General features: G+C 35.1%; 4 protein-coding genes, 1 long non-coding RNA gene and 2 other non-coding genes across 7 annotated transcripts; 3 read left to right on the forward strand and 4 right to left on the reverse strand.

Moving 5' to 3' along the window:
- Positions 1 to 8,228: 8,228 nt before the first annotated feature.
- LOC105961532 (phenylacetaldehyde reductase) lies at positions 8,229 to 10,570 on the reverse strand. The gene is made up of 6 exons (XM_088816039.1): positions 10,447 to 10,570; positions 10,131 to 10,303; positions 9,787 to 10,005; positions 8,994 to 9,159; positions 8,637 to 8,820; positions 8,229 to 8,551 (listed from the first exon to the last, which is right to left on the reverse strand). The coding sequence occupies exons 1-6, from the start codon at positions 10,553 to 10,555 to the stop codon at positions 8,398 to 8,400; spliced, it is 1,005 nt and encodes a 334-aa protein (XP_088672165.1). The 5' UTR covers positions 10,556 to 10,570; the 3' UTR covers positions 8,229 to 8,397.
- A 7,655-nt stretch (positions 10,571 to 18,225) lies between these two features.
- LOC148771724 (signal recognition particle RNA) lies at positions 18,226 to 18,529 on the reverse strand. Its single transcript, XR_016030598.1, has one exon.
- Positions 18,530 to 21,704: 3,175 nt separating this feature from the next.
- LOC105961531 (uncharacterized) lies at positions 21,705 to 25,096 on the forward strand. Its single transcript, XM_088815198.1, has 2 exons — positions 21,705 to 22,371; positions 23,022 to 25,096. Exons 1-2 carry the CDS (start codon positions 21,705 to 21,707, stop codon positions 25,094 to 25,096), a joined length of 2,742 nt encoding a protein of 913 aa, XP_088671324.1.
- A 4,313-nt stretch (positions 25,097 to 29,409) lies between these two features.
- Positions 29,410 to 29,915, forward strand: LOC148771725 (uncharacterized). The gene is made up of 2 exons (XM_088815199.1): positions 29,410 to 29,807; positions 29,870 to 29,915. Exons 1-2 carry the CDS (start codon positions 29,410 to 29,412, stop codon positions 29,913 to 29,915), a joined length of 444 nt encoding a protein of 147 aa, XP_088671325.1.
- Positions 29,916 to 39,042: 9,127 nt separating this feature from the next.
- On the forward strand, positions 39,043 to 41,362 carry LOC105961529 (polygalacturonase). The gene is made up of 3 exons (XM_012985758.2): positions 39,043 to 39,198; positions 40,706 to 40,850; positions 41,097 to 41,362. The coding sequence occupies exons 1-3, from the start codon at positions 39,043 to 39,045 to the stop codon at positions 41,360 to 41,362; spliced, it is 567 nt and encodes a 188-aa protein (XP_012841212.2).
- Positions 41,363 to 52,494: 11,132 nt separating this feature from the next.
- On the reverse strand, positions 52,495 to 54,847 carry LOC148771726 (uncharacterized). Its single transcript, XR_016030284.1, has 4 exons — positions 54,476 to 54,847; positions 53,894 to 53,968; positions 53,310 to 53,448; positions 52,495 to 52,618 (listed from the first exon to the last, which is right to left on the reverse strand). It is a non-coding gene; the product is annotated as an uncharacterized LOC148771726 (long non-coding RNA).
- A 7,821-nt stretch (positions 54,848 to 62,668) lies between these two features.
- On the reverse strand, positions 62,669 to 62,972 carry LOC148771727 (signal recognition particle RNA). The gene has a single exon (XR_016030597.1).
- Positions 62,973 to 72,089: the final 9,117 nt, after the last annotated feature.

Below are 72,089 nucleotides of genomic sequence, written 5' to 3' on the forward strand. Positions count from 1 at the left end.
TTCAAGAAACTAGTGAAGAAACACAAGCCAGTAAAGAAGAAAGAAATTGTCTTTGTCAAAGAGAAGGGTTCAAATGACGAGGAATCCAGGAATCTCACTGTCACCACTTCAGAATCCAGAACAAGGGGATACATTTGTCATTACTGTTTCTCACCAGGACATATTCGTCCATTTTGTGAAAAACTCAGCAGTGACAAGATGTTGTACAAAATAAGGCACATCACTCCAGGGAACACTTCAAAGAAAAAGGTAGAATGTACCAAAAGGGAGTGTAAAATATGGACTCCCAAAGGTAAACTTTTGTGCAAAGCAGTATACACCTCTTTAAATGCTAACATTTCAGGTTCATGGTACTTTGATAGTGGATGCTCTAGGCACATGACTGGAACAAAGGAATTTCTATCAAACTACCACACACTTAATGGAGGACGTGTAACCTATGGAGGAGGAGCTAAAGGTTCCAGATCAATGGATAATTGCTATCAAACTGGTGACACCATATCTTGCAAGAGCTCAAGAGTAAGTGAAGTAGAGCTATGGCACCAGAAGCTAGGACACACAAACTTCAAAAATCTGAAGCTGCTCAATAAATACAATGCCATAAGAGGAGTACCAGACCTCAAGATCAAGGATATTCCTATATGTGGAATGTGCCAGAAGGGAAAGCAAACCAGAGTACCACACAAAGTGCTGCAACACGTTGGTACCACTATGTGTTTTGAACTTGTACATATGGACCTTATGGGTCCTATAGAGGTAGAAAGTCTAGGTGGTAAAAAATATGTCTTTGTATGTGTTGATAATTTTTCAAGGTATACTTTGGTGTATTTTTTAAGAGAAAAATCTGATCTAGAATACATGCATGTGTTTGGATGTGTTTGCTATGTCCTAAATGATAGAGATCATCTAGCTAAATTTGATTCAAAAAATGATTTGAGTTTATTTGTGGGATACTCTAACAACAGTCATGCATATAGAGTATATAACTTAAGAACTGGAACCATTATTGAATCTGTAAATGTGGTATTTGATGATTTTGCTGATCTCCGCAGTAAAACAGCTGAAGATAAAGTTGATGACCTGATTGCTGAAGGAGAAACACCCAGAGGAGACACTACTGCCACAGATGCTCCAGATATAGACAGTCCAGTCTCAAGAGAAGAGGGTGTTGAACCAAGTGTTACCACACCTGACTCAATACAGCCTACAGAGAGCACAGAAGCTGAAGTGCAGCTAATTCATGATGTCTGCAGAAATGAACCATCAAGGAGAATCCAGAAGAATCACCCCTCTACTCAAGTTGTGGGAGATATCTTTGATGGAATAAGGACCAGAAGAAAAGAGAGAGTGAATTGCAGAGATATGGTAAGATTTGCAAATTTATCTTCTGAATGTGCACTAACAGGAACTACTTGTTTTGTATCTTCAGTAGAACCAAGGAATATTGCAGAAGCACTGAAGGTGAGTTTTGGATTAGTGCAATGCATGAAGAGCTGAATCAGTTCATCAGGAATGATGTTTGGTACTTAGTTCCCAGACCAAGTCGTATAAATGTGACAGGAACTAAGTGGATCTTCAAAAACAAAACTGATGAAAAAGGTACAGTTGTTAGAAATAAGGCTAGGTTAGTAGCACAAGGTTATACTCAGACTGAAGGTATAGATTTTGATGAAACCTTTGCTCCAGTAGCTAGAATTGAATCTATTAGGTTACTTCTTGCTATAGCCTGCTTTCTTAAAATCAAACTGTATCAGATGGATATCAAAAGTGCATTTCTGAATGGGGTTCTGAATGAGGAAGCATATGTAGAACAACCCAAGGGTTTTGAAGATTCTGCCAAACCTGATCATGTGTTCAAGCTTAAGAAGGCTTTGTATGGTCTTAAACAGGCTCCTAGAGCTTGGTATCAAAGACTCACTGACTTCTTACTTGAAATACAATTTATTAGAGGAGAAGCAGACAGAACTCTATTTGTTAGAAGAACAAATAACCATATCATTATTGTACAGATATATGTTGATGATATTGTTTTTAGTTCTACTTGTGCTAACCTCTTACAGTCTTTTGTAGATTCTATGTCTCACACTTTTGAAATGAGCATGGTAGGAGAGTTGAATTACTTCATAGGACTCCAGATCAAACAGACAGGTGAAGGAATCTTTGTAAATCAAAAGAAGTATGCTCAAAATCTTGTCAAAAGGTTTGAGTTGGAGTTAGCCAAGCACATGAAAACTCCAATGGGTTCAAGTCAAAAACAGTCCAAGGATGATGTTGCTGAAGATGTTGACAGCACTCTATACAGAAGCATGATTGGAAGCCTTCTGTATCTAACAGCAAGCAGGCCTGACATTATGTTTAGTGTTTGTGTGTGTGCCAGGTATCAAGCTAATCCCAAAGTCACTCATCTTAAAGCTGTGAAGAGGATTATTAGGTATGTTGCAGGTACAGTAGACTTAGGGATTCAGTTTTTCAAAGGCACTAATACAAATTTGATAGGCTTTAGTGATTCTGATTGGGCTGGGGATATTAGTGACAGAAAAAGCACTTCAGGTGCATGTTTCTTTTTGGGGAATAATTTGGTTTCTTGGTTTAGTAGAAAACAAAATTGTGTATTACTTTCAACAGCTGAATCAGAATATGTAGCTGCTGGAGGATGTTGTGGTCAACTAATTTGGATGAAACAAATGTTGGGGGATTATGGGTTAACCAGTGACACCCTGACCATATATTGTGATAATTCAAGTGCTATTGACATTTCAAAAAATCATGTTCAACACTCACGAACTAAACACATAGATATTAAACATCATTTTATTCGTGATATAGTTGAGAAAAATATAGTGTGCTTAAAGTACATTCCTACAGAAGATCAGCTGGCTGATATCTTTACAAAGGCATTAGATTATGAGAGGTTTTCTAAACTCAGAAAATCTCTCGGGATGTGTACTCAATAAACATGTCCTGAAAAATGTTGCAGCACCTCATCAAATATCTTAAGCTGCAACATAATTTATTGAAGCTTAGCTTCTTTAAATAATGACTTCACTGTGATGAATTATTTTTCTAAATAAGTAACTGGAAGTCTTTCACCTTGAAACGTGATCATGCTTCATGTAAACATTTGGAAAATAATTCCACTCACATAAGTCAAACTCCTCTATTTTGATAGTCATATCTTAGTACCTGAGGAACCTTCAAACTGAACACTTGATCATGTTCCATGTGAATTGTTTGACTTGAAAATAAGAGTTTAAAAAAAAAAAAAAAAAATAATAATATTATATATATATATTTATATCTATGCCTGTTAGCCAATTTATTTTCTCACACTATTAATTATTAATAAATGTGTTTCTTATTTTTGTGAAAATTTCGTGAGTGCTACTAATTTCATTTTATTTTTTATTGAATTATCCCTATTTATATGGGTCATGGGTACATGCGTTAGTCTTTCATTTTCCACTAAGTCCACTCCTTATTGTGCCATGTGTCACGTTTTGCCTTAAACTGCCAAAGAAAGTTTTATTCTCCTTAATCACACTTTCTCCAAGAAAAACGCACCCCACTTCTTCATCTTCTCCACTTCAATTTTTTTCTGCAAATTAGGGCTTATAAATTTCGTGCTTCTTTTTCGAAAATTCACACTCAAAAATCAAAAGCACAAGAAGCAATTTTTATCTACTGTATCATGGCATCTCCTCCTAGAAATCCTCTTCCAGCCGCCGTTGGTGATGTCCACAACGATGCTGCAGCACCTGAACCAGCAGACCATAATCTAGCCATCATCGTTCATCCTGTCAACCTTGAAGCTATGCCGATCAGCTTTATTGAGCCCGGAGACGAGCTGAATCCGATTGACCCAGACAACTTCGAGTACGTGGGTCCTTCTTCCACTGCCGGAAGGTTTCCAACTCGCCGGTCCAAGCGCATAAATCCTTTCCCAGATCTGAATACTACTGGGTCACAACGCCGGAGGGAAGAAAATTCTCCCAGCAGAGGCGGCAGAGGTGGAAGAAGAGGCGGCAGAGGTAGTCGTACTCCAGTTAGGCCAAACTCACCAAGAGGCCTTCATTTGGTTGATGAAGAAACCGATGATGAAGAAGGAGATCCAACCTTTGCAGAACCAGAAGCCCAAGCTCTCTCCTCAAGATTTACTGAGTCATCCTCCAACGACTCAACTCCACCAGCATCAACTCAGGGGGAGACACTTCAGCCTAACATGGCAGCAGCCTCTTCTCAAACATCCTGTTTCCGAAGATGTTGCTGCAGATGTTCCTGAAAATGCTGCCGCACCTAGTGTCTCAGACAATGCCCTTCAGAATGCTGCTGAGGATGCTGCTCCCTACCAGGATGAGGAAATGCCTGATTTTTTTGGGATGTCTTCTGCTGAGCATGTAGACATTCCCACTGTTGATGCCCAGGATTTCACCACCACTGAAGAAACACTCTCTGCTCCACATGAAGATCCACTGGAAACTCTGGCAGAGGCAGCTGTTCAAGTGGATGCATCACCTTCCCAGGCTGAAGAAGAAGAGAAAAATGATGATAGCTGGGAAGTTCTCCTTGTCTCATTTCGCAAAAAATTGCCACCCTCAGAGTCAGACAGTGACTCGTCTGAGGAATTCTCTCAGATGAAGGAAAATGCTGCCCCACGTGTTGCATCACCTGAGCCAGCATACATCCCAGATGAACTTGAAGACTCAGAAGAAGAGGAATCTTCTGAGGAAGAAGAGCTGAAATTGGATGGGAATGATCTGTCAACTCCTTTTGAGGTAAACAATGCTTTCAGTACAACCTTTTATTTTGAATCTGATTCAAATTTGAGTCCTCAAATCATGAATTGCCAATTCATTGAGGAGAAGAAAATTTCCAAGGATGAGTTTAATAGACATAGGATTACTGATTTTCGTGATCAAAAGAAAAATCCTTAGTCTAGTTGAGATTGCCTGTTCTTATGATCCCTCTGTTACAAACCTCTTTTTTAAAAAATTCTCCAAACTTTGGCAAAGTTTTTGTGTGAAATTTCATTTTTTTTTCCCAAAATTATCAACTCTCATTTACAAACTCCTACTGTGATTGATGAGGATAATTATGGTGATTTTACTGAGGTTTGTAAGACTCTTTCTGGCAATCGTTTAAAATGTTGACCTGCTCACCCCAGAAAATTCAAAGTTTCTCAAATCACTGCATTTTATTCTGTCTTGTTCAGACTCACAGTGATGAATTGGATTCCATCCAAAAATGTCTCTGTGGTTACTAAACCTCATGCAGTACTCATGTACAAATTGGGGATGGGATTACAAGTTGATTTTGGCAAACTTTCTTTAAAAATTTAGGTCATCTTGCCCAGAAAATTTCATCCTCCACTCATCTTTCGTATCCTTCTCTCATCTACTCCATTCTGTTTTCTCAAAATTTGGGCCAAGATTAATCATAATATCTTCACACTCCACTTGGCATGATAACTGTTTCTCAAAATTTTCTCAAAGCTACTCATGTCCAAGATCTTCCCTGGAATGGAGATAATTTTCTCTCAACTGAATCAGGTCAAAATAATCTTGGTACTGAAGGTGTTGCTCCTCATGTTGACAACACCCCTGACAATCTTGTTTCTGTTCCTAGAGATCTCTTGTTACAACAGCTTACTCACTCTCTAGCTCAGATTACCTATCACCAGTCCATGGTGGAAATGCTCCAAAAAACTCTTTCTGATCAAAAAGGGGGAGAAAAAGCTAGTCATGAAGTTGAAGCAGGGACTTCTCATCATTTGGATGCCAGAGACAGAGAACATGGAGTTAATGAAGAAGAAGAAAAAAAATGAGGGTGAAGCTGAAGAAGAAGAAAAGAATGAGGGTGAAGCTGAAGGAGCAGAGGAAAGCAGCAGCAGCTGATACTGAGGACACTTTGGATATTCTGCTCTAAAGTTATTTTTATGAACAATATTTGTTTTTGTTCAGTTTGTTATTTTCCCTCTGATCTTTTATGCTAGGATTGCACTATTATTGTTATTTGCTATATTGGTTATCATATTCAGGGGGAGTTCAAGCAATGACTCAGGGGGAGTTAAGCTAAAATTTAGTTTTGATCAGAAAGTTAAAAAGGGGGAGTTTGAAACACGTGGATTATTTCCACATTGTGTTTTTAACTTTCTTATTTTTTAAACTAAATTTTAGTTATGGAATAAGTAGTGCTTAGTGGGTTAAGTATAGTGCTTAGTGGGTTAAGTATAGTGCTTAGTGGGCTAAGTAGTGCTTAGTGGATTTAATTGTGGATTTTATTCTAACTTCCTAACTAACCCACTAACCCATGTTCTTGAGTGCTCTTGTGGTTGGTTTTCTTGCAGATCATGAGCTGAGTAGTGGATGCTTGGAATGCTTATAAATACCGAATTCAATACTCAAGGAAGATTATCGATTCTACGAAATAAAAAACCGAGAGCTGAAAAGAATACATGAGTGTTTTAGAGTGGTTTTAGAATTGGTCGTTTGTACTCCTCATGAGTACAATCTTTACGTACTCCTTATGAGTACATTCTTTACGTACTTCTCATAAGTACATTCTTTGTAGTCTAGATTGTTTAGTATATATGTTTCTAGACTTGGTTGTAAGAATGATCAAGATAGTGATTCATTCATAAGTTCTTTACGTACTCCTCACGAGTACATCTTTGAAATCTAGAATTTTTAATATTTTTCTTTTAGTATCTAGATTTGATTGTAAGAATGATCTTGAAAAAGATTCATTCATAAGGAAGAAGTTTTCGCACCTCTTCTGTTTGTATTCTTGGAATACTGATTTTAATATATTTTTCCGTCCTGTAAAGGGCAAGTTCACAAGTCTTTACTTGTGAACATTTTTAATTCTGAGTATTGTTCTTTTATCTTTATATTTCCGCTGCATGTTTGTTCAAGTGTCATAACACTTAAGATAACACCTCTGTATTAAACGAATTCGGGACCATAAATTATTTCATTGATAGAACCAAATTGAGAACCGTTAAAAAGGAAAGAGTACGAGATAGAATAAATACACAACATGATTAACTCAATCAAAGCATGAGGAAAACCTAATCGAGAAAGAACATTCTTTACGAAGCACCATTCAATTCGATCGTACGCCTTACTTATGTCCAATTTAATTGCCATATAATTTGTAACGCCTCTTAGTATTAGATTTAATATAATGGTTAATCTCATAGGCTACAAGGACATTATCGGTGATCAAATATTTTGGGACAAAGGCTGGGTTTGGGAGATAACTTCATTGAGAACGAGTTTAATCCGATTAGCAATAACCTTAGAGCCAAATAATATTACACAAACTAATTGGTCGATACTCAGTTATTTTTTATGGGTTCTTAACCTTTGGAATAAGGACAATGAAAGTAAAATTAAGGGATGAAGGGAGCTTATGATTATTCAGAAAATTCAATACACAGTTAATCACATCAGCCCCAAGAATATGCCAATATTTTGTGTAAAAATGTATAGGAAGACCATCCGGTCCAGGAGATTAAAGGGTGACATTTGGGAAATAGCTCGGATTACCTCATCTGTTGAAAAAGGGAGGGAAAACATCTGAGCTGCCTCATCGGAAACCCTTGACTCGATCTGTGCAAGACCTCATTCACGACACTCTCCTCTGGGAACGTAGTCTGGAAGATTGTCAAAATAACTAGAAATGACATGTTCAATATCTGTATTATCCATCCGTCTTTCACCCCTATGTTGTTATATAGCTTTTTGTATGAATAAACCATACATACACACACAAACACACATGTACTACATTTATATATATATAACGATTTAAATTTGATGGGACAATTTGGGAGAAATGCTTTAAATGATTTCATATAAGATTGATCTTAAAAAATTGTCTATTGAAGAAAATAGAGTATTTGTTAGAGTGGCTAGGAAAATCAGTAATCATCTGGACTATTCAAATTATAATTTTTATTATAAAAATTTGTAATTTACACATCAAATTTTAAGGGTAGTTTTCATAATTAATTACGTTTAACTAGAAGTGTAAATTGGACGGATCTTGTCAGAATTAACATTTTCAAAAAGGAAAAAAGCTATTTTTTCTGGAAGCGGAAAAATAATTCTAATCCCACAAATTTATTGAAAATTCGAAAATCGAATGGAAAAATTTGTTCCGATCCAAAATTGGAAATTCTCGAATCAGGATGATCAAAATATTGAAAATTTCATTTTTTTGCTTTATCAACTTATAATATAAAATTCATAACAATATTATTTATTGCTATAAAATAAAACAAAATAATAATAGACTGTCATGTAGATAATAAAACTAAAGTACAACCTTGTAGGCAATTGTAACAACCAAAGCATAGTACAAAGACACATGATTCTTGATTTTTGAACATCATCATCAAATGGTGAAAGTGACCAAGTTTCTTTCCTTGAAACTTTGAATAGTGTCCTTCACACTTTGCTCCAGAGATATAAAATTAATACCTAATGATTTTGCCTTCTGATTTGACACTTGGAATGGTGGTGTACCGGTAGCATCATTTTTCTCTGAACTGTAATTGAACAATATAGATCTATACAGTTAAACCTTTATAAATTAATATAAGTCGTGAGTTACAAAATTCTATTGAATTGTACCTTTTAGGAAGATTGAGCGTTGGATAGAGATCACGGAAGAAATTTAAAGAACAATATAACACGTTTGCGACGACGCAATATCGACCATTAGCTGAAGGATTCTCAAATGCTAGTACATGTGCAGATGCAACGTCTCTTACGTCAACGTGCATCAAAATTCCACCTGGCATTCCACTGCTATTTCCTGGAAAAAAAAAACGTGCACGGTTACAGTTAAACGTACATTATTGAAAATATTAATATTAAACGATGCGCATCACTAATAGCGCACGTATGTTGTTGGTTGAGGTGACCATTTAATTAGCTAATTAATTATTTAATGAAAGTTGATAAAGATTATATATACAACATGCATACCTTCTCTAATGAAGTTGAGAAAAAATTGAGAAGTGAGATTGAGAGTTGGCTGCAGCAGAGGACCAATGACGAAGCCAGGATTTATAACTAACAAGTCCATACCATTTTCTTTAGCAAAATTGCATGCAGCTTCCTCCGCTAATGTTTTCGAAAGAAGATACCATTTCTGAAAATATACACAATATATATATATATATATATATATATATATATATATATATATATATATATATATATATATGATTAGAGTTTATTGAAATAGAAGATATCCCTCTATGTTTATTTTTAGGCATCACACTCGACGACTACGCCTTGACATGTTGTGAAAACACAAAATTATCGGGGGAGGTCTTTGCAAAAAGAAAAGCCCCAACTCTTAATTAAACATGTAGCTTTTAATACCAAGGGACCAAATTGAATTTCTGAAAATTAGCGGAAACTTAAAGCGATAGATAATTTTCAATTTTCCAAAACTTAATGAAATATTAAATTAGGAGACTGAATTGCAATTTTTAGAAAAAAATTAAATCTAATTTTATTGGTTTTATAAATATTATGTATTTCATTATTTTATAAGTTTATAAATACAAAATATTGATTTATAAGAGTTTACAACTTAATAAATTTAAATAGTATTTCAATTTTAAACACAGAAAATGCAAAACATACATATATATATATATATATATATATATATATATATATATATATATATATATATATATATATATATATATATATATATAACGAGCATGGAAAATCGAAAAAATGCAAATGAAATTAAGGATCAAACCTGAGTTTCTTGACAATAGGAAGGATCAGAAAACCAAGTTTCATCAATTATAGTAGTTGTAGTAGTTTGGCTAGTATTGAATAGTTGAGTTATGCCCCTTTTATACATAACTGCTGCAATTGAAGATGTTAACACAACTCGTTTGATTGAACCCTTCTTCTTCACACATGAACTCAGTACATTCATTGTTCCTTTCACTGCTGGTTCTATAAGTTCCGTCTGTATATATAATTATTGATTGTTCGTTTATAATTAATGAATGCAAATTGACATTAATTCATAGAATTAAATATTTTGGGGAAAAATAGGAAAATTAAATTAAGGTAGAGGAATATTATATATACCTGCGGGTCATTAATGTTGTCAACTATAACAGGAGATGCTGTGTGAAAAACACCATCACAACCATCGACCACAGCATCAAATGATCCTTGTTCGAGTAGGTTTGCTTCGAATAATTCGAGTCTTTCTTTAGCTCCTTCTAGTGCTTTCAAGTGTGCAACCTTACTTGGATCACCTGTCGAATTTCGATCGATTATCCGAGAGAGAGAGAGAGAGAGAGAGAGAGAGAGAGAGAGAGAGAGAGAGAGAGAGAGAGAGAGAGAGAGAGAGAGAGAGAGAGAGAGAGAGAGAGAGAGAGAGAGAGAGAGAGAGACTAACTGAGGTTACGAACGGTGGCCTTAACAGTGTAACCGCGGTGGAGCAAAAGCTTAACCAGCCATGAAGCTATGAAACCAGAAGCTCCTGTCACACATACCACCTTTCCCATTTTGTGTGTTTGTATATATTGCACTTCGTAGAGGAATATATATATATACATAGAAACGAATCATTTATGAGTATGGTAAGTATTATTAAAAAAAATATTGTATACGGTAAGTATAAATATATTGTATAATATGATAGACCTTATTGATGTAATTAACTGTACCTACCTTCTTTAGTTTAAAATTAGGTGTAAACTAATTACACATTCACTTATTGAAAATTCTAATAATATTGCCTTTGACCAAATACTAAATATATAATTTCTTGTGAGGTTAAGCCAACAATTACGTACAGCGGCATGCTAAATTCTACACTAAAAATTACTGAATCACACACACAAATTATAAAAACTCTCTCACTATCTTAATATATTTGTCTCTCTAACCATTTTCTCTCCCACTTCTCTCATCACTTTATTTCCTCAAAATTATTAAAAATCCATTTGTCTTGACATAATCATCATATAAAACATTTTTAAATAATTATTAATTTATTTTTATAAATCAATTATTAAAACAAATTATTCAATATTTAATAAGTATTTACATTAATGTTTTAAAATGTTAATAACATTAGTTAAATATTTAATTAACAAGTATTTAATATTTAAGAAAATAATCAACCAATCAAAAAATAATTGAAAAAAGAAAAACCTAATTTAGAATACCTTCTCTCATATTCTCAAAATATTCCATTAATTTAGAATATTTTGTGTTGATTTTGTGGTAGAGGATAGGTAGGGTTTTTTTGTATTGGAAAAGATTTTAGAAAAAGAAAATCTTTCAGTTATGAGCGTGATTTGGTAACTTTCGTGCGTGATTTAGCATTTCAGTTACATATATTATATAAAATTTTCTTACGATTCAACTTTTACATATACTAGAAACCGTGCCCCATGGGGCACGGGATCACATTCTTAAAGGGAAAGAAAGTAATTATTTAACTACATGACGATAAAAATTTTCATAGAACATATATTAGGTAATATTAAAATATTTAGCTGTGATATTTTAAAATATAGTATTATTACCTTATTTTACTTGTATTATAAATTTACTAACATGAGGGACATGTTACTGTAGCATATATATTCGTCCTACAGTAAAAATATCACATTTGATAAGCCTTTGTTAACGAAACAAATAACACATTTCATAATAGTAGAGCTTATAATATATACACCTATTTCAGATTGTAAGATGATTTGTACAGTTCATTGTAAGATTATCTATACCTGTTTCAAATTGACTGATGGAAGATATCCATTGATCATAATAACATAATAATATTTTAAAATCATTGAAGCAAAGTCTTTTATCAATGCCTTCTTTGAGGCAAACCCATACATCAAAAGTCAAAAACCACACCTTATACGCATAGACACAAACAATTCAGAATGAAATTAAGCGATCATAATAGAAAAGAATATTTTTAGCGAAATCGCCTAAAATTTGTTTTAACAGAGAAAGAAAAAATGAAATTAATTTAGTTAGGACCAAAAGCCCATTTCCAATCTACTTCTTTTGCCCTCGATTTTGTTTCAAATTTCTTAGTAGCTCGATCAAAATTTGTGGAAAAGACCTGCTTGAGAGTCATTCAAAATCTACGGCGGACATTGAAATTTAATGGCGAAGAAAAATAGAAAATTGAGAATTGTACAGTAAGTCCTTGTATGATAACTGTAGCATTATGAAAAAAATTGTACAGTAAGCCTAGCTTGTATGATAATGAAGAAGAAGTGAAACATTATATATCGAACTACTGCATCTTTACCAAAATCAAACTTTTTGGACATAAAGTAGTTTAAATTCACGTGAGATGTAACTATTTTAAAGAAAATAATAAACAACAGTTTTAACAACAAATTCAACATTATGCGATGAAAAAAAAACCGAACTTCTTCATGTAACCATGATGAAAATAGAGTATTCATTTGAACCAAAATCTGTCAAAATGCCAACTAAGTCTTGTACCGACGTAGATATTTTTCTTTCATAGTATTGATCTTAAAGCCATTACGAAGGAATATGAATGTGACTAAGGCAGCATCCCAACGATATATGATAAATGAATACTATCAGTTTGACACGATGAGTTCCTTGACAACACATGCTGTTAAAATCAGTAAATAAGTAAAAATAATAATTTTGAAAAATCAAAAGTAAGCAAGCTTCTCCAGTACTTTCGTGATTTGAATGCAACTTCTCATCTTGCCATATTCTTAAACAAAGTTCTGCCATCTTTGTGTGTGCGTGCTTTCCCCCCTTAAATAGCCTAGGAACGTGGGTATGATGGAAATGCCAGCGGTTTATCTAGTCGGATTGTGCAGAGTTAGTTTTTCCGGAGGAAAACAACCCAAGAGGGGGAAAAGGAAAAAAAATGACCAGGACATGTATAAAAGAAGCAGAAAAAATATTCATTAAAAAAAGCGTAGAAAGCTAAATATAATCAGAATTCGTATGAATGAATGTGTCAAAAACACTAATTAAGGAATGCAAAACAACCCAAGGGAAAATGGACCCTCAAAGTCATCCACCACAGCGAAACTGAAATAAATCGACCAGGAAAAAACTCATATATCGTTCATTTCTTAAATAAAACTGTAACCTACAAACTTCATGCTCGAAATTATCGACAGGAGGTAGACGAGAGAAGGAAAAAAAAGGAGAATATATTGTCGATGGATGGAGCGGCTTCTTCCATCTAAAATGATCGTGATGTTATCGTGTGAATTAAGAAGTTGTGTATTAGTTAATATATCATAGTAAAACCACCCACCCAATCAGAAAAACCGACTCCTGTGTTACTGGAAAACACTTAGGCTACCAAAATTGTTCAAACAAAGAAAAATAAAAAAAAAGCGACTTGAGTAGTGGGTCAGATACTGGAATATTCGTGTAGTGGGAGGTAACATTAAAAATAAAACTGACAAAATGTGAAATGCCAATATTGTCCCTAGGGCTATATATAGGGTTATAGGTCAAAATATCTTCCTTTTATATATAAGATAAAATCCAATTTAAAATTCATTCAAAAATATTTATATGTTCTCACTTCTCACGATAATATTTTCTTTAATTAGATAACACATGATTACTAATACAATTAGGATATTCTTTGTTTGTAAAAAAATATAAAAAATAGTAATCATGTAATTAAGGGTGAGGTAATCTTTAATTTTCGGGAATATATTAGTTTATATTTTATTATACTGGAAACCTTTGTGGGGTTGTTTAAGGTCTGAGAGGGTTGTACTTCTCGGACCATAACCAGCCAATAGAATTACGCCACATAATAAGATTAGTATGAAGCCAATGAAAAAGTGTACAATACCTACCTTGTAAGTAAAATTACATTAAAACCCTTAAATATAAAACATAAATATTATCTAATAATTAATAACTAAAATTTAATGAGATGAATAATTATAATAAAATAATAACATACTTTACGATTAAATTCTTATAATCATCGAGTACAAAAAATTATCATCTTTCTATGTGTTCTGAAAACCTTATTCATCTCTCACCGGCCGTCTTTTCTTCCGGCCGACGATTGGTCATCTCTCGAGATCTTTTCTTCGGGCAGAGTGAGATTTCAACAACAAGATTCATCGTCTGAGATTTGAGGCACCACAAACGCCAGAGTGAGGCCGTCAACCAGGAGGAGGATTTTTAAAGACCCAACTTTGTAATTTGATAAGTATCGGATTTAAATTCTTGGTTTATATTTTCTTGGTTATATCGATTCCACAATCATTTATGTTGTAGTTTATCATCTTTGGCCCAATGTCATCTATGTCTAAGTATTTAAAACATGTCGTTTTCCTATATTTGAATAAAATTGTTTTGTGGTAGTTCGACACTTAAATTTAAATTTTGTATTAAGATTTTAATTTCAAGTCTGACTACCTTGCCATTTAAGATATTTAAATGGTTTTGCCGTTAACTTTTCTTTTTTTTTTTTTTTTCGGTAGTTCGATACTTGAGTTTGAACCTTGTGACTAATTTTTTTGTCAATTGCTTGGCATATGAATTTAGTAACTGGGAACACAAGTTTATCACTACCAAGTCCCATATATATAAAAAGAGAATGAAATTTTCTCAGTTTCCAATACATATCAATTGGTCTGGAACTCTGTTTCATATTATTGCTCTGTTTCATATTTTTTTTAACAAGAAAATAAAGAAGGGTCCTCTAATAGTTTGGGAGTTGTTAAAAACTGAGGATAAAAATATTTAATACATTCAATGGTGAGCAAAAAATCTATTCTTTACAAAAATTCCAAATTCTGAAAAAATAAAATAAAAAATCCTCAAGTAATAGAACATTACTGGCCTATTACACCCCTATTCAATGCTGGATAGAGCAACATGATTTTATAGGAAGTTCATTACTATAAAACAACATAGTACTTGGAAAAAGGAAAACATGTATCCATCGTGTAAGCAAATACATTATTTCTCGAGCATTCGTGCCCCAAAGAATGAATATTGCATTTTTACGCGCCCATTATTACCATCGAATCGATTATTTACATAATCTGTACATATACAAACTCGGGACCACATAACATATTTTTTTCGTTTTTTTCGGTTTTTCTGTTATTTGGATGAGTGCCTGTAGATGTGAAGTTGTATAGGATATTTGGATACTCTGGTTCGATCCATTATACACAACTGGATTACAGATTAATCCAAATAACCTATAGTAATATCGCCATGCTTGTAAGTTCCCAAAAGTAGAGATTCACTTACATGATTTTTAATAATATGCGTAACTGACCAATATAGAGATGATTTCTTAAATTTATAAACCTCTGCTCTTGTAATCGACCAATAAGAATGTGGCATCGAAATCTAATCAATTATGGTTCTTTCCCTATTCATCATATGTTACACGTTTCATGTAAACACTAATAATCGTTTTTATAAATTTATTTTATTCACCACATAGGGTTCCAACAAAATCCTAGATTAAAAACTTAACTACTCGTTATTCTTATGATATACAAAATAGAATAAATAAAATAAATACGAAACACTATGCTTGAGTATTCGTTGATCTTCGTTCTTCGCGTTTTGTGGTGTAAAATTTCGTGCTTCTGGTGTAGAGGCTTGTTGCTTTTATAGGCTTTTCTTGATAAGAAAGTTGTGGAAACCTAATAGGAATCAATTTTCGCCACTTTCCCCCATCATGATTTGTTCTTCGATATTTGCCATGTTTGAGTCCGAATTTTGGAATGTTGCGTGAAACAAGAATTGTAGCCCTTGAAATTAGCTTTCCGATGCCGCCAAAATCAGCTAATTCAGAGTTCTAATGAGAGAGATATTCTCGAAATGGTGGACACTGCCAAAGCTGTGGCGAGATTCCTTCTTCCAATTTAATTTATTTCCTTATTTGCAACTTTTTCTTTCTTTTTGATCATTTTTCCTTCATGGACACTTAATTCTCTTTTTTCACCTATAAAACACAAGAAATCTAATTAAATTTAAACAAAAGATCCACGTAAAGTAAACGTATTGAGTGCAAAATCTACACTCAACACATACCATATCCTCTTTCAATACCCCTGTTTCACCTTGGTTGTTCATCGATTTTTCTCGATCACTGGGTGAATCTCCATGTACCCGATCATTACCTAACACATTTAAATCAACATTAAAATCCCTGAACTCTTCACCCCTCACATCATGTAGAGTTCACCCCTCACATCATGTATGTCGTTCACTCCATTCTCATTTGTATCAATATCTTCGTTTCTCACTCTTATCTCATCCACGGGGTTCAGCGTGGAGATTTAATTCAAAGCAAAGTAGCATTCCTATATAAAAGTTCGAACACGAAGCGTAAATATTTTTTTTCAATAATACATTCAACAGGTAGAAAAATATTTTAAATAAGCTACCATGGCATTCCATTATGGAACATTTTTGTGTATATATCATCAATCAACGAATTAATCCTTTGTTCGTTTAAAACGTTATGAAAGTCCTTTCAAATGCAAAATTGAAAACATTATGTGAACCGGGTGGGCGTACGATCGCAAAGAAGAACACCTCTAAATGACAAAAAAAAATTATTATCTCTATGAAACGAGTGTCCCAAATGAAATTATTGTACTGTATATCCTTGATTAAATCTTGATTAATTTGTACCTGAAGAAAAACCAAAGATCCACCTATATATGCATGTTCTGTATTCTTCTACTTTCTGATTCCTTCATTTGGAGTTGTTCGGATGAGACCGGCCCAATTCAAATCTTTATTTGCATTGTTTAAGACCTTCCACTAAATTTACTATGACTATACGCCCATCAAGGATTTTAAAAAGATAACCATATTTTTTCAGCTCCTCGGTGCCTTTAATGTGTAGTATAATGGTTTGGGAAGTTGCCGATACACCAAGTGCAATTCCTCGGAAAAATAGGATGCTAACAATCGAGGAACACTGCAATTCCTCAAATAATATACATTATTCAAGACCATAAATGAGGAGTGTGCGTGTGTGTATAAGATGCAACCATTTCACCACGAGAAACACAAAATTCAAAACCTCAATCAGAAAACAATTTCGAACTTTAGAACAATCACACATCTGCTCTCTCCCACCTCTGCAAATACTCTTTCCCAATAAAACCTACCTCTTCAAATACTCCTTCCCAATAAAACCTACTCCTACAAAATCAAAACCCACAAATTTTCGTTACTTTTTAGATGGGGTTTTGAAGGGTATGAAGAATGGAGTTGTGGAGTAGCAAAGGATGTTATAATTTGGGATTTTGGTGGAAATTGACATGGGTTTTGGATTAGTGGCCATCGAAAAATATTTAAAGCGAAGAAATCCTAAATTAAGGATGAACTAGTCTGGGAAAAAAAAATTGATCCGAAGAAGTTTTGGTTTGGGAAGAACATTGAGGTTTTGATTTTGTTAGACGTGTAATTTGTTAACTAATTATGATTACTATAATTTTTTTTCAATGGATATTTCAATTTACTGATTTGAGTTATAAAGATAATGAAGTAATTTATATAGAGTACGATGTGTGTACGATGGTGTACACTATGTTTTTACTGGGTTCGGGTTTGTACTTTAATTTTTAACTTTTTTACATCGTAGGTCCGAGAAGTACAACCCTCTCGGACCAAAAAGTTGATTCCGGTCCGACTTTAATTTTTAACTTTTTTACATTGTAGGTTCGAGAAGTACAACCTTCTCGAACCAAAAAATTGATTGTTCAATTAGGCAAGCCTAGGTAGCTTTAATAGGCCCAGAAAGCCACAGGGAGCCACGAAGCAAAGCGAAGAAATCCTAAATTAAGGATGAACTAGTCTGGAAAAAAAAATGATCCGAAGAAGTTTTGATTTGGGAAGAACATTGAGGTTTTGATTTTGTTAGACGTGTAATTTGTTAACTAATTATGATTACTATAACCCTCTCGAACCAAAAAATTGATTGTTCAATTAGGCAAGCCCAGCTAGCTTTAATAGGCCCATAAAGCCACGGGGAGCCACAAAGCAAAGCGAAGAAATCCTAAATTAAGGATGAACTAGTCTGGAAAAAAAAAAATGATCCGAAGAAGTTTTGATTTGGGAAGAACATTGAGGTTTTGATTTTGTTAGACGTGTAATTTGTTAACTAATTATGATTACTATAACCCTCTCGAACCAAAAAATTGATTGTTCAATTAGGCAAGCCCAGCTAGCTTTAATAGGCCCAGAAAGCACCGGCTTGTAATCCTCCCACTGTAGAGAGAGGGAAGTAATCGCTGCTCTGTGAAGCCAGCCTGACGCGGTGCCCTCTTCTTTAGGAGCCGGTCAGCCCGAGCCTACGCTCGAGCCATACGGCTCAGCTCTCCACTTGGAACAGGCAAACCAGATAAGAGCCGCATGTGACCCAGCTAGCCGGTCAGGCCCAATGTCCAGCCAACTTATTGCCCCCATTTGGGCCACAAGCTCGCATTACTGAGCTCGGCGTACATAATTGGTTGTCTAAAAATATAAATATCAATTCTTGTATAATTTTTTTGTCGATGTGGGAGTTTTGAAACTAGAATTTGGTCTTATCTTTTGATTTATGAATATGCCACTCTCATTGTCTGTGCTATTGTCTCCGTGTACCTTGTTGCTCTTTTAATGTTTTATATATTGATGATGCTAAAAATATATCACCTTAGATAGTTGAGATTGAGGGCGCTGGGAAAGCAAAGTGGGTCACTGCTCACGTGCTAGATGGCCCTGAGATACCTGCGAACAAAGAACACGTGAACTAGGCCGGGGGTTGATCCGGCGAAAACCCCTCCGAAGCTCAAGTCAAATGTGCGGATAGTAGAAATAGTTGGGAGAACATGACCCCTAGTATTATTTGGATAATAGGGCGTACCTTAAGGATTGAGTTCAAACCTTTATTTATAGCTTATTTGAGATTGTCGGGCCCAAACCTTACTTGAAGGTGATTGGGTCTCGGTGATAGTGGTCTTAAATATTGGGTTCGTGGCCCATTAGATAAAGAAATTGTAGGCCCATTGGGTTGGCCCAATTAGTATCATTAAGCCCCCCACTCTCGAATCGATGTGGGAGCGAATTGGAGAGAGGTGTCGGATCGTGTCGAGAGTAGAATTGTATTTCGATCTTCTTGTTTGTGTCGTTGACGTGAGGATAATAATAAAATTTTATTATTCTTTTGTTGCCCAATCGGTGAGCGGATTCATATTTAAAGTGCTTTAAATATAAATTTGTGCGTAGGAGTAGGTAATTCCCTGTGAAATCAGTAGAGAGGAGTATCAAGAACCACGTCGAATAAATATGGGTGAGTAATATTATTTTTTATTTTATATATCTCCGTAATATATTTTGCTCCATATACTCCGTTGTAGAAAATAATATATTCTCTGGGGTGAGAAGATCATCAGATAGAATAATTTATATGTCCCAAGCGGGGAAGGCGAAATAGTTGAAAATTATCCTGCGAAAGTCGATTGTAGAGAGCGAGATGACCTTTGGGACCATAGGGAAGGTAATTGGGTCGAGTTCTGGTAAAAATATTGCACCGGAGAAAAAAATCGCGCGTACCGATTGCACGCGATTAGGTTTATCCGGAGAAATTGCTGCAGAACCAGTAGACGAAGCCGCGCGGCTCGAAGATGTGAGAGGAGCCGCGCGGCTCGGCTCCGCGCGAAGTGGAGCTGCGCGATCTATGTGTGGTGGTGAAGCCAGGCACGGAGCCCGAAGTGGAGAGTCGGCGAGTGGTGGGTCCCGATGGGGAATCACCTGAACCTCGCGTGGTGGATCCGGAGCACGTGGAGGAGGTGGCAAGCCAGAGCCTCCTGGAACTGGGAGGTTGTTAGCTGTGTCATTCTCTCTCCGAGTGGACTCAGGAGGATCTTGCTGGCTACGTGATCTGGTTTGCATTCCCACAGACGGCGCCAAAATGATGATGTAAGAAATAAATCACCTGGAGGGTTGAAGCTGGGAGATCAAATAACCGAGGAGGCACTCCAGCGAATGATAACAGAAGCTTCCACTCGCGCCGCCACTGATGCGGTGACGCAATACATTGCCACGATGGCAGCAAGCGCTCCCCCCGCGATCCCAGCTAGTGCTCCACCCGCAATGCCACCCAGGGTACAACAACTAGCCCAGAACAATGACGATCGGATAAGTGTATCCTCATCCACCTCAGATCCACGATCCCGGATGCAGCTATCTACCAATCACAGGGAGCCACAACCCAGACATCAACGCCACCATTCACTCCAACGGGATGATGCGTCTCGACGAAGAGCTCATATCTTTAATGAAGGGGAAGACGAGATAAATAGTAGAGTATCTCGCCAAAACCAGTTCCCCAGATTGAACAACCCAATTGACGGAAGAGCTCCAGTCCCAACAAGGCGCAGTCCTTTCACCCTAAACATCCTCAACGAGGTATTGCCTCAAGGAGTGAAAGTATCAGGCTTACCTCAGTTCGAAGGTACTACTAACCCGCAGGAACACATAGAGAAGTTCCACGCTATGGCAGACTTATATGGCCCAACAGATACAACAATGTGCAAGATGTTCCGCACCACTCTTTCCAAGAGAGCCATGAATTGGTTCAATGCTCTGCCCACAGGATCAATTGACACTTTCGCTCAGTTATCATTGCGTTTCACCAACCAATTCGCCATCAAAAGGCAATATGCTAAAACTCCAGCACATCTCTTCTCTATCGTACAGAGAGACAATGAAACACTCCGCAACTACATCAGACGTTTTGTGGAAGCTGTTCATGAAGTTCCCAGTGTAGGACAAGATATGCTCTCAGGAATTATGCAGCAAAACCTAAAGTCGGGTACGTTCAAAGAATCTATCGCAGGAAGACCTCCTGGCAACTTAGATGAGTTGTTAAATCGGGCTGAAAAATACATACGCAAAGAAGAAGCTTCTGCCAATGCTCCTCCCAAGAGGAAGAGAGAAGATGACCGCCCGGATATTAGGAGACGAGATGATCGACGTCCTCCACCCCCACCTCAAGGCCAATCATCTTAAACTTATAATCGATTCACTCCACTCAACACTCGTCTCACTGAAATACTTCATGTGATTGAACAAAAAGGTCTGGCAGAGCCTCCACGCCCAATGCAGCCCAATGCGAAACGAGAAAGATCGGATCGCTATTATCGATTCCACAAAGATAAAGGGCATACTACCGAGGAATGTGCGCAACTCAAATTGGCGATTGAGTGATCAAGCAAGGTCACTTAAGCGAATACATTGATAAGCCTCGAAATAAGCGTCCTGATGATCTTCCACAACGAGATAACAATCGAGATCAACAGCAACGATGAGAGGATGGGGGTCATCGGCGCGGATACCAATGATAACCAACCCACTCGAGGAATCATCTCCTTTATTTCCGGAGGACTAGCAGGTGGCGACTCAGAAAATGCGAGACGCACCCTCGCTCGATCAGCACATATGAATCAAGAACATGCTTCTCCATCCGCATCTATCTATCAAATACGAAGACCTGATCATGGCATAGTCTTCAACTCCTCAGACCTTGAAGGTCCAGATGAAGATCATGTCGATCCGTTGGTGATAACAGCAACGGTGGCCAACTTCTAAGTCAAGAAGATACTAGTGGACGGTGGGAGCTCGGCCGACATTATGTATCTCCACACATTCAAGCAGCTGGGCATAGATAACGCCCGGTTCAGCCCCATCACTACACCACTGAAAGGATTCACGGGAGAGGGTGTTTTATCCATGGGGGAAGTAGAGTTACCCATCTCCTTAGGGGAAAATCCTTGTCGAGTTACGAAAATGATAAAATTCCTTATCGTCGACAAACCATCCCCTTATAACATCATCCTAGGAAGGCCAGCGATCCATACATTCAAGTCTGTGCCTTCATCTTACCACCAAAAGTGGAAATTCGCCACTCCTTATGGAATGGGAGAGGTACTAGGAGATAGGGGTCTCGCTCGAGAATGTTATGCAAGAGCTCTACGTGAGCCATCTAAGAGACCTAATCCTTTAGGGAAAGGAGACGACACCCCGAGACAAGACAAGCGAAAATGGGTCAATGCAGTCATCGAAGCTGATAAAGAAATCCTAATCAGCGTACCCGACGACACCGCCAAGCTAGCCGCAGTTGAAGAGCTAAAATCAGTAGAACTCATACCCGGAGATAATTCTAAGATTCCTTGTATCGGCTCTGATCTAGATCAAGAAGTGGAGAATCAACTAGTTAACTTCCTTAGACACAATGGGGACGTTTTTGCTTGGAAAGCTCAAGATCTGACGGGAATTCCTCCCAAAGTAGCATTGCTTGGCTAAACGTAGACAAAAGATTGAAACCGGTCAAGCAACGTAAAAGGACTTTCGGTCCTGAGCGCAACAAACATATCAAAGAGGAAGTGGCAAAGCTCTTAGATACAGGCCTATTGATAAGGAACGTCAAATTGGATTCGTGTTGCAAAATAACTATTTAATTCGGAGAAGAGTTATTAATGGGCATTGGTGGAAATATCGAAAGAAATTATGGGAAAATAAGGGTTTTCGACGAACTTAAATCGTAGTTGAGTATGAAATGAACTCTATCTCAAGTAAAACGGCGTAAGGAACAAAACTCATGAGCAAAGCTCATGAATCACGTCAAATTTCAGCAATCCAAGGTCGTTTAGACTCCCAAAAGTTCGTTTTTGCTATTTTAGGTAAGTTTTAGAAAATTAATATCAAATCATAGAAAAATCGGATTAGGATTCCGTAAATTGGGTTGTTCCCAAAATTACGAGATCTACTAGAATCAGACTCTAACTCGTTTTTGCCGTTTTTGGTAATTTTTAGTATTTTCTTATTTTAATTAGGGTTTTCAGTTTTTTAGTATAAATAGCTGCCTTAGGACTTTATTTTAGAGAATTTTCGAATTTTAATACATTAGATCGGTTCAGTATCCCGAGTGGTTATGAAATGTGGTACTAGTGCCTAAACCCGGAGGCAAGTGGAGGCTATGTGTAGACTTCACCGACCTCAACAAGGCATGCCCGAAGGATCCATTTCCCTTACCAAGGATCGACCAGCTCATAGACTCAACCTCAGGGTGCGAACTTCTCAGCTTCCTCGATGCCTATCAAGGATACAATCAAATATTGCTCGCCCCAGAAGACCAAGAGAGAGCTAGTTTTATTACAGACCAAGGCATCTACTGCTATCGAGTCATGCCGTTCGGTCTAAAGAATGCAGAAGCTACTTACCAACGCCTGGTAAACACGATGTTCGTGGACTTGATTGGTAAGAACATGGAAGTATACATTGATGACATGCTCGTCAAGAGTATTAAAGTCGCGGATCACCTAACTGATTTAAGTCAATGCTTCTCCATCTTACGTAAATACAAGATGAAGCTCAATCCTCTAAAATGTTCGTTCGGAGTTCGATGCGGAAAATTCTTAGGATACATGATATCACGGCGGGGAATTGAAGCCAACCCAGCAAAGATTGAAGCTATCACCTCCATGGCCCCTCCCACTTCGATTAAGAAGGTCCAACAACTTAACGGTTGTTTGGCAGCCCTAAACCGATTTATATCCCGATCAGCTGATAAGGGTCTTCCTTTCTTCAAGATACTAAGAGGTGGGAAAAAGTTTGAGTGGAATGAAGACTGCCAAAGAGCTTTCACAGAATTGAAAGCGTATCTCACTTCCCCACCTCTACTAACGAAGCCCCTGCCAGGAGATACTCTCTTCCTATATTTGGCTATTTCTGCTGATGCCATTAGCGCAGTGCTCATTCGGGATGGTGAAAAAGGTCACCAACCGATTTATTACATAAGCCGAGCTCTCCAAGGCCCAAAGCACCGTTACACCAATATGGAGAAACTTGTTCTCGCCCTCATCAATGCAGCCAGAAAGTTACGTCCGTACTTCCAGTCGCACCAGGTGATAGTTCTCACCAACTATCCCCTTAAACAAATATTGAGAAGTCCTGAGACTTCCGGACGATTAGCTAAATGGGCTATAGAGCTAAGTGAATATGGGGTTGAGTTCAAACCACGCCCAGCCATCAAAGCTCAAATCCTAGCAGACTTTGTAGTAGAGATGACTACATCGGAGGAGAGCACCTCCATACCCACTTGGGCCATCAATGTCAATGGATCATCTACCGCTACAGGAGGAGGCGCGGGTATTGTATTAACAAGCCCAGATGGCGATGAATTCGAGTATGCTCAACGGTTTGATTTCAAAGCCTCCAATAACGAAGCCGAATATGAAGCTTTGATCGCTGGTATCCGCCTCGCTTTAGCAGCTGGAGCTCGCAAACTCATAGTACACAATGATTCCCAGTTAGTGGTCAACCAAGTCCTTGGGAACTATGAAGCCAAAGAAGAATCCATGGCAAAGTACCTTGCTCTTGCACTTACCCTCCTCTCAAAATTGGATAGCTACGAGATAAAGCAAGTACCACGAGCCAACAATATTGATGCAGACAAGTTGGCTAGACTTGGTAGTTCCATGGCAAGCATTGGAAGCCGGAAAATCACCCTCCTCACGGCTTCCCAACCAGAAATAGTCTCCACCGACGGAGTGAATTGCGCTGAAGAGAGCGAACCCTGTTGGATCACCCCCATTATAAACTATCTCAAAAGCGGGGAACTTCCGACTGACATCACCCAAGCGAAGAAAATGAAGGTAAGGGCGGCTCGTTTCCTAATGATAGGTGAAGATCTCTACAAGCGAGGTTTCTCCTTCCCCTATCTTAGATGCCTTAACCCATCAGCAGCAGACTATGTGCTTCGGGAAGTACATGAAGGCATTTGTGGTAATCATTTAAGTGGAAGAAACTTAGCTCTCAAAATATGGAGACAAGGTTACTATTGGCCTACCATGCATGAAGATGCGAAAAAACTAGTGCGGGGATGCAAGCCTTGCCAAGAACACGCTAACATCCTTCATCTCCCCGCAGCATTGATGCAACCGATTGACAGTCCCATACCTTTCGCTCAATGGGGAGTTGACTTGGTCGGTCCTTTTCCACCAGCAACAGGAGGACGCAAGTGATATGAACCACGCCAACATCGTGACGAGACCCGATATCAATACTTCGGATATCAAATCCTGGACCGTCCAAAGAAGGAATCAAAGGGTGGAACCGCGACCCGTTGCCTATAAGGAGGCAAGAACCTTGGTATGTGAAGACGCCACAATCGATTGTGAAAGATCGATTGATAAGTCGGGGTGAACAAACGGAATCCACCGAAATGTTCGAACAGTTCTTAAAGAACCAAAGAGAATAAACTCCATTTAAATCATTAAAATTCGTCCCATCAAATCAGCCAAATTGGCTACATATTTATAAGATCTAAAAAGACTCATTTTTCACAAGGAAACGGACTCTTACCTAATCTATAATAAGGAAACTAATAAATAAGAAAATCCTAGCCATAACTAACTCTAGAATAATATAAATATATTAAACCTAATATAAAAACGTAATTTAATAAAATCTAAACTCCAAATATCAAGTCGACGACACGAACATTCTTCATAACCCGAGTACACATTTGGCTGTGCACGTGTCTTGACTTCAAGCTCGATTTCTGTCCTATTCCACTCCAAATCTATCTCAAATCAAAGCAGAAAAGTTTTAGATCTTGAAGTTGGCTTTGCGTAGAAATTCGAATCACCCAAATAAGACGTCTTATGAGAGAGTTATGACCCAAATGGTAAAACTGCTAGAGATAGGCGAGAAACTCGTATGAAATAGAATTCGATTTGGCCAACGAATTCCCTCTTTCTTTTCTTCCAATTCTTCGTGTTGGAGCTAGTTAGGATCATATCATACTCCCTCTCTTTAAAAGAATTCGTCCTCGAATTCGATTCCTTGGAATGAGCGTATACTATTGAAAGCGAATCCATGAAGCAGAAAGTTCTTCGCTGCCATTTGGAACTTCTCTATTTTTTTTTGAACAATTAATAATGAAATTCCCCATCCAATAAACAAGATCAAATTTTCCTTGTAAGCACTCCGACCTAACGTTTATATAGAAACGCAAACCGAAAGTATGGAACAACCAACTTGACCCAATGGCTATATAGAACCACGAACCAAAGTTATAATGTTGACGCCACAAGAAAGAAACTTAATAGAGTTCACGAGATTAACGAATAACAAAACTCACTCGTTCTTTCGTTTTTTTTTTCCCTTTTTTTTCGATTTTTTTTTCTGGACTCTAGACAAAACCTAACTTAGACTCAAAGAAACTCCAAACAAAAAATAAATTTCGATTTTTTTTTTTTTGGTTTATGGACTCTAATAAACAAACGAAAGACTAGAAAGACTCAACAACAATAGACACAAAAAATCGAAAAACAAAATAAAGACACAAAAACAAAGACTGACTAAAAAATAAAGATAAAGGATAGGCGAAACCTTCTTAGGAAGATGGCTCTGAGTACCAAATGATACGAACCACGCCAACCATGTGACGAGACCCGATATCAATACTTCGGATATCAAACCCCGGACCGTCCAAAGAAGGAATCAAAGGGTGGTGGAACCGCGACCCGTTGCCTATAAAGAGGCAAGAACCTTGGTATGTGAGGACGCCACAATCGATTGCGGAAGATCGATTGATAAGTCGGGGTGAACAAACGGAATCCACCGAAATGTTCGAAGAGTTCTTAAAGAACCAAAGAGAATATTCTCAATTAAATCATCAAAATTCGTTTATTAAATCAGCCAAAGTGGCAACCTATTTATAAGGTCTAAAAAGACTCTTTTTTCACAAGGAAAAGGACTCCTACCTAAACTATAATAAGGAAATAAATAAATAAGCAAATCCTAACCATAAAAGACTCTAAAATAATAAAAACATAATAAAACCTAAATTAAAAACGTGCATAATTAAATAAGATAACTTGATCTTCAAGTCGACTTCTCGATCACCCTTCTTAACTCGCGACATTGGGCTGTGCACGTGCATGCAATTAAAGCTCAATTTCGACACTGTTCCACTTCGAATATCTCTTCGCTCAAAACATGAAAGTTGTAGATCTTTCAGTTAGCTTTCCGAATCATTTTGAATCAGCTTAAATGAACTTCAGATGCGAGAGTTATAACTCGAATGGTAAACCCTGCCAGAATAGGCGAGAATCTCGGATGCATGGAATTCGACTTGTCCAACGACTTCTTCTCTTTCTTTTCTTCCAATTCCAAACCACGGACTCTTCAAAGTCCTGATTTAAGCCTTTATTCTTCAATCCTAACACGAACGGCTCCATTAATCTCACTCGCTTTCTCTTCTTCCACTTATTTGTCTTGGAGCTTGTGCTGATCGTATCATTCTCCCGCTCTTTAAAAGGATTCGTCCTCGAATCCGGACAAATATCACAAGGAGTATAAACAAAATCGATCTCTCTGTTCGGTAGCAAACTTACATATCTCTGCACCACATCGCATAACACGCCATCTTGCAGCCATTGAAATGTGTACGAACATGGATATTTTGTAGCTCGAAGTCCCAATGCGTCCAACCTCTGTATAGAGAATGGATGAAGCATCTCTCTAGGCACCGCCATCTCATCAATATTTACACTGAGAGTTTGCACTTTGCTTAGCTCGGCATTAACTTCGATGCATGGCTGGCTCATATCATTCTCCACCTCTTCAAAAGGATTCGTCCTCGAATCCGAACCTTCAATTTCTTCTTTAAGCGGTGGGGCGGTTTGGCACTTTTCATCCTCCTTGGGCTGCAACTCAACAATATCGTCTTGCATCCCTTCAATTTTTGCACCAATGCTTTCGATGATGTCTAGAACATTTTCCTCCATGGGAATTTCAAGGTTATCATTCCTCTGAGGTGGTGACACGTAAATGATCTTTTTCGCCTTTGTAGAATCATCCTCAATGTTGGACCACAAGTTCACGAATTGCTTGCTCGGACGCTCTCCTCTCTTGGTCTTGAATTGCTGCTCGGTTTTTGATTTCTCTCTTTTAGGCTTTTGCAACGATTCTCTCACCATGCTTGCTGGATAACTCCTTTGCGATTCCCACCTCGGCGAACTCCGTTCTTCTGACTTAGTACCTTGCCTCATGCTTTGCATCTTCAATTCCCTATAATAATGGGCACGAATAAACCTCTTTCTCATAACTGCCTTCATGGACTCCCAATCATCAATTGGTGGTTCACCACAGCGCCGCCTAGTTAAGACAAATTGGTCCCACCAACTAATTGCATAGTGAATGAATGCTTCGACGACGAGCTTCACTTTCTTCTTTTCTGAATAGTAATCACAATCGAATACGTGTTCAACCTTTCTTTCCCATTGAATATACGCCTCGGGATCACTCTTACCTTGAAAGGGTGGTATAATCAACTCCATTGAGCTACGGTTTTGATCTACGCCATCTCTTTCTCGACCAAAATATCCTCGGCTCGATCTATCGAATCCAGACCCTCGTCCCATACTCTCCCTCCTTGATTTTGTAGCGTTCACACCAAAATTTCTATCACGATCTACCTCTTTATCGGGATAAGGTACAACTGGTTGGTGAACATCACGTCGTACGTATGGCCCTCGAACATGTTGATCTTTGCGTAGTTCCTTTAGTTGGGTAACGATTCCTTCCATCTGATCTTGGAGTTCCTGGAAACGTTTATCCATTGGCGACATCCTACGCTGCTCAATTCTTTCTCCTTCATAACCGGCCTTCTCGGACATGATCAAAACAATATTTTTTTTTATCTCTTTTTTTGACACTAATAAAACCTAACTTGGGCTCTAAAAACTACAAATAAAAGATAAATTTCGAATTTGTTTTTTTTTTTTTTTTTGACACGGACAAACTCTATCTTGGGGCTGAAAAGAAATTGAAAAAACAGCAAAAATTCGAATTTTTTTTATTTTTTTTTTCACTAAGACTCTAGACGACACAACTCAAGAAAATGTGAGATAAACTAGAAGACACAACAAAAAAATAAAGATAGGTGACACCTGTTTTGGATGTTGGCTCGGGTAACCAATACGAACCGCAAAACAAAACGAAGACACGAAAGAAAGGACTGACTCAACAATTAAGATAAAGGATAGGCGAAACCTTCTTAGGAAGATGGCTCTGATACCAACTGATACGAACCCCTTTGAATCTTTGTTTTTGGATGTTTCGATCTTGCTTCCGCATAGGGTATTTGGGTCTCGTAACAAGTTCTACGGGGTTCGTATCAGCAAGTTCCTCATTGTAGTTGTAGATTACTTCACGAAGTGGGTAGAAGCAGAACCTTTAGCTCGCATTCGAGAAGAAGACGTCATCCAATTCCTTTGGAAGAACATCGTGTGCCGCTTCGGCATTCCCCGTTCCATTATTTCGGACAATGGAACACAATTTTGTGGAGACAAAGTCAAGTTGGTGCCTTGGCTTATCTATTAAGCAATTCTTCACTTCGGTTGCAAACCCCCAAGCAAATGGTCAAACTGAAGTAACCAATCGCACGATACTTCAACATCTCAAGACAAGGCATGGAAGTGCCAAGGGAAAGTGGGTTGAAGAATTACCCAATGCTCTGTGGGCGTATCGAACAACCCCACGAACAGCAACAGGAGAATCTCCATTTAACCTAGCTTTTGGAACAGAGGCTGTAGCACCCGTCGAGATTGGCGAACCCTCTTGGAGAGTCATCAATTACTCACTAGAGGCAAATGAAGAAGCAATGAAGGCTAACCTCGATCTCGTCGACGAGCTAAGAGAGATTGCATCCATCAGACAGCAAATGTACCAGAGTTGCATGGCGAAAGTTTATAACTCCAAAGTCCGCCCTCGCTCTTTCCAAGTAGGAGATTTAGTTCTCCGCAGAGCCGAAGCCTCACGCCCAATTGGTAAACTCGACCCGAAGTGGGAAGGACCATATAAAATCACACAAGTGGTCAACAATGGAGCATATCGTCTCGAGAACCTCGACGGACACCCTATACCCAGAACCTGGAATATAGGGAATCTCAAAAGGTTCTACGCTTGAGGTATACATCCACCTTAAATCAAATTTGTTTAAGTTTGCATCTACATCTTCCTCATACGAAAGTCGCTTAAAAACAACTACCCTTGCAGGCTTCACAACCTTCCACGTCTCTCTTCATGCAAGAATGTCTCTAAAAGCTTGAGAAGGGACTCCATAACGAGGTGCGTAAACATCCCGCCCAAATTGGGGGGCTTAATGATATGCCTAATTGGGCCAACCCAATGGGCCTACAATTTCTTTATCTAATGGGCCACGAACCCAATATTTAAGACCACTATCACCGAGGCCCAATCACCTTCAAGTAAGGTTTGGGCCCTATTATCCAAATAATACTAGGGGTCATATTCTCCCAACTATTTCTACTATCCGCACGTTTGACTTGAGCGTCGGAGGGGTTTCTGTCGGATCAACCCCCGGCCTAGTTCACGTGTTCTTTGTTCGCAGGTATCTCAGGGCCATCTAGCACGTGAGCAGTGACCCACTTTGCTTTCACAGCTCCCTCAATCTCAACTATCTAAGGTGATCTATTTTTAGCATCATCATCATATATATATATATATATATATATATATATATATATATATATATATATATATATATATATATATATATATATATATTTGATTTATGAATACCGGTTGTTTTGGTTCGATTTTACACATCGAAACCACCTAAATAGTAGGAAAGTGGATAGGAAATTGATCCTGCAAAAAATGACTAAGTTAATAATTGTGTAATCTTGTTAAAAAAAAAAACTAATAAAAACCCGATCTTGTAGTGGGGTCGGGTGTGGGAGATGTTACATAATATTTGTAGATGGTTAAAAGTGCATTGGGTTTTATTTTAAATAATTTGTTTTTTTTCGATCTAATTGTAATTTATAAAGATCTCTTACAAACTTAATATTTACAGCCTACATCTTAAACCCAACTCCAAATCATCCGCCTCACTCCTACAAATTATCACCATCGCGGGCGCCGTTGTCATACATGGAATGGGCTTCTTCACCGACGCCGGCGATATTTCCGTTGTCTCTTTGAGGAACAGAGGGGGGCCGACTACACAAAAATCCCCTCTTTATTCTTCTTTCTTTCTTTTCTTGTCCCGAAATTACATTCTCAATTTTGGAGGGTTGGGTCATGGAGACGATAAATCCTCCATCAATAATTCGTTTTGGGGAGTTGGTACGGGGCAGCCTGAATTGGGAATCGCGACAGCCTTATTAATTCCAAAGAGAAAATAATGTACAGTGAAGTGCATTAATCTATGTGTTTAATCTAGCAAAATCTAATCCGGGTTATCCTGTTGCTGCTTGAATCATCTATACTTTATTTGTAAAATGGATCTACGTTCATGAAATTCTAAACATTTATACATGTTCACGAATAGCAATTTAATATAGCAATAAACAATAATAATGAGGTAGTAAAGTCTTTTATTGTGGAAACACTTCTCGTCACAATTATTCACATTTATTTGATAGTGAATTACAAGTAGGGATTATCTGTCAAAAGCCCCCCATTATACAAGTCTATTACAATAGATACAATTTTTTTTGGAATTTTTGAGATAAATCTATTTCAACATTAAATAATAAATTATCACTATTATACCCCTAACTTAAAAGTAACGTATGTTTTATGATGGGGAAACTACAGATAAATTCATAATCCAAAACACAAAACACAGATCAGTCCCTAGGTAGGTTCCCCAAGCAAATCAGTCCCTACTCACGCGCCTAACATGCAGATCAGTCCCTAATGAAATGTGCAAATACTAAAATACCCTTTACTTTATACTAATTTTACATAATTTATTTTCAACCTCCAATGCGCCGTTTGTGTTACACGCTCTTTGTCCGTTACATTTCAAAAATCAAACAATAAGAAAGAAGCTAAAAAGGCACAAAAAAAACCACCGTTATCAGTTTATACCCATTTCCACACAAAGAAGCAACATAGAAGAAACAAAGAACAAAGAAACAACAAAGAAGGAAGAAACGACAAAGAATGAAGAATCAACAAAGACGCAGAAAAATAATAAAACGAAGGGTAAATTCCACTTTACCCCGTCGTACTCTGACTGAGAGTCACTTTACCCCCTCGTACTCTCAATTTTATCGATTTACCCCCTTGTACTTGTACAATTTCCCAATACAACCCTTTTCTTCAATTTTTTGTCAATTTTGACTCTAACGCCATTTGGTCAACTCTGTAAATTACAAAATTGCCACTGCCTATAACGCGTCATTTTGTCATTTCTTCTTCTCCCACCACTTCCCCTTCCAAGATATCCCCAAATTGAACCCCTAACTTGGTAAAAATCAAGACCCAAAAATTGATCGATTCCACCCAGTCCAAAGAAAAAAATATATGAATGTGTGAAACTTTCTCTTTTCTAATCTCGAGAGTCAAAATCGAAAAAACTCAATATTTACGTCAATATTTTGACTCTTGACCAGATGGCGTCAGAGTCAAAATCGAAAAAAGTTGACGAAGAGGGTTGTATTGGAAAATTGTACAAGTACAAGGGGGTAAATCGACGAAATTAAGAGTACGACGGGGTAAAGTGGTTCTTGGGCAGAGTACAAGGGGGTAAAGTGGAATTTACCCTAAAACGAAAGGAAAAATAAAAATAAACAAACCCATTTCTAAACAATGGTGAAGCAGGGTAAACAACAAGGTTTGATTTTTTTCATTTTCTTGGAAACAGACCTTTTTGGGTGTTGCTTAAGCTTGCAAAAAGGTTTATTTGTTGTAGAATTGCATGATTTTGAACATATTCACTCATGGGTATCATGCCTCGACTTTATTCGGTGTCTCCCATATCTGTTGTTTTGTTGTTTGGGTTTGCAAAGATCATTTATTTGTTGTCGAATTTCATGATTTTGTAACACTATCCTCCTGGGTATTATTTTTCAGTGACATTAGCATAGACACGGCCACGGGCCGGGTTTGACCCGGACCCGGCCCAGACCCGACCCGTGGACTGCCCCGCCCCGCCCCAGCCCTGCCCCGCCCCGTTGACCGTCAACCCGGACCCGGACCCGCCCATACATGGGTCGGTTTCGAGTCCCCAGTTTCAAGACCCGAGACCAGACGAGTCCACCCGGCGGGTCTACCCGTGGGACCCGACCCGGGAACCGAGTGTTCATACAGTTTTTTTATTCAAAAATGAGTCAGAGACGATTCGAACTCGGACCGAATTGGAAAGATTGGGCAAATCTTTCCACTGGGGCCAAACACAACATTTGATAATTTTTAGGCAATAAATATATATAATATAAAACTCCGGTAAAATGATTTAATTGGCATGTAAATATGTTAAATAAATTATTAATTTTCATATGAATTATTAGTAAATAAGTTTAATTAAATTATTAGCAAATGTAAACTTTAAATATATATATATATATATATATATATATATATATATATATATATATATATATATATATATATATATATATATATATATATATATATATATATATATATATATATATATATATATATATAAAAGCACGGTTCAATACTTCAAAACATCCATTATTAATTACTTTATCAATATAATCTCCACTATTGAAAAATATATAGGATTGAATCAATTCAATATTTAATCAAATGCGTATACATAATACAAACTCACTTTTGTTATTAAAATCGACAGTGTGAAAAAATCGAATGAAAAATTAAATAATATGTTTATTTAAAAAAAATAGATTATAACTCATTTCAATGAATTTAAATCGATTAACCTCAATTGTTGACAAGAACTTATTAATATTATTGAGTATTTTATCATAAGATAATTATTTAAAAATATAAATGATGTTTATTTTAAAAAAATAGATTATATCTCAATTCAATTAATTTTCTTACTTTAAAAATAATATTATATATGACTACTATATTCAAAATATTATGATGTAGTTTCTCTTTTAATAATTGGTTTAATTTGTAAAAATCGTAAGAATTAAATTGTAGATCATATGATTTAATCCTTTTTTTTACATATACATTTTATTCAAATATTAGAATTGAATCGTAAGATTTAAATGGATTAAGCTCAAGTTCTTTCAATTTATTTTAATTTTTTTATTATATTATATTTGTGAATAATTTAATTAAAATTCTTTAATAATTATGAATATGATAATTAATAATCCATTAAACATTATTTTTATAATCATTTTACACTATTTGTTATTGTTATATATATTTCTTGCAAGTAATTTCACAAACAATGGCCATGTCTCACTGGTTTGGATTGGCATTTTCATGTGAAGGAAACCAGAGTTCGAACCCCATTCCAAGCATATTTTGGAAAAAGTTTCAAAATCCGGTTCGGACCCGGCCCGACCCGGAACTGACCTGGACCCGGGTGGACCCGAGTGGACCCGCCTCCCCGCGGGTCGGTTTCGGGTCCTCCAAAACTCGGACCCGGACCCGACCCGACCCGGGGCCGTGTCTACATTAGCATGTCCCCACAACATTTTGAGTCCTAACAAGGGTTTCATATGGGATATGGAAAAGAGGCTTACTGTATTTTTCGTACTGGTTCGTAGTATGTGTCATGCGCAGTAATGGTATTAATAGTGTATTTAGATGGTATTGACACAGGGTACTCGAAGTACTGTCCCGAAAGCATTTAGTCCTAATAATGGTATTGCTCTTGACTTCGGACGGTATTAACACAGGCTACTGGAAGTATAATGTTTGATGGTTCTGTAGTATGTGTCATATGTCACAATAGTATTGCTAGTGGCCTTGAATGGTATTGCTAGTGACTTTGGATGGTATTGACACAGGGTACTGGAAGTATAATGTTTGATGGTTCTGTAGTATGTGTCATTTGCCACAATAGTATTGCTAGTGCCTTTGAATGGTATTGCTAGTGACTTTGGATGGTATTGACAAGGGTACTGGAAGTATAATGTTTGATGGTTCTGTAGTACGTGTCATATGCCCCAATAGTATTGCTAGTGCATGTGAATGGTATTGCTAGTGCATTCGAATGGTATTGACAAAGGGTACTCGAAGTATAATGTTTGATTCTAATGTAGTATGGGTCATATCCAACAGTGGTATTGAACGAAATTACTAGTAGTGGAACTTTATAGTACGTTGTATTTGTTATAATTGTACTTTTATGTGTATGAATTACGGCTTGTTTGTCTGCTTGTGGGCATATTGTCATACTGTAGACAATACAAATATTTGGTTTAAGGCAAAAACTTGCGATATCAAAACACTTCGCCCTAAACTAGCAATTATCTTTCAGAGGCATCGGGGAGTAGAAGTGGAAGCTAAAGATGAAAGAGATGTAACTTTATTGTGAAAAATCTGGGAGTGTAAGTGTTTGGGGTTTTTGTGTTTTTTTCTTTTTCATAAACAGATGAATGTGTTTTTGTGCCATAAACAATATGTCCTTTTGTTGTAGAGCTAATAATACTATTGGTTAGCTCTATTCGTACTTTTCCATTGTATACATCGTACTATATGTTTCGATGAATTGTACTTACCTTTTGAACACATGGTACTTTATTATGCGATGAATTGAGTTTGTATAAAGAATATAAGCATACCATAAAAATGAGCAACAAGTACTTTCTAATCTATTCGAAGATACCTTGTCCTCACTAGACTTGTACTTACTTGATGAACAAAGCGTACTATATTCATGAATAACTTGTACTTCTGATGTGTATTCACGAAAAACTTATATTTTCTTCAAATGTTACCATAGTCGATGTTGATCGACTCCCACATTGTCTCTATTCATTTTTAATAGTTTTAAAATGAAGAATTGTGTCTTAAAGTGCGATTATATGGATGCATTGGCCCCACAATAATATATAGAGTGTAACAATACTATATGAATGGCAAACATATACTTTACCAGTGAACAAAGCGTACCATATTCACGAATAACTTCTACTTCACATGTGTATTCCCTGTACTTACTTGATGAACAAAGCGTACCATATTTTGTGATGAATTGAATTGTACCAATTTCATTGACACTTTAATGATCAATAAGTATGGGAGATGCATAAATTATGTTTTAGATGATTATTCTAGGGTAGGTGATCATTATTGTTGCGTTTGGAATACAAGAACCCATAAATATGTTGAATTTCATACATGATACTCATATACTGTACAAGATACTCATATAAGTGTAAAATGCTCAAGTGTAAAGCTAATATTTTCCTCAAATATTACCATAATCGATATTGATCGACTTCCACATTGTCTCTATTCACTTCTAATAGTCTTTAAATGAAGAATTGTGTCTTAAAATTGGATTATATGGATGCATTGACCCCACAATAATATATAAAGTGTAACAATACTATATGAATGGCAAACATATACATTATCAATGAACAAAGCATACTATATTCACGAATAACTTGTACTTCACATGTGTATTCATTGTACTTACTTGATGAACAAAGCGTACTATTCATGAATAACCATAACTTTACCAGTTTATACATTGTACTTACTTGATGAACTATGCGTATTATATGCACGTACAACCCGAACTTTACCAGTATATACATTAAACTTACTTGGTGAACAAAGCGTACTATATTCACGAATAACCCGAACTTTATCGGTTTTTACATTATACTTATTTGATGAACAAAGCGTACTCTATTGCCGAACAACCCGAACTTTACCAGCTTGTACATTGTACTTATTTGGTGAACAAAGCGTACTATATTGACGAATAACCTGAACCTTACCAGCTTATACATTGTACTTATTTGGTGAACAAAGCGTACTATATTCACGAATAACCCGAACTTTACCAGCTTATACATTGTACTTATTTGGTGAACATAGTATACTATATTCACGAATAACCCTAACTTTACCGTACTCTTATGTTCACTAATTAAACAACAGTACATAGGTTTTACATAGCATGTAGACTGCAAATATTACTAGATTCAACACTATCAAACTCTGAACTACTCCACCTTTGGAATTGCAATTCTTCACTTCACTTTCTTGATGGACTTGGTTCATCGACGACTTGTAACTTCATTTTCTTCACGATTTGAGTTGTTGTGGGAAAACGTTTGCCCAACTTCAAATGGTTCACACCAATGGGAGTAGCCATGGTGTGGGCAACAGTAAAATAACCTTCCGGGATTCGAAATAGTTTCTGAAATCATGATTATTGTTTTCTTCCCACAATCAAGACGCTTGCATTTCCATTTTTTGTATTTTAACCCACTCATTTGAGTGGTGCTACTCGAAGAAGCCATGAATGAGAAACAAATGAGCCTATGTGTCATTTATGCTCTTATTACGACTTGATTACTTTTGAAAATAAGCAACGTCTATATTAGTTTGTAACGGCCATAAATTGAGTAAGTCATACCATCCTATCTCATAGATAATACTATGGGTAAATAAAATCAGTACATTTATACCGACAATGATAAACCATCAACCAACATAAGACATACCAGCATATCCCATAGATAATACCATGCGTAAATAAAATCAGTACCTTTATACTGCAAATGATATGCCATCAAGCAACAATAGGCATACCATCATATCGCATATCTAATACCATGTGTAAATAAAAATAGTACCATTAGACTTAAAATGATAAACCATCAACCAACAACAGGCATACCATCATATCTCATATCTAATACCGGTACCATGTGTAAATAAAAATAGTATCATTAGACTGAAAATAATAAACCATCAATGAACAGAGTACATAATACATAGTACAAAATAGAAATAGAAAAAGCATAGTGCAAATTGAAACATAGTACAAAGTTTTAATCAACATAGTACAAATCACATAATGATAAAGTACAAACAGTACCAAATTTACCTATCACCCATACTATACGAAGAACCATTACGTACTATAAGTACCATACGTCCATACCACAATTATATTAGCATGATACTATTACGTGTCATATTCTATACTATGTATCACACAATAATTAACAACCATAAAGAAATGAATTTCAGCAGTACATAAAATGATGGAGACCTACCAGCCATCGGTGCGAACCTTCTTTCCACGCGAATTAGCTTCATCTTTGCAGATCACGACAATGTCGACCACACTCATCTTCATTATCAGATGCAATGCAACCATATTCTCCACATCTTCATCACTACCCAATTTCACATACAATCTTTCCCGAGGAGCCAAGTATTGGAGGATCAGTGCATCTGGATGCATATGATTCCACTTGTTGATAATAGCACCATATATCTCCATTAAGGTCGAATTACTTTTGATGGAAATAATGTGAAGTTGATCTTTGTATCGACAACTTCCAAGAATCACAGTGGGAACATCATTAGGTACATCATTTGTAGCCATTGTGGGGTGGGTGGGTTTTACAGTGATTTTTTCGTCAGAAAAAGAGAAAACCAGAGGAGAGAAAGAGACAAGAAATAGAGCAGATAGAAAGAAAGAAAGAGAATAAAGAAAGAGAAGATGAAGAGAGAGAAAATGGTGAGAGTGAAAAAGAAGAAAGAGAATATAATAAAATATCACATTAGGGACTGATCTGCATATTAGACGCGTGAGTAGGGACTGATTTGCTTGGATAAACTACCTAGGGACTGATCTGTGTTTTGTGTTTTGGATTAGGTATTTATCTGTAGTTTCCCCTTTTATAATTGGAAATAAAAAAAAAATTAAAAAAGATTTGTAATATCTTTTCCCATTATATCGTAACAACACATCCTCATATAATTCCACGATTGCGCCCCTTAATTACAGAGAAACCGGTTCAACGTAATCTAGGTCAACATAGCCCCGCGACGGAGATTCAATTCCTCATCAGGGTCATCACAGCCCCTCTTATGCCTTTTTTTACTGTAGTCGTTGGCGTTCTACTATTCGAAGAATATAGCGATAAATGGATTAGCCTCGTTGAACAGCCAGAAGTTTCATATTCTTGTCGACGGATGCAAGAAAGTGAAAATGGTTAATATGAAAATCTCAGCTCCGGCGAACAGCCCTAACACCGACGGCATCCACATACAGCAGTCGTCAGAAGTTACCGTGATGAACACGCACATCGGCACCGGAGACGACTTCATCTCCGCGGGGCCCGACCACCAAAATTGTCCTACTCAGGTATATAAAGAAAAAAAAAAAATTAATCTACTAAAAAAAAAGGTATATAAAAAAGTTAAAAGCAACTAAATTTTTTTGAATATTAATATTAAGGGGCTCTTTGAGAAAACCCCCTCATTATTTTTTTAATTGAGGGAGGCCCAAAATATTTTAGTCCATTTGAGAAAAGTCCACACCCATTTTCAGCCATTATGCTTTCCAGCTTTGCCCCCACCCGCCACATTATCACTGGGTCACGCTCAGCGATTTTTCTTTTTTTTTTTTCCCCATTTTTTTCTTAATCGACTATGCTTCATAGTCGATTAAGGAAATTATTTAATTATTTATTTTTTTTTGTTTTTAATTTTTGTTTTATATCAGTTATAGTAATCGACTTTGATGTGAAGCATAGTCGATTAAGAATCTACTACTAAAAATAACAAATCACAACTGCGAAAAAAATACAAAATCAACTATATATAACAAAAACAAAAAAATATACAAATATTATGAATGATTTATACAATTGAAAGCAATAAACAAAAAATCCAAAAAAAATAAAAAAAATTGGAGTCGGTGAACCTTAATCGACTACCAGAGCATAGTCGATTAGCGTAATCGACTATGAACATGTACATAGTCGATTAAGGTAACAACCTGCGCGAAATTCTCTGCACGCGCCGTCCTCCGTCCTATCCAAAAAAAACCCAAAAACAGCCTCCCCATCGTCACCACACCACCCAGAGCTCCTGTAATGGCCGGACCCATCGGGTTTTGAGCATGTTCAGCTCCACCAATGAAGCAACATCAGTCTTGAGTAACGACAACATCCTCAATCATTATATTGTTGACGCAAAATAGAAGTGAAGCCTTGTCCATCCGAGAAACGTTGGGTACCACAGATCTGAGTGCGTAGAACCGGTGGTTCAGCTTCTCCCCTCCTCTGCCTCTCCGCCTTCACATGGTTCATCGTCGGCGGCGCGTCCGGGCCCCAAGGTCCTGCCGACTTTTTCTTCCTCTCTTCTTGTCCGAACAGTATTCCATCTCAATTTCCATTTTACACAAAAAAAACAAAAAAAAATCCAAATTATTCAGCCATGGCCATGAACTACTTCCGTTGTTCCATATTCATCCTCTTTTTTCTCTCCAACACTGCATTTTCAGAGAGGTGCCACCCAAATGACAAAAAAGCCGTCCTACAAATCAAGAAAGACCTCAACACTCCTCCCAACAGCAACCTCATCTCATGATGGGACTGGGACCCACTTGTCGACTGCTGCGACTGGGACAACATCGTCTGATGCGGCGGCGCCGCCAACCGTATCATCCTCTTTAACCTAATACTCGCCGATCTCAACCACCTTCCGATCCCGGCCGCCGTTTCCGACCTCGAATACCTCGAAGAACTGTACCTCCACTCGACGAATCTCACCGGAGAAATCCCGAAAGAGATCACCAAACTCTCTCATCTCAAATATCTCGACCTGAGATTCAATCATCTCTCCGGCAACATCCCTTCGTTCCTCAGCCGCCTCCAAACCCTAACATCGCTCGACTTGTCGAACAACGATTTTGCCGGTGCCATCCCGGCGTCACTATCGCAGCTTCCGGGAGAGGTAGTGGTGGTGGTGATGGGCATAGATGGTGGACGGCGGGGAGAGATAATGGTGGTGGTAAGGGGCGATGCTGAAAAAAAATATGAGAGAAATTAGGGTTTCAAAATAATACATTGACAAATAAGGGTAGATTTGGAATTTTAAAAATAATATTTGGTGGAATACTAACTAAGGGGGTTTTCTCTAATTATTTTTGGGAGGGGGGGTTTTCTTAACTCATTTACCTAGATGGGGGGTCTTGCTAATTATCCCTAATATTAATTAACAGTAGTTGTTGTTGGATTATTGTTTTTGTTATTACAGGGGTCGGGGTGAAGATAAGTGACGTGGCATATGAAGATATACGAACATCAGCTACACAAGTTGTAGTGAAATTAGACTGCAGTAAAAAGAACCCGTGCAGTGGAATTACGTTGGATGGAGATAATTTAAGTTACAGAGATAACCGGGCTACTACTTCTTGTGCCAATGCTGCCGGGTCGGCCGGGTCGGCTGCTGGTGTTGTCTGGCTAATCCATTTATCGCTATATTCTCCGAATTTTTCTGTTAACTTTTTGTTGTGTTTTTAGTCGATTACTTTAATTCGTTGTGAATTACGTAGATTTCGATAAGTTTGTAGTGAATTACATCAATATTAATGTGCATTGCTTTAATGTCATAGTGAATTTTACGGTAATGTCATAGTGGTTTTCGATAATTTCATAGTGGTTTTCGAAAATATAAAGAGTGGTTTTCTTGTTTATATAGTTGTTTATAGAGATTGGTTTTTATATTTATATAGTTGTGTATACATAGTGGTTTTTATGTTTATAGAGCTGTTTTTATACGGAGTGGTTTTCATGTTTATATAGTTGTTTATACAGAGTGATTTTATATTTATATAGCTGTGTATACATAGTGGTTTCATGTTTATATAGCAGTTTTTATACATAGTGGTTTTCATGTTTATATAGTTGTTTATACAGAGTGATTTTTCATGTTTATATAGAGTGGTTTTCATTTAAAAAAGCTGGAAAGAAAAAAAAAAAAACCATTTTTAAAAAAATTCGAAACTAAGAAAAAAAAAACCATGAAAAAAAACAAAAATAAAAATAAAACCATTTTTTAAAATTAAAACAAAAAAACATAAAAAATATAAATAAGAAAAAAAAATTAAAATAAAAACCAAAATTAAAAAAAAAAACTAATTATAAATTTTCTTTTAAATCAAAATAAAGAAAACGATTAAACAAAATAAAGAAGAAAAGAAAAAAAACTGAATTGGCGTGAGGAATAATTTTTGGAGAAGATTTGGGTGTAGATTATGGATATAATTTTTGTTTAAATTAAATAATTATACTAATTAATAGTTAGTGGGGGCATATATGGTTTTTCAGGCCCATTAGATTTATCTCAAATATCATTCATAAATAAAAGATTTATCAATAATTAAAATCCCAATGAAGGGTGTTTGGCATATAGCCCTTACAATTAATCATTCTCTGAAAAACAGAATCAATTTTAGAATTTGAATAATAGTTTATTGTTAACATGTGATAGCACATAACTGAAACAACACAAAAAACAAAGAAACAAAGAGTTTAGTGTTTAATGAAGATATGACAACCTAAAAAATCGAAACTATTTAATTAGAGATCATTAAATATTAAACTTGAACATAGTAGAATTGCATATAAACGCAAAACCAATGCAAACGACATATGTAATTATGTTAAAACATTAAATTGCATTATCAAACTTTTTACATCGGTGATCAAGTATTACAATAAAAAAAACCTAATACTTGCATTAATCAAACTTTTTACATCGTTAATTTAATATTACAATAAGAAAACATACTTCAAATGTACGACAGTATATATGTTTCAATCAGCAAACAATCTATAAAAAAGAGCAAGTCTAGTTGCACAAATTACCCAACCCCAACTAGGATTATCAAAATCAAATTTGTATTGATCCGCCACCATTACTTGTACACATTCTCGATGCATTGTAGTGAGATTATAATGCGTGCAGCTGTTGGGTGTAATACCTACACGCAAGTGCACGTATCGTACAAGTAATAAAGTGGACTTTTAAGTCCAAGTATCGATCCCACAAATAATATTTAATTATTTAATTCTAGACGTTAAATCCTACCAATTGTTATCAAGCTCACCCTACACAGTCGAATTTAGAGATAATTAACTAAATTAACTAAACTAATTAAAGCAAATTAAAAAAATAAAAATAACGAAAGCAATTAACACGAAGATTAATCAGAGAAAACAAGCCTAGGATTTTATTTCCCCCCATGTGATTATTACTCCCCCAATTCTTTTAATTTTGCAAGTAATTAACTCGGATTATTAACCTGAGATGCTAAGTTAATCATAACCCGCTTCTGCGTGTATTACGATTCTAATATTCTAGATTCAGTTACTTTATTCCTACGCAATTAATTCTAGAACACAACATTAAGCATAAATCTCAATAATGGATACCTAAGAGATTAACTATATTCCTATGTTAATACCACAAAAGCTCTTCTACCACAGTTCTAATTAATAACCCGCTCTTCCGATTCATGCGATTAACAATAACATAAAAGCACATAAGGTCATCAAGTTCATGCACTTAATAAAACAAGTAGAAGAAATAATCCGGAAATAAAACTTGCATAAAATCATAGAAAAGGGTTCATAAGTCCCACATAAGGTTCAACATAAAATCCTAGAAATAAGAAAATTAGCTACTCATGATTAAAGTAAAAACGCAAATAAAATAAATCATAGACGATAAATCTATGCTTGGAGTATTCGAATTCTTCGTCGTTATTGCTTTGTTGCTCTTGAAATTGCGTAAAAGATGGATCCCCAATTGTGTGCTTGGTTTGGTCTTATATAGGGTGGAAAACTTGGGTAAGAGGGCAGTTTCCTTGTGCAATTAAAATTCCTTTACTGCGTCTCCTCGTGATCTCGGACGGTCGTCCCATATTTTGAACTAAAACAGGGACGGCCGTCCGGGCTTTAAATCTACAGAATTTTGACTTTTTCACTTTTGGCCCATATTTTCTCCAAAATTGCAGTTTTACCCCATACTTTTCCAATTCTTCAATTTGTACCTAAAATACAATAAATCAACTTTTTAAGCACCAATTATCGTTAAAACGCACCAAAATCTCAAATAAAAAGGTACGATACTGTGTAAAAATATACACTTTAACACCAGCGCAACAGACCAAGTCGGACGTTCTCACACGCTCCAGACACTGGTCACAATATATGTAGCTTAAAAAGAACTCTTTCGGTGAAATTTCCTTACTATAGGTTGAACTACGTGATAAGTTTGATTTAGATTCTTCTTTCACAAATACATTGTTAGATTGTGCTGCGGTGAAATCAAATTCAACACGACGTTTCTCTCAAAGACATTGGAACACCAATTTGTGAAACAATAAGAATAATGTCAATACAATTGTTGTGCCTCCAACATTAACAGACGGTGACTCGTGAAGACACAAAACGTAACGATTCTACAAAATAAAAAATAAATGGCATAATAGGTTTATGAAAACGACAAATACCATGGTTAAAGAGATGGACATTATGGGGAGTCAGTGTCTTCAATTATGCCTGGTTTGTACAAATAAAATAAAATAAAGAACATCATTAGCATGCAATTATTATGTGCTGTGAAATTTACCACATGTGATGCAAAAAAATTAAATAAATATTTGTATTATTTATCTGTGGAAAACAATTGCGTACCTTGAAAATTCTTGGTGAGGAAGAAGAGGAGAAAAAAAAATTATGGGAACTTTTTGATGTCAGCAAGAAGTGGGACATACAAAATAAATTATGAATTGGACTGCAGTTCTCCATCAGGTTTAATATTATACAGTTTGTAATGGGGTTGAGATCATGGGTTCTACCATGAGGAGTCACGTGGGTAGCGGACGGTTAGAGTTAGAAAAAAAACTAAAATCAAAAAGAAAAGACAAGGAAAAATTCAAAAGGAACGAGAAAAAAAAAATGTTCGTCGAGAAACCAAAAATAATAAAAAGATAAAGAAATTATTTATGTTATTAATAAAAGTAAGGTTGCTCCTGATAAATTTGGAAACTTTTTATGCTCATTTGATAGTTATAATTGTCATTTATTTATTTAATTATTTATCTTTATTATTTTTCATTTCATATAATATAATCAAGTTTAAAAAATACATTAAGTATCCGGACTTGTCGACCCCAAATCCACGTATCTTATTAATAAAAGTAAGGTTGTTCCTGGTAAATCCTAAGAAACTTTTTCCTCTCATTTAATAGTTATACGTGTCATTTATTTATTTTTAGCATTTCATTTCATTTAGTATAATAAAGTTTAATAAATACATTCAAATCCACGTATCCTATTAATAAAAGTACGGTTGTCCCTAGTAAACTCTAGAAAAAATTTCTCACTCATTTGATTGTTATGATTGTCATTTATTTATTTAATTATTTATTTTTATTATTTCATTTCATTTAATATAAGGGGTTTTTGTGCATAAGTCTATAACCAAGTATCTTTATTATTCTAGGTTTAGGGGATATATTTGTTTCACCAATAAACGCATCCGTTTAATATTTATTATAAATAAAGGAAAATTCATGTATATTACAAAATTACCCCCAACCATTTACACCGAATTTTAAATTGTAACCCCAATTTAATCAATTTTGACCACAAAAATCCAATTTTGACATTTTGTTTTTCTAAATTTGTTTTTTTCAAAAAATATATTTTTGCCGCCGGATTTTGGCGTTGACTTTTTTTTTTTTTTTTTTTGCTTTCTGGTCTGTTTTTTCCACCGCTGTATTCCGGTGTTGACTTTTTTTGGTGTTTTTTTTTACGCCCGCCGCTAAACGTTGACTGTAATTGTGTTGTCATTAACGATAATTATACTTTCACTGACAGTAAACTAACGTAATTATACTGTCATTGACAATACATTAACGTAATTGTACTGCCGTTGACAATACATTTATGTAATTGTACTGCCGTTGACAGTACAATTAGAGTCAATTACAGTATTATTATTTATTATTAATTTTTTTTTGTTTGATTTGTTGACAAGTCAACGTAATTATATTATTGTCATTAACATTAAAATAACTGTAAACACAATAATATTACTGTCAACCACATCAATATAATTATTTTTTTGGGTTTTTTTGTTTTGTTTGAGTTATTCACGGAGTAACGTAATAATATTACTGTCTATTATTGTAATATTACTGTAAATACAATAATATTACTGTGGTTGACGGTAATATTACTGTTGTTATAGTAATATTACTGTCAACCACATCAATATTATTACTTTTTTTGGGTTTTTTTTTCTTTTGTTAGAGTTATTCACAGATTAATGTAATAATATTACTGTCTATTATTGTAATATTAATGTGGTTGACAGTAATATTACTCTCACTCACAGTAATATTAATTACTTTGGCTTTTTATGATGCTTACATTTGTTGAACGGTCAACATATTAACATTACTCTATTACACAATATTAATGATTTTGTTGTGTTAATATTACTGTGCTAGAGATTAACATAACAATATTATTGTGTTAAACTGTTGTATAGTTAATTTTACTGTGTTTAAAAGTAATATAGTTAATATTACTGTCAATCACAGCAATATTGATATTTAAAGTGGAAAAAAAAGAAGTTAAAAAAAATCGAAAATGTCAACGCCGCAAACTGGTGGCGGAAAAATTATGAAAAAAAAAAGTCAACGCTGGAGACTGGCGGTGACGGACGAAATTGTCCATAAAAATGTGTTTTGGATCAAAATTGAATAATTTATGAAATTTGGGGTCAAATTGAGGTTAGATTAAATCAAAGGATGAAATTTGAGCATATTAAAGTATGAGGGGCTTTTTTAGTCTTTTACAAACCTGTGGACCATGTGTGGATTTTTTTGTAAAAGAGTTTATTGTCTAGATCTCTTTATGAATAAGTGCACATTGATGGGCTTATTTGTAAAGTGCCCTTAATATAATCAAGTTTCATAAATATATTAAGTATCTGGATTTTTTGACCCAAAATCCACGTATCTAATTAATAAAAGAAACATTGCTCCTCATAAATCCTAAGAAACTTTTCCGGATCATTTGACGGTTATGATATCGATTATAATGTATTTATTTAATAATTTTATTATTTCATTTCATTTAATATAATCATGTTTAATAAATCCATTATGAAATTAAGGTTGTCCCTATAAACTCTAGAAAACTTTTCCCGCTCATTTGATAGTTATGATTGTCATTTATTTATTTAGTTATTTATTTTTATTATTTCATTTCGTTTAGTATAATCAAGTTTAATAAATACATTAAGTATCCGGATTTTTTAACCTCAAATCCATGTATCTTATTAATAAAAGTAACATTGCTCCTCATAAACCTTAAGAAACTTTTCCGGCTCATTTGATAATTATGATTATGATTTATTTATTTAGTTATTTATTTTTTATTTCATTTCATTTAATACAATCATGTTTAATAAATCTATTAAGTATCCGGATGTTTTGACCTCAAATCCACGTATCTTATTGATAAAAGTAAGGTTGATATTTAGTAAACCCTAACTTTTCCCGCTCATTTGATAGTTATGATTGTCATGTATTTATTTAATATGTTTTTATTATTTCATTTCCTTTAATATAATCAAGTTTAATAAATACATTAAGTATCCGGATTTTTTGACCCCAAATTCACGTATCCTATTATTAAGGGGTAACGTTGCTTTTGTTAAACCCTATGAAACTTTTCCGGCTCATTTGATAGTTATAATTGTAATTTATTTTATTATTTATTTTTATTATTTTATTTCATTTAATATAATCATGTTTAATAAATCCATTAAGTATCTTGATTTTTTGACCCCAAATCCACGTATCTTATTATTGATAAAAGTTAGGTTGCTCTTGGTAAACCCAAGGAAACTTTTCTCACTCATTTGATAGTTATAATAGTCATTTATTTATTTAATAATTTATTTTTATTATTTAATTTTATTATTTAGTTTTATTTAATATAATCAATTTTAATAAATACATTAAGTATCCGGATTTTTTGAGCCCAAATTCACGTATCTTATTAATAAAAATAACGTTGCTAGGAAACTTTTATTCTAGGAAACTTTTAGAAGAATTTGATAGTTATGATTGTCATTTATTTATTTTTATTTTTTCATTTCATTTAATATAATAAAGTTTAATAAATAAATTAAGTATCCGGATAACTTTTACCCCAAATCCACGTATCTTATTAATAAAAGTAAAGTTGCTCCTGGTAAACACAAGAAAATTTTTCCCCCTCATTTGACAGTCATAATTGTCATTAATTTATTTTAATTATTTCATTTCATTTAATATAATAAAGTTTAATAAATCATTGTATCCGGATTTTTTTTGTCGCTAATCCACCTATCTTATTACTAAAAGTAATGTTGCCCCTAATAAACTTTTGAGATTTAATGACATCATTGATTTACAGAAAATTTACTGAGCCTGTTATGGGGGGTTTTATGCAAGAACTACCCTTGTGTAATTTCGAATTGCCAAAAAAACCAATGTTTTAAAAGAATTAGCAAAGACCCCCTATGAAACTTAGTCAAAGGTGAAAAATTTAGAGTTTTTGGTGATGCCCAAACACGGATTGTGCGGCTGGAGTATGTTTTTGGACACGAAAAGTCAAACATTCCCTTAAATTTCAAAATTTTGAAAATTATAGTTTCAACCCGGGATTTAATAAGCCCAAAATTAAAATTTTCAGAATTTTCAATTCAGTCCTTATAATTTTCGAAAAAGCCCTCTTCTTCAATCTGCTCCACATCGTCATTGTATGCTGCCATCTTCATCATCAAACAATGCATAAATCACCAAAAGTTGAAGAACAGAAAGAGAAGAACGTCTTCCCCAAAAAATTCTTCTTCCCCATTGAATCACCACCACCAACGCCTTCGCCCCACCCCTTTCCTTCCACCAGCTACCTCCTCCGCTATCCTTGCTACTGACACCCTTCGTTACAAAGGCTAATTCCCCTTATCCTCCACCGCCAAGTTCTTGAACCCCTCTTCCCGCGCGCCAGTCCATCTCCCTCCTCAATACCAAAGTAAGTTATTTTTGGCTATGGGGGCTGGTTCAATGTAGATTTAACGGGGGCATACATTTTCCGGCCAAATCGAAACGTACAACTTCGATTCCGGCGACATATAAAGGTTGTGGTCTGGCTCGAAATAAGTTCAAACAAGGCAGGTGTTGTCCGGACCAACCACACGGCACCACTTTGATCGCGACGAGATGCTAGGCATGAACACCGTAGTGCGGCGATACTTTGAGACTATGGGTTTTGCTGCAAATGCTTTGCGTTTTTTTTATTTCCTTGTATTTCTCTTTTTTTTAGTATTTCTTTCATGGGGTAATTTGGTGAATTCATGTAAGTCAACAACAAATTTCAAAATAAGGGTCGGTGTGCTTTGAAAAACACTACATAGGGGGCTTCTTGCTAATTGTTTTAACGTAGTGTGTTTTTTGACAATTAGAAAAAAACACAGGGGGGGTTGTGCTATTAGCTCTATTATGGGTGATAAAGAAGTAGATTCGTCAAACTTCTACATTAACTGGATAATATAATTACACAATAATATTACATAAAAAAACATAAAGTTAAATTAATAAATATGGCTTAGGGATCTTAAAAATAATTTTTTTAATGGCATCTTAAAAGTAAATTTTTTTTCGTGTTTTTTTCCTCTACGAATTTTTTTAACTATTTTTTTATTATTTTTTTTCCTTTAATAATTGATTCATTTATTTAACAGTCAATTTTATATTACGAAAATTGAGTTTATATAATTTGTTGTTGAATAGGTTTATATAATAAAATTTGTTTTCTTTATTATTCAGCTTCCTTTTAATGGCATCTCTAAAATAAAAATTAAAAATCCTATTTTTTTTCCTCTATCGATTTTTTTAATTATTATTTTTTCTTTATTAACTGATTCATTTAATTAACAATCAATTTCATATTATGAGAATTGAATTCATATAGTTTGTTGTTGAATAGGTTTATATTATTAAATTTGTATGAATGCTGATGTAATGTTGATGTTTTTTTTGTAATTTAAATATCACTAATAAATTTTGTTATTGTTGTATAATATATTTCTTATTATAATTGTTATTGTCACGTATTAAATTAATTATTCTTTCTCACTTTAAAAGTGTTATCCCGTGCATCGAACGGGAAAGAATACTAGTAGGGATAATACAAACGTTGGATAGTGAGTTATACAGTTTTAAACTCTATGCTAATCAAACTCTATGCTAATTATAATTATAAGGGTTAATATGCTATGAGCCCCTCAAACGAAACCGAATTTGAACTAAATGACAAGTTCAAATTCATTTTTTTAATTAAATCCTTAATTTCAAATAATATATGGGCTACATCCCTAAATTTTTTTTTATCCCTATATTGCCCTTATACCCTAAATTATATAACCTACATATATTCACGTTTCTCCAATTCAGATTTATTTCGTTTTTTGATTTCTCTCACGTTCTCTCTCTTCCTCCATCTCTCACACGATCTCTGTATCTTTTTTCAATTCCGTTTTTTTTTCTCGCTCTCTCTCTCACCTCTCCATCCCCACACACCTCTCTTGCTAATTAATTCAGTAGTAGCCGAGCCAGGGGTTGTGATGGAAAGGGCGGCGGCGGGGGCTGTGGTGGAGGAGGAGGCGGCTGCGGCGGGCTGTGGTCGAAGCGGCGGGCTGTGGTGGTTGAGATGGCGGCGAGGGGTTGTGGTAGTCGAGGCGGCGAGTGGGGCTATGGTGGTTGAGTCGGCATCGGCGATTGTGGTGGTCTAGGCGGCGGGCTGTGGTGGTCGGGATGGCGGCGGGGCTGTGGAGGAGGAGGCGGCGGCGGCGGGCTGTGGTGGTCAAGCCGGCGGGCTGTGGTGGTCGAGATGGCGGCGGGGGTTGTTGTGTTTGTGGCGGCGGGATGTGGTTAATTATGGTGGAGATTTGATCTTGATCTTCAAGATTTTTTGTTTGATTTGGGTTCAAAATCGTAAATCTGGATTTCCCAAAGTTCGTAGGTGACTATGGTTGCGATGGATGCAGACGTTGGCGGCTAGGGTTTGACGGCTAGGGTTGGCGAGGATTGTGTGTTTGTTGGTTGCTAGGGTTTGGTAGTACACACTAGTAGACCATAGTGGGCCGTAGTATACCACAGTCTACTATAATATTACAACAAATAAAATATTAAAAAATAAATAAATATATATATATATATATATTGAATTAACAAAAACGAAAAACGAGTTTTGTTTTGTAATTTTCAATAATATTGTAGATTTTTTTTTAATAATAGTGTAAAAACGATAGTACACCATAGTACACCATAGTATACCATAGTATTTTTAAAATTTGCTGAATTATTTAACAAAAAAAGAAGAAAAATAAAACGTAAGTTTCAAAAAAATGTTATAAATAAGGAAAACAAATTGTTTATATATAATAACGTAAAAAATGTAGAGTGAAAATTGAAAAAATAAAGATGAGTAAAAGGGCATTTTTGGAATGAATTTAATAAAGGATGTGAAGCAAATGTTTAGTTGAGGTTGTCATTTAGTTCTAATTAGTTTTGTCACCAGGAACTTATATCTTAAGACCCCTAATTATAAACCGGAAAATAGTGATAATTACTTGAATATAGGGATTAGTTGGATAGGGAATTCGGCACTACCCCAAAAAATAGGAAAATAATTTTTTCAACTATTTTAAAACTATGGAGAACAAAAATAGAGGAAATATAAATTTTAATTAGAGATTTATTTATTAACAATATTGCCCTTAAGTTTAGGTTTAGGGTTATAGTTCAAAGGGGCCATTTGATATACACCCCTAGAATGGAAAATATATAGGGATAAGTCCACCCCTAAAATTCTTTCTTTGAGATACACCCCTAGAGAGGCAAAAGTACAATTGTGCCTTTATTTGTAAATTTTAACCAACTGCATTCAGATTTTCCAACTGCATTCAGCATTATAACTAACTGCACTCCACACTTTTAGATCTGCATTTAGCATTTTTTCAGATTTTTTAATAAAAAAATATAAATTTTTATTTTATTATTATATTTTTTATATGTACCCTCTTTTTGTGGTTTTTTTAATTTTTTTAATTTTTAATTTTTTAATTATTTTTAATTTTTAATTTTTAATTTTTTTTTAATTTTGTTTATTTTTTTTAATTTTTTTAATTTTTTAATTTTTTTAATTTTTTTTTAATTTTTAATTTTTTTAATTTTTTTTTTAATTTTTAATTTACTGTACTGAAATTGACTACACATGACTATAGTATACCACAGTCATGTATAGGTATATGTAGCCATGTACTGTTTTTTACCCCAAAGTTATGGTCGATCAATTATAAATTAAACCGTTGATTATTTATATAAAAAATCATCTATACCAATAAAAAAATTCAAAATTTTTGATTCTTCATATTATAAATAATTTAATGCCTAACAAAAAAGTGAAAAAAAAACACAATCATCAAGATCACTATACATTAGAAAAACCACATAGCTTGTATATAAATATATATAACTACATGGAACTATACATGACTACAGTTATCTATACGACTAAACTTGTCAACACGAGAACCGCTTGTTTTGAACAACGAACACAATTCACTCTGCAAAAACTTACTACATAGTAGTTCAAACACCAAGACCTGTGAAAAAACTTACTACATAGTAGTTCAAACACCAAGACCTGTGAAAAAACTTACTACATAGTAGTTCAAACATCAAGACCTGTGAAAAAGAAAAAGAGTTAAACAAACAACGAATTTTGCTTCAAATTTAAATGTGCACACACGCACTATCACCTACTGGTATACATAGATACTCCCCACATAACTCATACATGACTACATATGACTACATGACTACATAGTTTATATATAACTATATATTACTATATGTGACTACACCATATATTATTGTATGTTACTACACGTGACTATATATTACTATATGTGACTACACCATATATTACTGTATGTTACTACACATGACTATATATGACTACATATATATGACCACATGTGACAATATACATGTATGTGACTTTATTTGTCCCTTCAAGTACCTGACTTTGTTCTCCAAGAGATACGAGACAGCTTATATTATCAAAATCAAATTACAAACAAAGTATACTAATCATTATTCTTCGTACAACCAAAGGTCAAAGATCAAAGTAAGTTGAAGTGGAACACCATAGATAAAAGAATAGTTGAAACACACGTAACCTAGTCAACTATTTCATTCTCGATAAATAAAATATCAATATCATATTACCAACAAAATATTCTCATCACGAATCTACATATACTAGGACCAAATCATTTGAGGACCAATAAACAGTGATTCAATATATTAAGAAGCACATTAAAATTCATTACCTTTTCTATGCCTTAAATGGATGAACAGTCAGTTTTGTCGCACCACCACCAGCAACAAGTTTCGAGTTTTTTTTATTATATTTCTTGCCACAACAATCGCGTTCTATGTACAAGTCGACTCCTAAAATTAAACTCACAGCTTCACACAAAAAAAAAAATTATAACCAAAACTCAAAAAATAACTGCAAAATTCGATGATGGTTGTACAAAAAATACTTTGGTGAACTCAAAAAATCCCTGCAAAATTCGAATTACATTACATGAAAAATACAAAAAAACAATGAAAAACATTTTATTGATAAATTTACTTTGGTGAACTATAGTCACATGTAGTTATGTCTTACTACATATGACTATATATGACCATATGTAGTCAACTATAGTCACATGTAGTTGTGTTCATTTTTGTTACTACATGTGACTATATATGACTACGTGTACATGCCCACATGTGACTATATATGTATATATATACATATATATATATATATAAAATTCATCTACACCACCAAAAAAGTTCACAAGTGAATCTATATAAAATGGTGAATAGAACAATGCGGTTGAAAAAGAAAATTATTACTTACCGTGCCATCAGTTTAAGGTAATCAATATGCTTCGTTCTGCTTTCCTCTGCTTTTCTCGATTTTCTCTGCCAAATGCTGCTCAAGGCATACATTATATATTATTAAAAAAGAACAACAAGAAAATAGCAGACAATTTTAAATGTATAGAAAAGAAGCCAAGTGTCCAAAGAATTAACCAAAAGATTAAAACTAATGTCCATAAAAGTATTCTGAATGGAAAGCTGTGAAGGGGAGAGCACAAAGCAGGTTGCGCTACGAAGTATAAAAAACAGATTGACCCACCTTTAACCGACCAAGGCTGAGAATCAATTTGAGAAGTGTAGAAGATAATTTTTTCACACACATATGCCTCAATGATATCATCACTAGTTCAGTAAAATCTTAAAGTATTTCTCTTCAAGTCAAAGTCTTGGTTAAACTAAGGTATATCTCATGTAAACTTAATATTCAAGGGAAACACTAATTACTGCCACCTATCAACTAAAACAAGATGTAGGGAAACTCTAATTACAAATTTCAACATCAACGATTAGAAAATCAAACAAAACCCTAACTACAAAGTTCAATCTATGCCTTTCGTACCATTGAATATTCCTCCAGATGTGTAAATTTTTCAAATAACCCTCTCCCTTCCAGCACCGAGAAGAAGGCGATTCTAGTCCTCGCCATTTGCCGAGCCAGAAACTCGTGCGACGGAATATGGATCCCGTTCTCCTCCTCGCCGTCGCCGTCCTTCCTCATAATCGTCGTCGATCTCCCTTAACCTTTCTCCGTCCTTACCTTCCGCTTCTTCTCCGTCGCCGCTGCCGCCGGAGCCTTTTCCACTATGCTAGTTTTCTGTTTTGGCGAGAGAGTCATAGAGAGAGATTTGGAAGAGAGATGTAACGGCGTGTTGGGTTGTGGGTGTGAGAGAGAAGGCTAAGGGTGGTTAGGGTTTAATAGAACTAAAAGGGCAAAATAGGTATTTTATGTTGTCTAGGGGGTCTGTCAAATTAAGATTTGAATTTGGGTTTTTGACTAGAACAAAAAAAAAAACATTGGACCTCCCCATATATATTTTCATAACTAAGGGGTTATCCCTCATTCTCCCATAGTTCAAAATATCTTTCTTTTATATATAGATCTCTATAATTTCCAAAGACAAAGAATGTGGGGATTCCATGTATGGGTGGGCATGTGGATCGGGTCGGGGTTTTCGGGTTTTTGGCATAAAAATTATTACCGAACCCTACCCGACATAACTCGGTACCTGGTTAATTCGGGTTCGGGTTCGGGTTTTGCTTTATCTTTTTTTAATACTTTCAATTCGACATTTCAAATCACATACTTCACACTTCTGACTCTACAACACAGAACAAACATAAGCAAATCATAAATTTTAGGGTTAAATACAAAAACACCCTTGTACTATGGACTTTGTATCATTTACCCCTCTGTACTACACATAAATACAAAAACCCCCCTGCTATTATATTTTTTCCAAAATCTGATGAAAATACCCCTGCTAAACCTATAAATATAAGCGTTTGTTTGAGCCATTTTCCACTATATTTTTTAACCTTTTCGGTCAATTTTACTTGGGGATTTTTTTTTTTTTTTTTTCCTTCAAAACATTTAATTACTTAGATTTTTTTTTTAATTTTCTGAATAAAAACCTTTTATTTTTGTCCTTTTGAATTTCTTCTTTTTTTTCTTAAATGTCTTCCGGCAGTTCAAATTTTCAACAATAATAGGATTGTAAAGATGTTTGTAATCTTAGGATGTTTGACCTACCGGAAGACATTTAAGAAAAAAAAATGAAGAAACTCAAAATGACAAAAATAAAAGGTTTTATTTAGAAAATAAAAAAAAATGTAAGCAATTAGATGTTTTGGAGAAAAAAGTATAAATACCAAAATTTTCAACGTAAAGTTGACTGAAAATGGTATAATATATAGTGGAAAATGGCTCAAACTATATATATATATATATATATATATATATATATATATATATATATATATATATATATATATATGATTGAGTAGGGGTATTTTCGTCATATTCTAGAAAAAACGCAATGTGTGGGGGGTTTTTGTATTTATGTGTAGTACAGTGGGGTAAATGATACAAAGTCCATAGTACAGGGGTGTTATTGTATTTAACCCTAAATTTTAATTTAAAATAGAGCCACAATTAACACTCCATTTGAAAAGAATTTTTTTTTTTTTTTTTTTTTTTTTGTATTTTTTGTTTTACCTTTTTTCTATATAAATATAAGTTGGGCTTCTTATTTGTCTTTTTTTACAAATATAAGATTGAGCTTCTGATATGTCTTTTTAACAAATATAAGTTGGGCTTGGCCTGGGCTTGGGTGCAAGTGTGTTCAATAGGTGTTTTTTTTTTTTTCTTTTTTTTTTGTTAACCATGTAAACGATCTGGTATCCAGATAGGAATGCTACTACTCCAATCCGACCCAATGTATGTACCCGAACCCGATAAAACCTGGTTAATTCAAATATTATCCGATCCGGTTAGGTAAATTCCATCGGGTCGGGTCACAACCCGAATAACCCGATATGAATGCTCACCCCTAATCCCTTGCACTTTTTTATTTTATTTTATTTTAATATTTTTTTTAAAGGAAAGAAGAAGAAAAATTAGTGGTGGACACTGCCAAAGCTGTGGCGAAAATCCTTCTTCCAATTTGATTTATTTCCTTATTTGCAACTTTTTTCTTTCTTATTGATCATTTTTCCTTCATAGGCACTTAATTCTTTTTTTTCACGTATAAAACAAAAAATCAATCTATTGAAGCACAAATATAATTAAATTAAACAAAAGATGTGTTGGAATTTTCATGATTTCCAATAATTAATATTGAGTAATATTAATTAAATTATGAAAAGATTTAAAGTGAATTAAAATTGTCTTCAGAAAATGTTTAAATTTCAAAAGATGTGCGTTCGATGTGATCGAGTGATATGACTAGTTTGGGTTTAGCTGTCCACAAATATTACTTTTGGGGACATTTAGTAGTTAGTCAAATTATTTGACCCAAAATCCAAATAATAAAATATTTGTCCCAAACCAAATTAATTAATTAATTGGACCATGACCAATATATGCTGCACGGACACTTCTAGAAGGTAAAGAGTCCCCCATCCGACACCTGGATACTCGGAAACACTCGGACACTTCTCAAACACCCGTGTTGGGCCGTGTCGTAATTTTGCTAAAAGTAGGACACCCGTGTCGGGCGGTATCCACAATTTTAAAAAAGTCGGGACACTTCTCTTACATTTTAAGAGAGAGCCATAATAAAAAAATGTGCATTTTCTTTTCTCTGTAGTACACATTTCCTCTGTTTTGTTTGTGAGTCCACTCAAAACTCTAAAAGTCTGGCATGCGATGGCGACCAAGAACACGAGCAACAAGGGCGAGCGGTTCTCTTATGCGATGACCGACTTATACATATTTTTTATAATTTATAAATGTACCCATATATTTTTATTATTTATAAATATACCCCTATGTTTTTTATATTTACGCGTATCCCCCGCGTGTCCGTATCCTAGTTTTTCGGAAATGCCTATCACCGTGTCTGTATCCGTGTATCGCCGTGTCCACGTATCCGTGTCCGTGCAGCATAGTGACCAATTAATTTTCCTACGCTTGAACTCGGTGAAAAGAACAGACACAACTTACTGTTTCTTCTTCCAACCACTGCAACCCTCTATGAAAGGATATGTACCGCCTATAAATAAAGGCAGAATCTGGCCAATTCTGTACGGAATATAATCGGCAATTAGGAGATAGTTCTTCAAATTCTTCTTTCCCTTCGTCGAAGTTTCGTTCGTTGTTCAAGTTCGCCGTGGGTCGAATATTCGTGAAAATATTTGACATCCGATCGTTGTACCTTGGGACACTACCGGAAGAGACTGTGCACCATTGACTACCCGGAAATATTGTCTTAAGGGAATTGCTTTAGCAAGCCTCGATCGTTCTTTGTGTTTTTCACAATTCCTGTTTTCGACTAACAAGTAAGTATTCATTTTTATATTAATATATTGCTTTTATATTTTGTTGACTTGATAAAAATAATGTATTCATTTACTGTTTCGTCTAAAACAATTTAAACAATCCTGAGTACCTAATTTCGAATTAAATATTTATTATTTGTTTCAACATTAGAATAAAGTTTGTTTTCGGTACTGAGACAGTAAGTATAGAATTTTAAATTTTCATATATTTTAAATTCTTCTATTTTAAACCGTTGCTTGAATAAATTTGTGTAGATGGCTTCAATCAATGATGCCGCTCCTAAGGTTGTCGGCGCGGCCGAAAAACCAAACAAGTTCACGGGCACGGACTTTGCTACTTGGAAGAAAAAAATGTTCTTTTATCTTACTACGATGAATTTGGCTAAGTTTCTCAACGAGGAGGCACCTAAGGCGAAGGAAGGAGAAACTCCCGAAAATAATAAGGAAGTCTTCCTACACATTGATGCGTGGAGTCACTCTGATTTCCTATGCCGTAACTACATCTTGAATTGCTTGGACAAACCGTTGTACAAAGTTTACAGTCCTATAAAGACTGCCAAACTTTTATGGGATAGTTTGTCCAAGAAATACAAGTCTGAAGATGCGGGTTATAGGAAATTTATAGTGGACAAATTCCAATTTTATCGAATGGTCGATAGCAAAACTGTGAGTGAGCAAGTGAATGAACTTCAACTCATGATTTACGATATTCTCGCCTAGGGTCATGAGGTAAGTGAATCCTATCAAGTGGATTCCATAATTGGAAAGCTTCCACCGAGTTGGACGGAGTTCAAACACTACGTGGCTAAGGCACACGTAGTGGACGATCGAGGAACTCATAGCAAGGCTCAAGACCGAGGAGGATAATAAAATTACCGACAAGGGTGGTCAATACGTGGCTAAGGCACACGTAGTGGAGAGCTCGAAGTAGAGCAACAAGTGGAAGGGTCCTACATTTAACAAAGGACCAAACAACAAGTAAATTAAGAGGTTCACCGGAGCGTGCTTCGTTTGTGGAAATAATGGACACCTTGCAAAGGATTTTCGCCATCGCAAAGAAAATAATAAAAATGAAGCGAATGTGACCATTGACTTAGCCGCTTCCGAGAACAACAACATGCACTTTTCGGCAGTTGTAACGGAGGCCTACCTAATGAACGATACTCGAGGATGGTGGGTAGACACCGGAGCTACACGTCACATTGGCTATGACAAGAGCATGTTCTCCTCCTATAAAAAGTTGGAACAAGATTAACTTATTAGTTTGTGCATGTTGAAATTCTAAGAAAAATAAAAATAACGAAAAATACGAAAATCGATAAATGCTCGGATTGCCTCTCGAGAACCGCTATGTTTTTAGTCTTCAGCCAGACTTTTCTTCTTCGGAACTATTATGTCCAATCCAAAATCTTGAATATTGCACATCCATCCATTTTTTTACTACATTTCATTCAACCAATGCATGGACAGGGTTGCGATATGCCAGTGTCCACATCCACCTTAGTTGGTACCCTTCTTTGTTATTAAGCAATCGGTACAATACCAATAATGAGTCTATTACTCATAAACGGTTCACTATATGTCAATGCAAACCAATAATGAATAAAGCATTAAATAAAAAATCTCGTAAATGGCTACCTAAGGTATTATCTGTATGTCTACGATAATACATGCAATTGACACACTTATCCGGTGAAAACTACTCGAAGGCTCTTCTATCCCTATTCTAATTATTAAAACGATTTGTCGATTCAATTCTAACAATAATGCATAGCAACATAAATTAGATAGATTCATGCACTAAATAAGATCAGATAGAAGAAATAATCATGGAATTAAACTTGCATAATATTAGAAAATTAGCTTCGAATAACCACATAGGGTTCCAACAAAATCCTAGATTAAAAACTTAGCTACTCGTAATTCTTATGATAAATAAAATAGAATAATTAAAATAAAATAAGAAAAACTATGCTAGAGTCTTCATTGATCTTCGTTCTTCGCGTTTTGTGGTGTAAAATTCCGTGCTTCTGGTGTAGAGACTTGTTGCTTTTATAGGCTTTTTTTGATAAGGAAGTAGTGGAAACCTAATAGGAATCAATTTCCGCCACTTTCCCCCATCAGGATTTGTTCTTCGATATTTGCCATGTGGAGTCCGAATTTTGGAATGTTACGTGAAATAAGAATTGTAGCCTTTGAAATTAGCTTTCCAGTGCCGCCAAAATCAGCTGATTCAGAGTTCTTATGAGAGAGATATACTCGAAATGGTGGACACTGCCAATGCTGTGGCGAGATTCCTTCTTCCAATTTGATTTATTTTCTTATTTGCAACTTTTTTCTTTCTTTTTGATCATTTTTCCTTCGTGGACACTTAATTCTCTTTTTTCACCTATAAAACACAAAATCAATCTATTTTAGCAAAAATATAATTAAATTTAAACAAAAGATCCACGAAAAGTAAACGTATTGAGTGCAAAATCTAGACTCAACACAGACCATATCCTCTTTCAATACCCCTGTATCACCTTGGTTGTTCATCGATTTTTCTCGATCACTGGGTGAATCTCCATGTACACGATCATCACCTAACACATTTAAATCAACATTGAAATCCCTGAACTCTTCACCCCTCACATCATGTATGTCATTCAATCCATTCTCATTTGTATCAATATCTTCGTTTCTCACTTTTATCTCATCCACGGGGTTCAGCGTGGAGATTTAATTCAAATTAAAGTAGCATTCCTATATAAAAGTTCGAACACGAAGCGTAAATATTTTTTTTCAATAATAAATTCAACAGGTAGAAAAATATGTTAAATAAGCTACCATGGCATTCCATTATGGAACATTTTTGTGTATATCATCAATCAACGAATTAACCCTTTGTTTCGTTTAAAACGTTATGAAAGTCCTTTGAAATGCTAAATTGAAAACATAACGTGAACCGGGTGGGCATACGACCGCAAAGAAGAACACCTCTAAATGACAAAAAAAAATTATTATTTCGATGCAACGAGTGTCCCAAATGAAATTATTGTACTGTATATCCTTGATTAAATCTTGATTAATTTGTACCTGAAGAAAAACCAAAGATCCACCTATATATGCATGTTCTGTATTCTTCTACTTTCTGATTCCTTCACTTAGAGTTGTTCGGATGAGACCGGCCCAATTCAACGCTTTAATTTTCTCTATGACAGCCAGTGGATTCAGATAATGTACCGGCAAGTTGTCTTCAATACATGGAAATAAAATCGTGCCAAATAGTAATGCCAAGTACATCACCTTAAATTCGTCACCAGCACTAGTGCATTGTTTAAGACCTTCCACTAAATTTACTATGACTATACGCCCATCAAGGATTTTAAAAAGATAACCATATTTTTTCAGCTCCTCGGTGCCTTTAGTGTGTAGAATAATGGTTTGGTAAGTTGCCGGTACACCAAGTGCAATTCCTCGGAAAAATAGGATGCTAACAATCGAGGAACACTGTAATTCCTCAAATAATATACATTATTCAAGACCGTAAATGAGGAGTGTGCGTGTGTGTACAAGATGCAACCATTTCACCACGAGAAACAAATATTCAAAACCCCAATCAGAAAACAATTTCGAACTTTAGAACAATCACACATCTGCTCTCTCCCACCTCTGCAAATACTCTTTCCCAATAAAACCCACCTCTGCAAATACTCCTTCCCAATAAAACCAACTCCTACAAAATCACAAAATGGAAACTCACAAATTTTCGTTACTTTTTAGATGGGGTTTTGAAGGGTTTGAAGAATGGAGTTGTGGAGTAGCAAAGGAGGTATAATTTGGGATTTTGGAGGAAATTGACATGGGTTTTTGATTAGTGGACATCGAAAAATATTTAAAGCCGTGGGGAGCCACGAAGCAAAGCGAAGAAATCCTAAATTAAGGATGAACTAGTCTGGGAAAAAAAATTGATCCGAAGAAGTTTTGGTTTGGGAAGAACATTGAGGTTTTTATTTTGTTAGACGTGTAATTTGTTAACTAATTATGATTGCTATAATATTTTTCAATGGATATTTCAATTTACTGATTTGAGTTTATAAAGATAATTAAGTAATTTATATAGAGTACGATGTGTGTACGATGGTGTACACTATGTTTTTACTGGATTCGTACTTTAATTTTGAAATTTTTTACATCGTACTAGATCGTACTGAGTCGTCAAAAAATAATCAATGGATGAGATGGAAATTTAAGGAGATTGTACGCACTAGATTATATCTCTTACGATTCGAGAAGTACAACCCTCTCGGACCCTAAACAACTCCAACATTTTTTCATACATAAATTTCATTCTATTTGCAACAAGTTGAGATCATATAGCAAACAATCATGTGGCCTTAGAGCAAGCTCGATTGAGTAAGCAAAACGATTGTGTGTACGATGGTGTACACTATGTTTTTACTGGATTCGTACTTTAATTTTGAATTTGTTTACATCGTACTAGATCGTACTGAGTCGTAAAAACAATCATGTGGCCTTAGAGCAAGCTCGATTGAGTAAGCAAAACGGTCTCTAAATCTCACTCCAGAGACCCAATTAGAGATTCAAGTTCCTTCAATTATCATCTTCAATGAAGATTAAAAAAAAATTGATTGTTCCATTAGGCAAGCCCAGCTTGCTTTAATAGGCCCAGAAAGCACGAGCTTGTAATCCTCCCAATTAGAGATTCAAGTTCCTTCAATTATCATCTTCAATGAAGATTAAAAAAAAAAAAATTGATTGTTCAATTAGGCAAGCCCAGCTAGCTTTAATAGGCCCAGAAAGCACCAGCTTGTAATCCTCCCACTGTAGAGAGAGGGAAGTAATCGCTGCTCTGTGAAGCCAGCCTGACGCGGTGCCCTCCTCTTTAGGAGCCGGTCAGCCCGAGCCTACGCTCAAGCCATACGGCTCAGCTCTCTACTTGGAACGGGCAAGCCAGAAAAGAGCCACCTGTGACCCAGCTAGTCAGTCAGGCCCAAAGTCCAACCAATTTATTGCCCCCATTTGGGTCACAAGCTCACATTACTGAGCTCGGCGTATATAATTGGTTGTCTTAAAATATAAATATCAATTCTTGTATAGTTTTTTTGTCGATGTGGGAGTTTTGAAACTAGAATTTGGTCTTATCTTTTGATTTATGAATATGCCACTCTCATTGTCTGTGCTATTGTCTCCGTGTACCTTGTTGCTCTTTTAATGTTTTATATATATATATATATATATATATTTGTTTTTTTTATTTTTTTTTTGATTTATGAATACAGGTTGTTTCGGTTCGGTTTTACACATCAAAACCACCTAAATAGTAGGGAAGTGGATAGGAAATTGATCCTGCAAAAAATAACTAAGTTAATAATTGTGTACTCTTGTTAAAAAAAACTAATAAAAACCAGATCTTGTAGTGGGGTCGGGTGTGGGAGAAGGTAGTGGGTCTATGCCGTAGATTTAGTTGTGGGAGAGGTTACATAATGTGTTGTAGACGGTTAAAAGTGCATTGGGTTTAATTTTAAATAATTTGTTTTTTTGGATCTAATAGTAATTTATAAAGTTCTCTTACAAACTTAATATTTACAGCCTAAATCTCAAACCCAACTCCAAATCACCCGCCTTACTCCTACAAATTATCACCATCGCCGGCGCCGTTGTCATACCTGTAATGGGCTTCTTCACCGATGCCGGCGATATTTCCGTTGTCTCTTTGAGGAACAGAGGGGGGCCGACTACACAAAAATCCCTTCTTTCTTCTTCTTTCTATCTTTTCTTGTCCCGAAATTACATTCTCAATTTTGAAGGGTTGGGTCATGGAGACGGTAAATCCTCCGTCAATAATTCGTTTTGGGGAGTTGGTACAGGGCAGCCTGAATTGGGAATCGCGACAGCCTGAATTAATTCCAAAGAGAAAATAATGTTGTAAAGTGCATTAATCTATGTGTTTAATCTAGCAAAATCTAATAATTCGGGTTATCTTGTTGCTGCTTGAATCATCTATACTTTATTTGTAAAATGGATCTACGTTCATGAAATTCTAAACATTTGCAAGGCCGGTCCAGGGTATTTCGGGGCCCTGGGCAAAACTTAAAATTGTGGCCCTAAATATAGGGTTCAGGAGCAACATTCCGATTTTTTCGAAAAATATGTAAAATATAAATATATTTAATAATAAAATTATATTAGAAATAAAATGATTACTTTACAAAACTAGTGTAACGCTCGGGGCTTACTCTCACTTTGCACCCTTGAAATGTACCATTTTGTCACTTTGCATCCTCAAGAAAAGTTAACTACACTCTGCATCATCGAAACACAATATATCATGCGTAGTGCAATCCAAATAAAATTTTAAAAGCTAGTGAATGCAATTTGATATTTTAAGTGGTATTTAAAAATTATATTTTTATCAAAATAAAATATTTTACGAAAACAATGCTTCAACTGTACGTTTCGTTATCAAGTTATCTAAAAATCATATTTTCTTCCAAATATTTCTACCTAATATTTTGACCAATTACAATAAAAGATCCATCAATCGAATAATATAGTGATAATTTTTTTATTTTTTTAGAAAAACAATATAGTCTGTTTCAATAATCCGGTGTGGTATTTATTTTTTCGCACTTCGTGTGCTTGAAATTAGGCTGGAGATTAAAGAAAATAACAATTTAATTAGTTATTTTGCACCCCGGAAAAAAAAATGTTTTATAGTAGAATTGCATATAAACGCAATGTGGTTTATATCCCGCTCGCCCTGGTCCACTTTTTTATGTAAGCAAGAAGTGGACATACAAAAAATTTTATGGATTGGACTGCAGTTCTCCATCAGGTTTAATAGTATACAGTTTGTAATGGGGTTAAGATCATGGGTTCTACCATGAGGAGTCAAGTGGGTAGCGAACGGTTAGAGTTAGGAAAAAAACTAAAATCAAAAAGAAAAGAAAAGGAAAAATTCAAAAGGAACGAGAAAAAAAAAACGTTCGTCGAGAAACCAAAAACTATGCTACACAGACACGGATACGTGGACACGGCGATACGCGGATACGGACACGGTGATACGGCATTTCAAAAAAATTAGGATACGGACACGCGGGGGATACGCGTAAATATACAAAATATAGGGGTATATTTATAAATAATAAAAATATAGGGGTACATTTATAAATTGTAGAAAATATGTATAAGTCGTCATCACATAAGAGAACCACTCGCCCTTGATGCTCGTGTTCTTGGTCGCCGTCGCATGCTAGACTTTTGAAGTTTTGGGTGAACTTACAAAGAAAATAGAGGAAATGTGTATTACAGAGAAAAGAAAATGCGCATTTTTTTTATTAGGGTTATCTCTTAAAACGTCAGAGAAGTGTCCTAACTTTTTGTAAATTGTGGACAATGCCGGACACGGGTGTCCTACTTTTAGCGAAATTAAGGCACGGCCCGACACGGGTGTCCGAGAAGTGTCTAGGTGTGTCCGGGTGTCCAGGTGTCGGATACGGGGACTCTTCACCTTTTAGAAGTGTCCGTGCAGCATAGACCAAAAATAATAAAAAGAAAAAGAAATTTTGTATCTTATTAATAAAAGTAAGGTTGCTCCTGATAAATCTAAGAAAACTTTTTCCGCTCATTTGATAATTATAATTGTCATTTATTTGTTTAATTATTTATGTTTATTATTTCATTTCATTTAATATAATCAAGTTTAAAAAGTACATTAAGTATCCGGATTTGTTGACCGCAAATCCACGTATCTTAGTATTAATAAAAGTAAGGTTGCTCCTGGTAAGTAAGGATTTGTTTTTTCCGCCGCTGGATTACGGCGTTGACTTTTTTTAGTGTTTTTTTTTTTTAACACCCGCCGCTAAACGTTGACCGTAATTGTGTTGTCATTAATAGTTACTGTCACTGACAGTAAATTAACGTAATTATACTGTCACTGACAATATATTAACGTAATTGTAGTGCCGTTGACAATACATTTATGTAATTGTACTGCCGTTGACAGTAAAATTAGAGTCAATGACAATATTATTATTTATTTATTTATTTTTATTTTTTTTTGTTTAATTTTTCGACAAGTCAACGTAACTATATTATTGTCGTTAACAGTAAAATAACTGTAAACACAATAATATACTGTCAACCACATCAATATTATTATTTTCTTGGGATTTTTTTGTTATGTTTGAGTTATTCACGGAGTAACGTAATAATATTATTGTCTATTATTGTAATATTACTGTAAACACAATAATATACTGTGGTTGACGATAATTTTACTGTAGTTATAGTAATATTATTGTCAACCACATCGATATTATTATTTTTTTGGGTTTTTTTGTTTTGTTAGAGTTATTCACGGAGTAACGTAATAATATTACTGTGTATTATTGTAATATTACTGTGGTTGACGGTAATATTATTGTTGTTATAGTAATAGTACTGTCACTCACAGTAATATTAATTACTTTGGCTTTTTATTATGTTACATTTGTTGAACGGTCAACATATTAATATTACTCTATTACACAATATTAATGAGTTTTTTGTGTTAATATTACTGTGCTATAGATTAACATAACAATATTACTGTGTTAAACTATAGTATAGTTAATTATACCGTGTTTAAAAGTAATATAGTTAATATTACTGTCAATCACAGCAATATTGTTGTTTAAAGGGGAAAAAGGAGAAGTTAAAAAAAAATCAAAAATGTCAATGCCAGAAACCGGTGGCGGAAAAATCAGGAAAAAAAAAAGTCAATGCCTGTCAACTCCAGAAACCGGCGACAAAATTAGGAAGACAAAAACAAGTCAACGCCGGAGACCAACGGTGACGAACGAAATTGTCCATAAAAATGTGTTTTGGGTCAAAATTGAACAATTTGTGAAATTTGGGGTCAAATTAATGTTAGATTAAATTAAAGGATGAAATTGGAACATATTAAAGTATGCGGGGCTTTTTTAGTCTTTTACAAACCTTGGGACCATGTGTGGACTTTTTTGTAAAAAAAATTATTGTCTGGATTTCTTTATGAATAAGTACCCATTGATGGGCTTATTTGTAAAGTGCCCTTAATATAATCAAGTTTAATAAATATATTAAGTATCCGAATTTTTTGACCCAAAATTCACGTATCTTATTAATAAAAGTAATATTGCTGCTGAGAAATCCTAAAAAACTTTTGCGGCTCATTTGACGGTTATGATTATAATTTATTTCTTTAATAATTTTATTATTTCATTTCATTTAATATAATCATGTTTAATAAATTCATTATGAAAGTATGGTTGTCCGTATAAAGCCTAGAAAACTTTTCTCTCGCATTTGATAGTTATGATTGTCAATTATTTATTTAATTATTTATTTTTATTATTTCATTTCGCTTAGTATAATCAAGTTTAATGAATACATTAAGTATCCGGATTTTTTAACTCCAAATCCATGTTTCTTATTAATAAAAGTAACATTGCTCCTGATAAACCCTACGAAATTTTTCCTGCTCATTTGATAGTTATGATTATAATTTATTTATTTAATTATTTATTTTTTTATTTCATTTCATTTAATATAATCATGTTTAATAAATCCATTAAGTATCCAGATTTTTTGACCCCGAATCCACGTATCTTATTGATAAAAGTAAGGTTGATCTTTGGTTAACCCTAACTTTTCCCGCTCATTTGATAGTTATGATTGTCATGTGTTTATTTAATATTTTTCTATTATTTCATTTCATTTAATATAATCAAGTTTAATAAATACATTAAGTATCCGGATTTTTTGACCATAAATTCACGTATCATATTATTAAGGGGTAACGTTGTTCCTGTTAAACCCTAAGAAACTTTTCCGGCTCATTTGATAGTTATGATTGTAATTTATTTTATTATATATTTTTATTATTTTATTTCATTTAATATAATCATGTTTAATAAATTCATTAACTATCCTGATTTTTGGACCCCAAATCCACGTATCTTATTGATAAAAGTAAGGTTGCTCTTGGTAAACCCTAGGAAACTTTTCTCGCTCATTTGATAGTTATAATAGTCATTTATTTATTTAATTATTTATTTTTATTATTTAATTTTATTATTTAGTTTTATTTAATATAATCAATTTTAATAAATACATGAAGTATCCGGATTTTTTGAGCCTCAATCCACGTATCTTATTAATAAAAGTAACGTTGCTCCTGGTAAATCCTAGGAAACTTTTCTCGCTAATTTGATAGTTATGATTGTGATTTTTTTTTTCATTTCATTTAATATAACAAAGTTTAATAAATAAATTAAGTGCCCGGATATTTTTGACCCCAAATCCACGTATCTTATTAATAAAAGTAAGGTTGCTCCTGGTAAACACTAGGAAACATTTCTCACACATTTGATAGTCATAATTGTCATTCATTTATTTTAATTATTTCATTTCATTTAATACAATAAAGTTTAATAAATCCATTGTATTCGGATTTTTGACCCTAAACCCACGTATCTTATTACTAAAAGTAATGTTGTCCCTCATAAACTTTTGAGATTTAATGACATCATTGATTTACAGTAAATTTACTGAGGTCTCTTATGGGGTTTTTTTGCAAGAACTACCCTTGTGTAATTTCTAATTGCCAAAAGAACTATCGTATTAAAAGAATTAGCAAAGACCCCCAATGAAACTTAGTCAAAGCTGAAAAATCCCTTTACAGTTTTTCGTGATGCCCAAACACGGATTGTGCGGCTGGAGTAAGTTTTTTGACACAAAAAGTCAAACATACCCTTAAAATTTAAAATTTTTGAAAATTATAGTTTCAACACGGAATTTAATAAGCCCCAAATTAAAATTTTCAAATTTTTCAATTCAGTCATTTCCATTTTCGAAATAGCCCTCTTCTTCAATCTGCTCCACGTCGTCACTATATGCTGCCATCTTCATCATCATACAAAATCACAAAAAAATTGAAGAACAGAAAGAAAAGAACGTCTTCCCCAAAAAAATTCTTCTTCCCCGTTGAATCACCACCACCAACGCCTCTGCCCCACCCCTTTCCTTCTACCAACTGCCTCCTCTGCTATCCTTGCTGCTGACACCCTCCGTTACAGAGGCTAATTCCCCTTCTCCTCCACGACCAAGTTCTTGAACCCCTCTTCCCGCACGCCAGTCCATTTCCCTCATCAATACCAAAGTAAGATACTTTTGGCTATGGGAGCTGGTTCAATGTAGATTTAACGGGGGCATACATTTTCCGACCAAATCGAGCTGTACAACTTCGATTCCGGCGAAACATAAGGGTGGTGGTCTGGCTCGAAATAGGTTCGAACAAGGCATGTGTTTTCCGGACCAACCAGACGATACCACTTTGATTGCGACGAGTTCGGGTTTTGCTTTTTTTTTTTTTTTTTTAATACTTCCAATTCGACATTTGAAATCACATACTTCACACTCCTGACTCCACAACACAGAACAAACATAAGCAAATCATAAATTTTAATTTAAAATAGAGGTAAATTTCGAGAAAATCCCTGAGCTAATCTGTATATGAGCAAGGTTTTGCCCGAAGCTCGCATGGGTGTAGCTCAACTGGTTTTGGAGGTGGTAAGTTGGTACAAGGTCCTAGGATCGAATCCTCGCAGTCGCAGTGTGGGAATTTCAACTAGGTCCGGGTCCGCTACCTTAACGAGCCGTTGAGTTACCATGATTTACATTCCTTCATCAAATACTTGTCGGGCCAAGGGATGGGGGCCCTGTGGGCGAGGGATTTCGCCTTTTGGTACAAGGTTTTACCCCGAAACCCTAATTCCATTTTTGTGAAATATTCGTAATCCAAAGGTTATTTTCGGTAAATCCTAAATGAATCATATTTATTATTCTTCTTCTTTGTTGGTTTTGAAAGACACATTAGTTTTTGTTTCTTTTATTTTCTCCTATTTTATAGCACACATTCTTTTATTTTATTTTTTTCTTTCGGTTACTAACTTTTCTCTCCTCTTTTATGGCAAACGCTTTTTTTTTTCAATTATTTTCTTCTTCTTTTTTTTTTATTTTCCCCACCACTAAGCACAATCAACTCAATTAATTAACTTCTTCTTTTTTCTTAGCCAATAAAAATGATATTGCAAATTCTCTTGTTAATTGCTCACCATTTTTCTCAATTTTTCAATCTCAACTCCCATAAATTGCCCTACACATGTCACCAAGAACACTATTTTTTTTCGTCTGTTAACTTTGGAAGTAATTTTTTTTTTCTTTTCGTATACGTAATCATGTAATACCGAACAATCATTTTTAGTCTTGTTAGAATTTTATTTCGTGCAGATTAAATTATTTGTGTCAGATTCAGTTTTTCGTTACTGTTGCGTAAAGTGTTGCAACAGTTCGTGAAACAGTTTGTAAAAACAGAAATAAACGAGACACAAATTTAATGTGGTTCGGATACAATTGTACCCTACATCCACGGGGACCTGCAAATGAAATTTACTAATTTTTAGTTTTACGAATACAATAGTAGGACTTAATCAAACTACAAAGACTCCATCTTTGTTGACCTCGTTCTTGTATACTACGCTAAATTATAAATCTTCAATTTGCAGCACGTCCCTTGCTCCGCACGGTTGAACTCCCTTCAACGCTGATTCCCTCAGTCGGCGGGTCGATCTCCTCCCGAGATCTGTCTAAGCCCCTCTCCCGAAGAACCGATCTTCTTTTTATATAGAAGAAGCAAACTTACGATACTCCTTGAATCTTGGTGTCTTCACCACAAAGCCTTGAAGCCGATATATTTTCTATGAAAATCACGTATCACGATGAAACAATAAAAACGAGAAGAGAAATATTTTATGTGAAAAATTTCTCTCGATCAAAGACGTTCTGGGAGCAGCAAAAATAAGAGCAAAAAAATATAAATTTTTCTCTCCAATAAAACGCATAAAACCTTATGCTGAGATAGCTCTCCTTTTATATCCTACGCCATAAGATCCCTATGCAAGGAAAAGTCAGAGATCAAAATATTAAAAATACTTAAGTCACATAGGAATCTAAGTCTTAGACTTATATGAGATTTCTTTGCCTTATCAATAAATCATTTCCATATCAAGTAAAACTCTACCAATATATGACAATAAAATGTAAAAAGATAATTATGCTTGTATAAAGATAATTCCCACTATTAATCCATTAATGATAGAATAAAGAATTAAAACACAAGGAAACTCCCCTTCTTATATTACAACATATCTAGAGTTGTGGTACAAGTCTTTTACGCGTTTCCTTGCGAAGTCAGAATCCATAGGATTCTAACAATCACGATCCCGTGCTGCTCTATTTATACTTCTACACGTGATAAGAATCCTACAAAGAAATAGAGTCCATTAGGGTTAGGAAACTCTTAATCACGTAAGAAATAATATTTTCAATACAAGGAAACTCTTTAGAAGAATAATTCCTATTATAAATCAATTAATGACAAATTAAAAGAATTATAAACTACAAGGACTCTTCCCTTCTTTAGCTCACGGTATATGCAAACTTGTGGCACAAGTTTCATTTAATTCTCGTATAATTAGAATCCAAGCAATTCTAACAATCTCCCTCTTTGTCGTTTATTGATTATAATCAGTTTCTCCCCCAGAGTAAAAAACCTGAAAATAAAACAGTCAGATGATAGACAGAAGCAATAAAACTAGGGATTATCCTCAACATTAAAGGAACAACCAACAACAAGAGTGGCATCAACTGTTGCAATAGCAAGTGCCACAGTTTCAACAATTGTTCTAACAGTAGTGGCTCCAGCAGGTGGTTCACAAAGGAGTCAGCTTCCCATGCATGTGTTTCTCCCCCTGTAGATGATCCTTGGGCAACTCCTCTTGTAAATGACTTCAATCTTTTCCCTTTGCTTACTTGGCTTGGTAGACTTGTGAGGCGGTGGATGATGACATGGTAAATTTGTTAGAGTAGGTGACCAACAAGCCAACATGTGGCTGTGGTCTTTCGTATTTATTATTGTAATAAACGAACCTTTATTTGTATTAATGATAAAACAACTTGGCATTCTATATATTTGTCCCTTTGTCACAAGCATAGATATAATCCTTACAGTTATTACAAGTACGAGTAAATGATCGTTAGGATCGTGAGATATTTACTTTAGTATTATAACTGTTAAACACGTTCCT

The sequence above is a fragment of the Erythranthe guttata genome, chromosome 3 (genome assembly GCF_056151865.1).
Source record: "Erythranthe guttata isolate IM_541 chromosome 3, IM_541, whole genome shotgun sequence".
In the NCBI taxonomy this organism is placed as follows: Eukaryota; Viridiplantae; Streptophyta; class Magnoliopsida; order Lamiales; family Phrymaceae; genus Erythranthe; species Erythranthe guttata.

Excerpts from the sequence above, each read along its gene's own strand:
- LOC105961532 (XM_088816039.1), bottom strand. The coding sequence starts at position 10,555 with ATGGGAAAGGTGGTATGTGTGACAGGAGCTTCTGGTTTCATAGCTTCA. Across the intron at positions 10,006-10,130 it reads ACAACATTAATGACCCGCAG|ACGGAACTTATAGAACCAGC; the intron begins GTATATATAATA and ends TTATATATACAG. Across the intron at positions 9,160-9,786 it reads CCTATTGTCAAGAAACTCAG|AAATGGTATCTTCTTTCGAA; the intron begins GTTTGATCCTTA and ends GTATATTTTCAG.
- LOC105961531 (XM_088815198.1), top strand. The coding sequence starts at position 21,705 with ATGTATCTCCACACATTCAAGCAGCTGGGCATAGATAACGCCCGGTTC. Across the intron at positions 22,372-23,021 it reads TCCCAAAGTAGCATTGCTTG|TGCCTAAACCCGGAGGCAAG; the intron begins GCTAAACGTAGA and ends ATGTGGTACTAG.
- LOC148771725 (XM_088815199.1), top strand. The coding sequence starts at position 29,410 with ATGGAACACAATTTTGTGGAGACAAAGTCAAGTTGGTGCCTTGGCTTA. Across the intron at positions 29,808-29,869 it reads GCATCCATCAGACAGCAAAT|GAGATTTAGTTCTCCGCAGA; the intron begins GTACCAGAGTTG and ends CTTTCCAAGTAG.
- LOC105961529 (XM_012985758.2), top strand. The coding sequence starts at position 39,043 with ATGGTTAATATGAAAATCTCAGCTCCGGCGAACAGCCCTAACACCGAC. Across the intron at positions 39,199-40,705 it reads ACCAAAATTGTCCTACTCAG|CCGCCTCCAAACCCTAACAT; the intron begins GTATATAAAGAA and ends TTCGTTCCTCAG. Across the intron at positions 40,851-41,096 it reads GGGGAGAGATAATGGTGGTG|GGGTCGGGGTGAAGATAAGT; the intron begins GTAAGGGGCGAT and ends TTGTTATTACAG.